The following is a 72,089-nucleotide window of genomic DNA, read 5'->3' on the forward strand; positions in this document are numbered from 1 at the left end:
CATTGATCCCTGACTCTTTTGCCATCTGTAGTATTCTTTTCAATTACATGAAGGTTGTTTGCTGCTTCACTACTGAAGTGCATATATCTATATGAATTGAGAAGCAGGATTTGTGTCACAATATTTTTTATTGAACCAGCTACAGGGTCATAGGAAACTATGGCAAAAAGGAAATTCCAAGATCATCTTGTCCAGCTCTTGGCTCAAGATGGGGTCACCCCTGGGTAAAACATCATGGCCTAGTGTCTGTCCAATCTGCTTTTGAAAATTTCCACGGATGGAGTGTCCAAAACTTCTCTAGATAGCTTGTTCAATGCTTGACCACCCTCATAGTCAGAAACTTCCCACACCCCGGCCCCAGGGCCCAAAATGGTGAAAAGCCAGGCTGGGCAGCCCAATGCTGTAGATCCTGGCTGCAGTCATCAGGAGGCTGAGGCAGGGTGGGGGTAGGCGGATGGAGCCCCCTGCCATGCAGCCCTCATCCAGCTTGGTTTGGGTCTTGGGGCTGGCCCAGGTAAGTGTGTCTTGGGGGCTCTGTTCTCTCCCCACAACCCCTGCCCCAGCCTCCTGACAGCTAAAGCTTGGAACTGCCTGGAACTGGGGGTGGGTGGAGGAGTGGAGCCCTCCTGCCACTCAGGCCTGGCCCAGCCCCCACAAGACCCAAGCCAGCAACTTGTGGGGAGGGCATGTGGCAGAGAGGGCCTCCATTCTCCCCTCTTGCCTCCCCCAGCCAGCACCAGTGAAAGCAGCCAGCTGGTGGGGGCGGGCAGGGGAGAGGGGCCACATTGGCCAATCAGGGGTGGCAGGCTGCTCCACTGGGCTTGCCTGGGCTGGGCATTGTCTGGCAGCATCCTGAGAGGTGGTTGGCGGTGCTCCCAGCCTGCTGGCCTCTGTGCCCCCTACTGAACAGTGAGTGTCTGTTTTGTTTGGTCCTGACCTAATCTAGAGTGCTTTGAGTAAAGCATGATGCTTAGAGGGCTTCCGCCTTGGACTCTTTGAACATCTGTTCTTAGCCATAGATAGGAGGGATGTTAGACTTGGTTTTGGGTGCAAAGCATCCTTCTTTCAATCTAGGAAAGAAGCAGATACGGCTTACACTAAATAGCAGGTAGAATGCTGCACCGATTGCCCATGTAGACACTATGCAGGTGAAACTGAACCCTTACTATGCTCCAGAATAAGGTCAAACAGAAAAATGATAAAAGACAGGAATATCCACTCACCAGTGGGAGATCACTTTTCATAGAACAAAAAGCAAAAAAACCCAGAAGTGCTCTTTGACATTTACGGTTATATGAACTTCTTTCCCATACAAGCCCATATCAGGTGATAATTCCAAACTGAGCAAATTGAAGGTATACCTGGCTTTGGTTCAGGCATTGGTGCATATGACAGACCATGAAGTATCTGCTGGTGTCATTGGTCTCTCACAGAAGCTAAAACATACTTTAAAAGGATGCTGCGTTTGAACTTCGAAGTGTTCTATTTTGGGATTTCATAGGCCGGGAGGGGTGCCCCACCTTGCTCTGACCCTTGCAATAGTTGTTGGTATTGAATCTGTTATTTCTGTTGTAGCTGCTGCATTTGCTACCCTAATTGCAGGAAGGCTGTCTGGGAGATATTTCACCCTAAAGTCAGATGTATGGTTAAATAAGTAAATAGGGGCCTGGAAGATGACAGGGTTAAAAAAGACGGAATAAACTTCAATTTTTTACCTTGTGCCCTTCCACATCCTTCAGACATTTGGCTTCCAATCAAAAGCAGCTTTAAATAATAAAAGCAAAAATAATATACTTCTCAGGCATGCATGATAAAATTGGATTAGAACGATCATAAGAGCCCTAATCCTGTAAATACTTAAGTGTGTGCTTGACACTAGGCACATGAGTAGTAAGAGTGATCAAGCAATTTGTTTACCTAAACTTAACTGCGTATTTCAGGATCAAGACCTCAGTGGCATAACTGGGAAATATACAAGCCACAAACAGGGAAACCCTGGCCCCATTAAAATCAATGACAAACCTCCAGTTGATTTCAGTGGGGCCAGGAATCTGCCCAAAGGGTTTACGTGTCAAGGCATACTAAATTAATTATGTTTCATGGGTAGCAAAATGTGTCAATGGACTGAATTAGTAGTGCAGGGGGACGGCTATCTGATTGTATTCAACATTTCTGATCTATTCAAACAGGATTTGAAATGGTTTCTAAGAAGCAATTTGATCAAATGGAACCATCCATTCCTTTTCCTTTCTCTCTCTCACACCAACATACGCATATATGGAAAGACGGTAATGTGGGTATTACAACATATATTTCTAAGAAATGTCAGTTTGTACAACTCTAATTTGTATAATGTTTTTACAAATTGAAGTTTGCACACATACAAAAGGAGCCCGAAAGGAAATATGATTCTTATGAAGATTGGCCAATACATAAAGCATCAAACCTCAGTCTGATTGCACAGATGATAGTCAAAAGGAACTGATAACGTCATGATTCCATGTGAATTTATATGCGAAAGGTCATGTTTTGAATTTACAGTCTCTTTGTAGTGTTTTCAATGTATTTTCATTCTCTTTTTCTTGCTTTTGCATGTTATTTATTGTTAATGTAGTTACTGATGGAGATCCATAGGCAGTCCACTGGTAACCCTCCCTGCCTGAGGGGAAATCAAATAAACAAAATGTGAGTTGGGCTGCCTGGAAAAGAATTGTTAATTCAGCACATTTCACTAAACAGCCTCAGAGGTCTGAGTGAGAAGGAAAGTCTTTTCTGTTGAACAGTAAAGAAGTGTATCTCTTTTACTCAGTGAGGTATGATATGTAAAAATGTTTCTTTCAAACTGTAGCAGAAAGCCAGCTAGGAGGGATGGAGGAAGTTTCCATGTGGAAACTCTACAGTGGAGAAGTGATTCGGACAGTAATTTGAGAGAGAATACTTTGTCCAAAAATGAATGGTTGCCAAATCAATTTCCTTGTTCAGTGTTAGAAGAAAGCATTTCTTGTTGAAATATGTCATCCTTTATTAATATTGCATGACAGGAGTGATTCCCCAATGATCTGAACTAGTCATAGTATTATAGATTTGGGTGCAGGTAGTTCAGATAATTACTTCTTTGGAGGCAGATTTGTAAAAATACAGTGTAATCAGAAGTGACCCCTTTTGCCTCTTTCTTACAAGTCACCCACTTTAGTGGTCAACAGCACTTTTCTCCAATGCTTTTTACATCTACATGTGAAATTAATGTGACACAATTAACTCCAGAGCAGTTCAAGTCAGTCAACTGCTCCCTGGCGCAGTATCTACATGAATGCCCAGGACAGCAACAATTTGAGCCGGGGCTGAGCAGCCCCAGACTGGCAGGAGGCAAGGGGGGGGGGGGTCAGCCCTGGGCTCTGGGAGTGCAGAGAAAGGTCTGGCAGGAGCCAGGAGTCTGGCCCCTGGCTGGCTGGATAACTGTCAGGAAAATAGACCTTATGATGAGAGGCTGAGAGCCATGGGACTCTTCACCCTGGAAAAGCGCAGGCTCAGGGGTGATCTGGCAGCCACCTCTAAGTTTACCAGGGGTGTTCACCAGGATCTGGGCGAACGTCTGTTCACTAGAGCAACCAAAGGGATGACAAGCTCGAATGGTCACAAAGTCCTCTGCGACCAATTCAGGCTGGACATAAGGAAGAATTTCTTTACTATCCGAGTCCCCAAGGTTTGGAATAGACTGCCGCCGGAGGTGGCTCAAGCACCCACTTTGAATGCCTTCAAGATACATTTGGATGTTTATCTTGCTGGGATGCTATGATCCCTGCTGACTTCCTGCCCCTGGGGCAGAGGGCTGGACTCGATGATCCTCTGGGGTCCATTCCAGCCCAAATGTCTATGAAATCTATGAAACTGGGCACAGTTTACACCCAGCAGTCACTGTCTACATGTGACTCCACCATAAGATAGTACTGTCCCTGATGGTACTATCTTATGGTGGAGTTAGTTAATTTACTGTGCCTTAACAGTCATGCACTTGTAGACTGTGAAACCACTGTGGAGGTAATTAGTCTACTAAGGAGCATATATACATGCACCCTAGAAGTAGCATGTTATAGGGAAGGAGGAAAATGTCACAGGCATAAATTCAATGTGCTTCATTGTTCACTGTCTCTGAGCGTGACAAACAGGCAGCAGCAATGCTCAAAATAGAGGATATTGTAGCTGCTATACTAGACAGAAACAGGAGCACATGGTCTATTTTAGCAAATATTACCAGAAGTCACTGACTCCTCCAAAGTTCCCTTAAATACATGGAATTTATGCTAGCTAATTAATGAGGTGAATCTCACTCCAGCACAGCTTTGATTCTTCCATTACTCCAACTGTGAGGTTTCAGCCAGGACGTAGGTGGCTGGGCCTGCTGGTAGGGTATTAGGAGCAGCTAGAAGGTCAGCAAGACAGGAGCACAAATTACCAGAGACTCCGGCCAGAGTCTAGGTTGGGGGCTGAAAACATGGGTAACACGTTCCAGGAGGACTGAGAGGCAAAATCCAAGAGATATAATCTGAGAAGCAAGCTTAGATTAGAAGCCAGGGAGCAGAGAGTCAGTGCCTAGTCATAGAGAAGATACGAGGCCAGAGCCAGGAGAAGCCAAAGCAAGAGCCAGGAGAATCAGGTGGAGCAGTGTACATGCAGCTTGCAGGAATACTAATTGCAACAAAGCATGCTTGCAGCCTGAGGCTGCAGGTGTGCATAAAAGGGGTGAGTGGTGCTTTCAGCAGCCAATCAAGTTGCTTGCCTCCACTGAAAACTAGGGTGTAACAGGGCACTCCAGAACTTACCTGTTCTACCTGCAGGGAGTTTACCTGTGTGGGTTGATTTTCAGGCTGGACTCCAGAACTTGGCAGGTGGGGGTTGGGGCAAGGAGGCTGAGCCGGAGTCATTGAGAAGAAACACCTGGTGGAAAACTGTGACAGAGTCTTTGGACTCATGTGTTCCCCTGATGGGACTCTGTTGGGCCAATAGAGCTTCCAGAGAAAGAAATTTCAGGGTAAGGGTCTCAGGTCCCCAGGAGAGGGGAAGCTGCAGCTCCAAATAGGAAAAGGCTGCAAAGATCCATGTGGAGACATGGAGAAGAGCCTTGGGGAAGCATAGAGCTGAGGTGCACTGGAAAAAGTGCAGAGACAAACCCAGAGCATCCAGGCAGCACTGAGAAGACTGGAGACAGAGGGGCCATGCAGAGGAGTACATCAGTGTGAATGGTGAGTCAGGAGCCATGGCATTTTCTTCTTGCTTTGTTTATTATTAAATATCTTAACTAATGAACGGCCAGGACTGGCTACTTCCAAACACAGAGCAGAGGGGCAAACTTTAGTGTCTGAGGAATTACATCTCTGTTGAAGTTTATGAATTGACAAACTTTTGATTATTTGATTTATGTTGGATCTTATTCCTTTCTGTGTGCATTTCTAAATTGACAGGCTTGGATTAGTAATTGTTTTCCCTGGATCAGGTTGGTTATCTCTATGAATTCATGAGTTATTGGGCCTGTGAGTATTAATTGACTGTATGATGAACTTTGAGAGATGATACCTAGTAGAAGTTTGTCTCTGTGCCTTTTACTGAGTTGCCTTGATTTCTTAGGTCAAGGTGTGAGGTAACGTAAGTTTTGTTATAAGTAGTCAGGTGTTTTAGTTGAACTTAATTGATGGAAAAGTGCATTGCGGGCTTCTGAGAGTGACAAGATCCAGATGCGGATAATTGATCAACTGATGAATTTTGTGGTCCTTTTGTTACACTAAAATATTGATTTAAGTTGATTTCATCTAAGGACTGAAAGGATCTCGGAAACTGGACTAAAAGGTCTAAAGCCGGGGAAACAAATAGGTAACTTGGAATTACATAATGAGATTGGCCATTGGCACCTTTAGCAGAAAGGAGCATAGTATAAGGGAGAAGTCCTGATAAACACCCACTCTGGGCTGAAAGTCTTCCATCATCCTCTGAATAGTATTCACCCTCCCTTTTTCTATATTTATAACAAGCTGTGGCAGGTGAGACTGGAGGAGAGGGTGGAAATTAAATTTTGGCACTGAAGAAGTGAATACCACCAACAGCCCCATCTCACTAACCCTCTTATTAGAGGCAGGTATGATAGCTCCGAATGCTTGGCCCAGCTGAGTTTGATTGATCAGAAGCCCTGACACCAGCTTTGCCTGTTTGTAACTCCATTCCTCTCTAAGGGGTTTCTCCTGATTTGCACAAGTATAAGGAAAAGAGATTTAACCCTACATCCTTAAAAGGACATCTAATTTAAATGGAAAACTTTGCAAGGCTTGCCATTATTAAATAACTCTGTATATGCAAATTAGCCTCTCACTGAATAAAAAGCACATAAGCCATACTAGGTTGAGGTTAGCTCTTGGATGGTTGCTTTTGAATGCCAGATAAATCCATGGAAGTTTAAATAGTGTTAAAGTTAGAATGGGCTGTGACCAGGTATATGTTAGTACCATATCTTGCTTCCACAGCTCTGACTTGCCACTGGGGCACTGCACAATGACATCCAAGACTTGAAACTAATCACACCTTGAAAGAAATTTTCCCAGTCCCCCATACTCAGCTTTCATATAAACTTCAGTCTCACCAAACTTATCACCAGATATGACCTCCCTGCTCATCAGCAAGTACCACATGGAACAGCACTCTGCCTAAACAAAAATGCAAAGCCTGCCAGCATAGCTCAGTCATCAGGACAATGGACACACCTCGTCCAGTGCAATCATGGAAACAGTGTGGGTGAAACTAAATAACCGCTACTATTCTGAATGAAGCTTCACAGAAAAATAAAAAAGGACAGAAATGGTAGTGGAAGTACACTTTTCACAGAGCAGTCACTATCTTTGAACTCATAGTCCTTTTCATGAAAGAAAACCAGTGTAGGAACAAGATTTCACAAGTTTAAAGAACAAAACCCATAACCTTCACACAGACAGTGATTTTATGGCCCATTGTTACTTACCTACTCTTTCTGGTAATGTCTCTGTGCTTCTGTGATAGACTGTGGGTTTTACTGTAATATTTCTGTTTCGAATGTGTTCATGTTGTATTAATGTTGCATGCCTCAGTTTCCCTTATCATCCTGTGCACAGAGAATAGAGAGTTAAGAGACCCTGCTAAGCACCAGAGCTTCCTATGTGCAGGACAAGCCTGAAACGCGATGGTGCACAGAGCATGCGCACGTGCACACACACACGCACACGCGCGTGTACCAGCATGGCCCCATACTCCCCGGTCCAGTGCTGCAGCCTGGAGCCATGTGGTGCCAGAGCAGGGCAGGGGCAGGAAGAGAGTGAAATGGCTGGGAGTGGGGCTGGGTTGCTCAGTTCTTCTAAGGGTTCCCCCTAGATCGTAATGCCCATGGCTCCTGTCAGCTTTCACAGGCAGCCAAGAGCAAATAAATATTAATTTACTAATTTTTTTTTTAGGGTCCCTTTGAGCCAGATAGAATGGCCTGGTGGGCTGGATTCAGCCCACAAGCTGTATTTTGCCCAGCTTTGAGCTAGAAGCTAGGTCACTTGGATGCTATCTTTACTTTGGAGGGGGCAAGAAGTGAGTTGTCTTTTACTAAACTAACTTTATAGTTGCGTGAGATGTTAGTGCAGAGACAGTTCAGCCTTTTGATGCTTGACAGTACTGAAATGGTCCCTTAGGCCTGCCAGTCCTAGAGTAGCATTGACATAAGTAGGTTAAGAATGCATTCATGGAGTTATGTGATTGTATGACCTGCTCTCTACAGGGAAAAGGGTCTGATGCAGCTTGGTTTTCTGCAAGAATCTTATAATAAAAACACTTGTTATGGATAAAAGGGTTTTTTATGATGCATTTCACCCATATCTGAAGCAAATGGCTCCTGGCACCAAGAAGGAGGAAAAAAAAAACCCCAATGATAAAGTGAAGACAAGCCCCAAGTTGTTGATGGAAAAACAGAAAATTGGCTTAATTGGTAGCTGTGTGACCTAAAGGACTATAAATATTAGCCCCATTTTTCCTTTCCCTCTCTCTGTCCTTCTCCTCCCCTTTTCCTTCCTGTCCCTTCCTCCCTTTTCTTTCCCTTCCCCTCACCCTAGTGATGTCTAAGAACTGAAGTCATCTCTTCTCCCTTCAAGGAACCAGAGCCCACTCTGAGATGCTTGGCCAGCTCTTGAGCTGTGTAGTATTAAGACTGGTAATATACACTTACTTGTTTGCTAAGATTACATATCTATACATGATTGAAGTTAATACTTTATCGTGCTCAATAAAACTGATTTAATAAAGAGTTAACTGAGTTCTTGTTTGGAGGGAATAAGTAGGTCCTCATTTGGAGAGAATAAATAGCCCATGTTTGGAGAAAACTGAAGCATACGTTAAGGCAATATTGATCCTGCTGTTAGTTCTCTACCCATTTGGGAGCAGAACCAGATACTCCCTGGTTCAGAGGGTTACATTAGAAGACCTTTCAGGTACAAAATGTCTATCCTTAGGTTTTGGAAAGTAGCAGATAAAGCCTAAAATTAGTACCCGGTGGAATTATGTTTTTGTTTAAGTTTAACTGTTTTAATTGACAATTTAAAACAGGAAGTGGACAGTATACCTGGGAAGCAAAGAGAAGTTATCTGAAGTAGCTATGGACATCAAGGAAACAATAGTCCCTATAGTTAAACCTAATTATGTAAATGAATAAGACTTAAAAAAGGAAGTGCCATTATTAGCTCTAAGCTGTCATGTGTATGCCTACTGGTTCCTTCCAGCTCTGTGTCTTTGGTATTTTGACCCTCCCTGGTTTTCTGTGATCTGCCCCAGGGACCCTCCTTCCAATTCAGCTCCTGAGTCAAGGATTTTAGCTCTTGATAGGGAAAAATGCACCCCGAAGTTCCAAGCAGCAAAGCAGACAGCTCCTCCTTAATAAAGATGTTTACTGGGGCTAAAAAGCCACCCAGTCAGAGGTTCCCTGCTCCTTTTAAAGGTTAAGCAATCCCCACATTTGCTAGCTATCTGCTACTATAATTTACAGTAGACATGACTACCTGCAACTGTTAACACTGGATGCATCTACATATGTGCTTTAATGCACAGTAGCCTATTTTACTGTGCATTAAAGCAGTGTATAAAAAAAGTGCTATTTCTTAATGAGCACTAGCCTATTTTGCTGAGCATTAGAGCATCACCTAAAAAGCACCCACTTGTGCTACTGCACATCAGGGCAGCCTAATGCACATTAATTTGGTACCTCATATTGAAGGAAGTAAATTTAATGCTCCATAAGAAAAAAGCACATTTATTTACATGTAGATGTGCCCATTGAGTGCTGGGTGGCAGTTGAATAACCTGGCAATCTCTACGGTGCCAGTTTCTTTGGGCAGAGGACCACCTTAGACTCTTACTCTGGCAAAGGAAATGCCTCTGAAATGTAGTAAAATTGAAGTTTACTCCATGATAGGCAGGGATCCTAGTTTTCTCTGATTTAAAAAAAAAATCCCCAATTTTCAGATTAAAAAAAAAGTAACCTAAAATCCACATGTTTCTGTGATTAAAATGAAATGTTACTAATATATATAAGATCCCTGATGATGGAGTAGACTGGGTTATTTAGCTATGGTTGGCATTCACTCTGGAATGGAGCCCTGATAGACAAATGGATGATCTTCTTTGCTCCAACATCTCCTGCAGCCAGTACACCTGCCTTTCCTTTGGATAAAACCAGCAAGGGGTGAGGGGGATGGGGAGGGGAGGTTGCCCACATACTAGGGCAGCAGTTCCCAACCTCGGGTTGTAACCCAAATGAGGGTCGCTGTGGCAATGCCAGTGGTGCCACACAGAAAAGAGGAGCCGCACTGTGCGCCAGGAGCTCCCCCGTCCCCGGGACACCACCGCCACTGCAATCCAACCCCAGCAGTGACACACAAAAAAAACAGCTGGGAACCACTGTACTAGGGGGACACGAGTATGTGGGCAACCCAGTGTCTGCATACAAATTGCCTAGGCTTTTGAGCCCTGCAGAGGTCAGCTTCATTTTGCTGTCCCCAATCCAGCCTGCACAGCCCTGAGTAACCCAAAGATAGCTTAACTGTCTTCTTTCTAGTCTGCAGAGCCACAGCCCCACAAAGCTGTTCATCTGGTTTCCTTCTTCAGAATGTCCTCTCGGAGTTGGCATCCTGTGTTCTTCGCTGCTCTGTCCACTGTCATGTTTCATGCTTGTCCTGCACATAGGAAGCTCTGGTGCTTAGCAGGGTCTCTTTTAACTCTCTATTCTCTGTGCACAGGATGATCAGGGAAACTGAGGCATGCAACATTAATACAACATGAACACATTCAAAACAGAAATATTACAGTAAAACCCACAGTCTGTCACAGTGTAGCAGAAAGCCCCCTTTTCCTCTTGCCTGCATTTGCTCTCCCCTCTTTGGATATGTTTCTCTTTTTCTACCTTTTCTTCCTTCCTCTCTCTCACTTTAAGATAAGGAATTGTGTTTTAAAATTTGTATGTGTGCATTTTGTATCTCCCCTTGTATTTTGGTATTTTTATCTATTTGTGTGCCATGGCATTTGTAGCTTATATTTTATACTCCTCACCTTTCAACTTCCAACTAGATGTGATTTAGTAAGTTATACATTGTAACAATGTTAACAAGGGTAGGAATCAAACTGCCCTTCCCTGTATCATGCTGGCCCCTGAAAGAGCGAGTGAATCAGTGATTGAATGTATAACGTGATTGAATGTGTAACATAGTAGCAGACTGCAATTATCACCTGGAAGCTGTAGATCAACCAACGGAAGAACTCAATAGAAGACAATGTAACAATCGGGAAATCTCTAAATGCCCCTGATCAAGGGCTAGAAGCCCTGGCCTGAGTTAATCAACGCCAGAGACCAACTTTTGGGCTGAATATCTCCAGATTGACCACTCCCAGAGCCCTATTCTAAATTCATCAACGGACTCCCAAACCTGCACGTACACGCAGACGACCCCTGGGGCTGAGAGATGCCGTCCAGTAGCCACCGAGGGGGGGGGGGGGGGGGGGAAGTCCCACGAGGGTCAATGACCCCTGGATTGGGCAAACCTGAAAACTGGGGAGTCACCAAAGTCTGCCAAGGACAGATAAAAGGCAGTGAAAAGTGACCCTCAGTGGTGCCCTCTTGATCTCCAACTCGACTAGACCTGTCCAGCCAGAAGGACCAGCTGGCGACCCCCTTCTGGAAGATAACACCACGCTGAAAGAAGCCTCAATGACAGACTCTAGCGCTTGTAGGATAGGTATACCTGACTCTGTAGCCTGCTACTGTGTGTGTGTGTGTGTGTGTGTGTGTGTGTGTGTGTGTGTGTGGGGACCAGCCCCAAGGTTTATGATTACAGTGTTTCAATCCGCCTAATAAACTAGAATTTTAAGGATCCCGAGTTGGACATTTGTAGCCAACAACAGAAGCACAGAAATCTTACCAGAAAGAGTAGGTAAGTAACAATGGGCCATAAAATCATTGTCTGTGTGAAGTTTATGGGTTTTGTTCTCTAAACTTGTAAAACCTTGTTCCTACACTGGTTTTCTTTCATGACAAGGACTGTGAGTTCAAAGATAGTGACTGCTCTGTGAAAAGTGTACTTGCAGTAGTGGTTGGGTATTTCTGTCCTTTTTTTATTTTTCTGTGAGGCTTCATTCAGAAGAGTAGTGGTTATTTAGTTCCACCCACACTGTTTCCATGATTGCATTGGATGAGGTGTGTCCATTGTCCTGATGACCAAGCTATGCTGGCAGGCTTTGCATTTTTGTCTAGGCAGGGTGCTGTTCCATGTGGTACTTGCTGGTGAGCAGGGAGGTCACATCTTGTGATGAGTTTGGTGAGACTGAAGTTTATATGAAAACTGAGTATGGGGGACTGGGAAAATTTCTTTCAAGGTGTGATTATTTTCAAGTCTTGGTTGTCACTGTGCAATGGTCTCTCTTATAAGCTCTAGTGTAGGATGGCATGTGATAACCAGGGGTTCAGTCATTTTATTTTAATACATTTGTGCAGGGTATTTGGATGGCTCATTCCAAGGTGAAGTCTCTATTTTTCTGGTGGCCTATTTATATTTCTTTCCTATAGGGAAAAGTAACAGCATTGGAATATTAGCTTACTGTCAAAAGCATTCTCTTTAGGCTTGATTAACTACACGCTGATTCACCAGAAATATGTCAAAGATAAATTACAGCAGCCATTAGAAGTGAAATGTTGAACTGACCATAGACTTAGCTGAGTAAAACTTGACCTCTGGAGAGCTCCACTTCAAAGACCCCAACCAATTAAATATTGCTAGATGTAGAACAGTACAAATGAAAGAACAGCACTGTTAAGCAGGGGTAGGACAATTTAACACTAAATACTGCTTCTGGAATGATTGAAATAGATTATAAAAACCTTAGGGATGTCTTGTACAATGCAGCCAGAATAACTAGAGCAAAATCATCAAGATTGGTTCAGTGAAAATGATTAGGAGATTGCACAACTGCTTGATGAGAAACAAATCCTGTACTGAGCCCAGCTGCAAGATTTTGTTGTTAGCCCAAAGAAAGCTTGTAACAGCAAGCAGAGAGAATGGAGAGCTCTGCAGAACAAGAGATGAAGTGATAAAGCTGAGGAAATCTAGCTATACACTGATAAGCATGATATGTTAATAGTACCTTGAAAAACCTTTTGAATCTGTAGCTTCTTGTCTGGTGGCTCTGTTCCAATAATGAAGTGATCCTTCCATCTTGCTGACTGAAAGTCCAAATCCTAGATAGATGGGCTAATCATATTAAGAATTTATTGAATAGCCAGTCTAGCATAGGAGATGAGTTAATATGTTCATTGCTACAAAGCACAATCAACGGCTTCATCCAGGTGAGTGTGGATATTTGGTTCCCTGGGGACAACTAGTGGCAGTGCACAATGTATCACTGCTAGTTGTCCTTGGGGAACACCTATGCCACACACACTGTGGCACATGGCAGGTTACCCCGGGAGGCAGGGGCCAGCACTGGGTTGGTTCCAGCAGCCTTACCTGGGGGCCTGAGAGCATCTTGGGGCTGCAGCAGCTGACCAGCCTGTGGTTTGAGTGGCACACACTGCCCCCGCGTGCACCACTCTGCTGTTTTTGTGTGTGGGTTTTTGTGACCCCTGGATATTCCCCTCCCTCCCCCCCACCTGTCCTCTTGCTGAATCTTCACTGAAAAGAGCCTCAACTTTATAAAGATTTTCTTTCATGGCAAAGTAAAGCATTAAATTTTCATGTGATTCCTGCTGAGATATACCAAACATTGCCAAAACTTTTCCAGCTCATGTGATAGAAAGACATCATTTCACAGGAGTTTGGAGTTGCATCCATCATCTGTCTATCTAAACACAAAGGCAGTGGGTATTTGTGTAATAATCACATGGGGGTTTTCCTGCTTCCTGTTTCAAGAAAATTTCTTGCTCAGATTCTTTAAAATCATTAAATGGAGCGTGTAGCTGAGAATTACTTGCCTGGTAGCTTGGATTTAGAAAAGGCAGAAACATTATTAATATGGTTTGTAACACCCAGAAATTTCAGAAAGTGTCAGGAACAAAATCTAGATATTTATTGCACCATTGATTTCAAAAAGGCTTTTTATACAGTCAACAGAAAAAGCCCTTGGAGATGCAGGCAAAGCAGGGAGCTACCAGCAGAGGCTAAAGGTGAATTTACACATTAGGGTGAATATACACGTTACCCTTAGACCATCTGTGGAATATTAAGCAGTGTTAAAGGTAGAACTCTCTCTGAGCAGTCACACATTTAGATTAATACCACTTCTTGCTTACGCTGCTCTGACTTGCCAGTAGAAAGCAGGTGAGAAGGGGTGTGGCTAGGAAGCGGGACACCTGCTCTGGAAGGATAATGAGGTCGGGGTGGGGGTGGAATGGGGAGGGAGAGGTTGGGAGTGGTACATCCTGGGATGCTGGAAGACTACAAATTGCTCATTTCATCTCTGTGGAGCAGACTGCTGTTAGGATCATAGGAAAGTAGGGCAGTATGGTATTGAGAGATAGTGGAAAAGAGTGAATGCTAAGGGGGAGGATATTTAAGCATGGGATATCCAGAGTAGTCCATTTCCTACCTGTCTTCCATTATTGATTCCAGGGTTCAGTGGCCTAGAAAGTCCTAATTTTTGAGGTTACACCTCTAAGTATCATTTTTAATATCCAGTGATGAACTATCCTCCAAGAATGTGTCCAATTGTCTTTTGAGCCCAGTTAAATTATAAGTCACTGATTCCAATGGAATCAGAGGTGGATGCAGGGGCGGGGGTGGTAGTTAAAGACAGTGCACTGGGTAAGGATAGTGCACCCCCTCTTTGAACATGTAACACATGAGGTTCCTTCCAGAGCTCTGTAGGTTGAGCTAATGAGCTGATCTGCTCAGCTCAGGAGCTCCACAGGCTGAGCTAATGAGCAGTTTGTGCTTGAACAGGATCCTGTTTCTTCAAAATGGATCTCTTTGTGGCAGTATTTTAAAGAACATTTTTGCATATATTCTCTATGTAAGTAAAACTAAATGCAGTGCCAGTTAACTCTACATTTGAAAATATACAACTAAAAAAAACTATGTTGTATTTTCTACACATTTAGGCTAGAAGTTTTATGTTGTGTATTTTGCAAGATAAAACAGATTGTGAGACTAATGTACAAATTATATTGTGCTTTGTGTAACCCTGAAATATTCTGATTGCTACCAACCAGAAAAATATTCTGTTTAATTGTGTTCTGGTGTTCTATACACAGACATAAAAAGGAGACCTACTGTATATCTCTAAATCTCTCAGTTTTTGAAGTACAATAACAAGAGCATACAGCTTTTCATTATCACTGGCACAGTGATACTTTGTGGGGAGAAAACATATGAATGTAGATTCATAATACATGAATTAATACATTATCTAATCTGGTACAGATATGCCAAAACCAAATACAGGAATCTGAATAGATTTTTGGAATTTATCAACTTTGTTTCCTGTTATGATTTTACAATGTCTGTCTGGTAGATGTTAAGCAAGATCAGGGGAAGTGTCTGTCCTTTACTAAATTGGTGATGCAAACTAGTGATGCATGAGTTGGAAAAGGCTGAAATTTTTAATGCCTTTTTCACCTCGGTCTTCATGGGCAAGGTCAGCTTCCAGACTACTGCACCTGGCAGCCCAGTTTGGGGAGGAGGTGAGCAGCCAACTGTGGCAAAAGAATAGGTTAGGGACTATTTAGAAAAGCTGGTTGTGTACAAGTCCACGGAGCTGGATGGAATGCACCTGAGGGTGTTGAAAGAGTTGGCTGATGTGATTGCGGAGTCACTGGCCATCATTTTTGAAAACTTGTGAACATTTGAGAGAGGTCCTGGATGATTGGAAAGGAGCAAATATAGTGCCCAGTTTTAAGAAAAGGAAGATCCAGGGAACTACAGACCTGTCAGCCTCACCTCTATCCCTGGAAAAATCATGGAGAAGGCCCTCAAGGACTTCATTTCTAAGCACTTGGAGGAGGAGAAGGTGATTAGGAACAGTCTGCATGGATTCACCAAGGGCCAGTCCTGCCTGACCAACCTGGTTGCCTTCCATGATGTGATGACTGGCTCTGTGGATGCAGGGAGAGCTGTGGACTTGACATACCTTGGCTTTAGCAAGGTTTTGATATGAACTCCCACAATGTGCTTGCAAGCATGCTAAGCCAGTACAGGTTGGATGAATGGACTGTAAAGTGGATAGAACACTGGCTCAATCATCAGTCTCAGACAGTAGTAATCAATGGCTTGATGTCTAGTTGGCAGCTGGTGTCAAGGAGTCAGTTCTGGGGCCAGTTTTGCTCAAGATATTCAACAATGAGATAAGATGGGATGGAGAGCACCCTCAGCAAGTTTGCAGATGACACTAAGCTGTAGGGAGTAGTGGATATGCTGGAGGATAGGGCTAGGGTTCAGAGAGACCTGGACAAATTACAGTATTGGGCCACAATAAATCTCATGAGGTTCAATAGGGACAAGTGGAGGGAATTGGTTGGAGTCATAGGCAATGCATAGGGGGAGATTGGTTGCTGCCAGCTTTTGTGGGTGGTCCCCATTTGCTGCCACCACCACCACCCTCTGCCGACACCACTGCCAGAGTCTGCAGGCGGCCCCTGCTCGCTGCTCACCACCACCAATGCCAGTGGCTGTGGGGGGTCTCCGCTTGCTGCTTGCTGCCTCTGACACTGAGGCTGGTGACTGCAGGTGGTTCCTACTCGCTGCCATGGTGCCCCCTCCCCCCAGTCTCAGGTGGCACCAGTCATTCATAGCTGGAGTCATTGTGGGACCATTGGCAAAGGCATCTGAAGACTTGTGGTGCCCAGGAGAAGTCCCAGAAGACTGAAAAAGGGTGAATGTGGTGCCATTCTCTAAGAGGGGGAGGAGGGAGGATCCAGGAAACTATAGGCTGGTCAGTTTGACCTTGATGCTGGGTTAAATTTTGGAAAAAAATATCAAGAAGTCCATTTGTGAGAAACTGGCAGAAGGTATGATGCTGAAGGATAGCCAACATGATTTCATTGTGGGTAGGTTGTGTCTGACCAACCATATCTTCTATGATCAAGTTATGAGCCACTTAGATGTGGGAGATGTGGTTGATGTCATATACTTGGAGTTTAAAAAGGCCTTCTATGTGGTCTCCCATGATACTCCTATTAAAAAACTGGGGGACTGTGGGCTGGCAAAGTCTATGGTCAGGTGGGTTGGGAACTGGCTAAGGGGTTGAACCCAGAGAGTATTAGTGGATAGGTCTGTGCTGACTTCTTGGGGCAGGGGCCTGGACTCGATGATCTTCTGAGGTCCCTTCCAGCCCTAATATCTATAAAATCTTGGTGGGAGGTTTCATAGATTTCATACACATTTGGGCTGGAAGGGACCCTGGAGGATCGAGTCCAGCCCCCTGACCCAGGGGCAGGAAGTCAGCAGGGATCATAGGTTCCCAGCAAGATAAGCATCCAAATGTGTCCTGAAGGCAGGTGCTTGAACCGCTACCAACGGCAATCTGTTCCAAACCTTGGGGGCTCAGACAGTGAAGAAGTTGTTTCTTATGTCCAGCCTGAATTGGTCGCGGCGGAGTTTGTGACAATTCGATCTTGTCATCCCTTGGGGCACTCTGGTGAACAGATGTTCCCCCAGATCCTGATGAGCACCCCTGATAAACTTACAGGTGGCCACCAGATCACCCCTGAGCCTTCATTTTTTCCAGGGTGAAGAGCCCCATGACTCTCAGCCTCTCATCATAAGGTCTGTTTTCTTGACCTCTGATCATGCGCATGGCTCTCCTCTGCACTCTCTCAAGCTTCTCCACATCCTTTTTGAATTGTGGAGCCCAAAACTGGATGCAGTACTCCAGCTGTGGCCTCTTCAAGGTCGAGTACAAGGGGAGAATGACATCCCAGGATTTGCTTGAGAAGCATCTATGGATGCAAGTCAGCGTTTTGCTTGCTTTACTAGACACAGCATCACACTGAAGGCTTATGTTCATCTTGTGGTCAACCATGACCCCCAAGTCCCTTTCATCTGTAGTGCTAACCAGTGTAGCACTACCGAGCCTATAAGGATGCTGCAGGTTTTTCCTCCCAAGGTGGAGAACCTGGCATTTTTCAGTGCTGAACACCAGGTTGCCAGTGCTGTCCCACAGGGTTCTATTCTTGGCCCTGTGCTGTTCAACATCTTTATCAATGATTTAGATGAGGATGTGGAAAGCATGCTGGCCAAGTCTGTGGATGAAACTAAGTTATGGGGAAAACTGGCTATGCTAGGGGATGGGATGTGGATCCAAGTGAACCTGGTCAACCTGGAAAGGTGGGCAGAACAGAACTGGATGCAATTCAATAAGGATAAATGCAGAGTGCTTCATCTTGGGGGGGAAGTAACCAATGACATGAAAATAGGTTAGGAGGAGATGTCCTGGAAAGCACGATGGCTGAAAGGGACCTCAGGGTTTTGGTTGATCACAGGCTGAACATGAGCCGCTGTGCAATGCTGTAGTCAACAAAGCTAATAGCATACTGGGATGCATTAGCCAATGTATCACAGGAAGGGCTCAGGAAGTGATACTTCCTCTCTACTCAGCAGTGGTGAGACCCCAGATAGAGTACTGTGTCCAGTTTTAAAAGCCATGCCACAAAAAAGACATGGGGAATCTTGAAAGTGTCCAGAGAAGGGCCACAAGAATGATTAAGGGCTTTGAGGACAAACTTTATGAGGAAGGACTAAGGGATCTGGGACTGTTCAGCCTAGGGAAGAGAAGACTGAGGGGGGACTATAAGTATGTAAGGCTGAATATTAGGAGCTGGGAGAAAAACTGTTCCCTAGGGTGCCTCAGGGGAGGACAAGAAACAGTGGTAAACTGTTACAGGTTGGTTTCAGGTTAGATGTAAGGAAAAACTTATTTATGGTAAGGTTGACCAGAATCTGGAATAGACTTCTCAAAGAGATGGTACAGTTTCTAACCTTGGAAGTCTTCAAGAGGAGGCTAGATTGACACCTTGCTGGGATCATTTGATCTCAGCTGTATTTCTGCCCAGAGCAGGGGGGTTGGACTCGATGATCTTTTGAGGTCCCTTCCAGTCCTTAATTTCTATGATTCTATGCAGAGACTGCCATAGCAGGGTATGGGGCCCAGGGCAAATCAGCCTGTGTGGGGCCCAGACATGGTAGCAGCAGCGGGGGTGGGAGGTTGAGTGGCTGGATACGAAGCCGGCCTGGCTCCATGGGACCCCCCCAAAGCATGGGGCCCAGGGCAGTTGCCTTGATTCACCCCACCTAGGGATGGCCCTGATTCTATGGATTCTATAAGTGCGAAGTCCTATACTTAGGTCAGAGCAATCACATGCACCTGGTACAGGCTGGGGATCTATTGACTATGTAGCAGCTTCCCAGAGCAGGACCTGGGGGTTACAGTAGACAGTAAACTGAATATGAGTCAACAGTGTGCCCTTCTTGTAAAGAAGGCTAATGGCATACTGGGCTGCATTAGTAGGAACATTGCCAGCAGATTGAGGGAAATTATTATTCCCCTCTATTTAGCACTGGTGAGGCCACATCTGGAGTAGCGTGTCCAGTTTTGGGCCCCCCACTCCAGAAAGGAGGTGGACAAATTGGAGAGAGTCTATTGGAGGGCAACCAAAATGGTTAGGGGGTGGTGCATATGACTTATAAGGAGAGGCTGAGGGAAGTGGGCTTATTTAGAATGGAGAAGAAAAGAGTGAAGGGGGATTTAACAGCAGCCTTCAACTACCTGAAGGGTTGTTCCAAAGAGGATGGAGCTAGAGTGTTCTCAGTGGTGGCAGAAAAAGGAGCATTGGTCTCAAGTTGCAGGAAGGGAAGTTTAGGTTAGATATTATGGAAAACTTTATCACTAGGAGGTTAGTAAAACACTGGAAGAGGTTACCCAGAGGGGTTGTGGAATTATTTTTCTTGGAGGTTTTTAGGACCTGGCTAGACAAAGCCTTAGGTGGGATGATGTATTTGAGGACAGTTCTGCTTTGAGCAGGGGGTTGGACTAGATGATCTCATGAAGTCCCTTCCAACCCTAATTTTTTTATCATTCTAAGGTACTGGCCCTACTTAGGGATGAAATCTGATATGCTTTTCTGCAATTGTGGGTCCATGGTTCAAAGGATTTAACAGTCTTTGGGCACATCTCCCCTGCAACTCAGAGAAAGAGGATACCTTTTAGAGTTACTTATGTATTTTTTTTCATCAACTTCTCTAGAGTTTGTTACTACTGCTGGATAGGGTGACCATTTGTCCTGTTATTCCCGGGGCAGTCCTGGATTTTGGATGTTGGTCCCAAGTGTGGGGTGCAGATTAAAATGAACATCCTGGGCACTGGGCCTAGTCTGGTGGACAAGGAAAGTGGTACAGTGTCCCAGAAAGGTGGCTGGGTGGCAAGCACCATGGCTGCCCTGCCAGCCTGTTGCAGCATGCTGTTCTGACTCTGCCGCTCCCTGCAGCACATCACTGACTTGGGAGGGAGGGAGGGATGTAGGGAGGGAGAGGAGGGGAACGGGAAGGGGAAGGAGATGGGGTGGAGGGTGGGGGGGAGCAATCTCCTGGATGCCACATATTTCCAGCTGGGTTGGATGGTCACCCTACTGTGGGATAATGCACAAGAGCAGTGCAATAGGAGTCTGCCTTATCTCTGTTATTCCTTAATCCTTTGGATTAGTTTATACCCTAGAGGCAGGAATCATTCTCTATGCTCAGGGGAGCATGGGATCTGTAATGGAGGTCTCTCGCTTTTCACCTCCCAATTTAGAGAAGGGACAACAGGTAAAAATAGAATGCGTGAAACCATAAATAGAGCATATGGAGAAACTGAGGAAATAGAGATAAAAGCAGTTTATGTATATTTGTCATTATGTCCTTTTTGTATGTTTCTAAAATCACAGATATCAGTGTTGAAATTAAGGAGACTAGGTTTCATTATGTTGACACATTTCCCCCATGAGGACAACATTTATCATTACCAAGGATCTTGGTTTTCTCTAATTAAAAAAACAACAACAACAAAAAAAACCAAAAAAAACCCCAACTCTAATTTTTGGATTAAAAACATGGATTTTGGGTTACTTTTTTTAACCTGAAAGTTGAGGATTTTTTTTCATCAGCAAAAAACAGGATCCCTGGTCATCATATACATAATGAAAACCTGGTTTTAATAATTCCATCTGTAACTTACGCTTCACCTTGTAGATATTAGGCTGTGACTTATCACACCATGGAAAGCAAGCATAGTTTTTCAAAGTGACTTTTTGCTTCATCTTGTCGTCTTACAAAATATTCATTAATTTAATTTAATGTTTTTAGGAAACTTCTTTTCACTAGTGTTTAGCAAATAGGGTCTCACTGAGTGCATCTATATGTGCATTTACTGCACAGTAAGAGATTTTTAGACTGGTATCTACATGCGCAGGCATTAAAGCACAGCAACACTGTGTGTGGACTGACTTGGAACTAAAGATAGTTCTGAGTCGGTTCACAGTCACAGTGTTACTGTGCAGTAAGGTATCTAAATATGTGTTACTGCACTGTAGCTAATCGGGTGTAAATTTGATACCTGCATGAAGCAGGTATCAAATTTACACCCAAGTCAGCATAAGTCACCATAGTTACTGTGCAATATGGGTGTGCACATGTACACATGCACCAGTACTGTACAGTAATTTTTGGTTACTGCTCAGTAACCTAAATTACTGCGCAATGAATGTGCATTTTTAGACATGCCCAATGAGTACATCACCTTGGTAGAGCTGATTCAGGACCTGAATTACATACTGAGTTATTGCAGTGACCTGCCACAAGTGACAGCAGGAGAGACAAGGGTACTGCCAGTGCTCTGCCACCTCAGTGACAAGGAAATAGTTGGTTAACATATGCTTGGAAGATCTGAGAGAAATGACCATATTTCAATCTATAAGGGAAGGAAAAAACCCTGACAGGCCAGGTCCATATTGCCCAGGGGGGAAATACTTTTCTTCCAAATCTGGCAATCAGTATGATCCTGAGCAGGAGAGCAAGACCCTCCAGTAGGAATTTCTGGCTTTTTTTAAGCCCTGGCAAGTACATTGAAACACCCCAATTAAAAACCATCCACTTAGCTATAGCTGTGGCCAATGACTCAGGTACTCCAATGTCTCAGATGGAGTAAAATAAACAAACAAATAAACCCAAACTCCAGAAGCCAGTAGCACTCATGAGGGAGAATTTCTGGGCCCAAGTCAGCAGCCAGCAAAAACCATGAGGCACTGGTTTACTAGATGCTTCCCACAGACCCTGGCAGAGTGCAGTTTTAGTGGTCATGCCCAGGACCTGAGGCCTCCTCCTTCACCTATAGTCCCAGCCCATACCTCCAAGTTCATCCTGACATGGGAGTTCAGCAGGGACATGTTCTTCCCCTGCTGGCTGGTGATGCAGTGAGTGCCACCTCCAGCTCTGAGAATGGGGCATTAAATGGTTTTAAAAAAATGAAAAATGGAAATAGGTGTGGACAAAGTGAGGAGGGTGGCATTCTTTTTGTCTGCACCTGGAACTTGGGGAACACCAGCAGCAGGAGGTTCACCTTAAGAAACACCCGCTGCCCCACCAAACCAGGATCCACGGAGGTGCGGTGGGGTGTCACTACATCCCCAGCAATGCTGAGCACACTCTTGCTTAGAACACTGGTTGGTGGACCGGACAGGTGTTCCCAGGCAACCATGGCCAGACCTGGCTGTGGCTTGCCCAGTAGGCCAAGGCACCACACAGCAGTGGCTCCACATCCTTGGCAAGATAGGCAGCCACCAAGGCCTGAGTGCTACCTGCCTGACGGTGTGGTCTGGTGCCTCTGGACCCCGCTATGGAAGCCATGCCCTTGGCCCACATTGACAGCATCTGTGGTAGAGGAGGAGACTGGCTGGTGGATGGAGTGCTGGTATGGGACAGTGGATCCCCCTCTTCCATGTCCCCCCACATCTGCTGTTCTGCCTCCCTGACTGTCTTCACCAGCACCTCCATCCACTGTTTCAGGTTTTGGCTGCTTCATATGCTGCCTTTCACCCTCAGGTCACACATGGTGGCCAGCATGTGGATCGAACTAGACCGCAAGGGATCAAGCTGTTTCCTGATGCTATCCTTCAGTTGCCTCACCAGTGCCTGCATGTCAGGTGACAGCTGCTTGCCCTAGTCAGGAACATAGATCCCCTGGGAGTTCTCCATTTGGTTGTGAAGGTCCTTCACTACAGCAATAACCTGGCTAAGGAGGGCATCGCCAGTACTGAGGGTCTCGGTGGCCTCAAGAAAGGTCTTGAGGACCACCAAGATCTGGGAGATGGTATCCCACTCAGCTCTGTTAAGGGGGCTGCTGATCCCAATCTCCCCAAGCAAGACTCGGTTGCTCTTCCAGCCTCTCGAGCATCAGGTATGTGGAGTTCCACTGAGTCTTCACATTTTGCATGATTTTGTGCTGTGGGATGTTCAGCTCTGCTTGTTTGTACTGCAGCATCTTGCCCCCCTTGATGCTTTGGTGGAAGCAGCCTGTCACCTTCTTGCATTTGGAAATGAGCTTGCTGGTGGTGCTGGCACCGTCACTGGCAATTCGTCACAGTCAGGGATGCCTTCTCCAAGGCATCTGTGACTGTGAGGTGGAACTTGTGTGCCACACAGCAGATACCAACAAATTTGGCATCATGGACTGCCTTGACCATATTGGCCCCATGGGTGAGCTCGTCCTGCCCAATAAGCCACCCCTGCACCAAGCAGTTCATGGCCCCCATGATCCCTGTTGCCATGTGGGACTCATCAATCACCTGGGCTTGAAGGATAGCCCTCTGACAGCCTGACTGGTTGCACTAGTGCCCTGTGAGGGAGAGGTAGGCGTAATCTCCACCCTGGCTGCTCCAGATGTCCAAGGTGAAGTGTAAGGCCACCTGTAGACTTGCCTTGCACAGCTTCTCCCTCAAGTACTCCCTGCATGCCTCATACAGGGAGGGCACCACCATTCTGCTGAAGGTGGTGCATGGAGGCATTTGGTATAATGGGGACACAAGTGCCATGAGCCTCCTGATCCCTGGCCAGTTAACTAAGGAAAAGGGCTGGCCATCCACAGCAAGCATCTCCCCAATGCTCTAGGTGATCTTGCTTGCCTTTCAGTGAAATGGGGGTGGAGGAGACTGTCATGCTGGTGCTTGTTGTCATGGTGGTAGTGGGGCAGGGGGTTATAGCTGGTGCTCTTGGAGGGGATGCAGACTCAGGCAATGGCACTGGCACTGCTCCCCTCTCCTTGCTGCCTGTAGAACTAGTGGAAGCCTCATGCCTGCTTGTTGTAGCAAAGAGGCTGCATCTCAGTTGGGATGGGGGGTGGAACTTATACCTCTCCATCTACCCCCTCTTCTGCCCCTCTTTGAAGGCTTGCCAGCTGCCTTTCCAGCACGCTTCACGTTTTGTTTCATAGGGTCTTGTCTTTGCCTTTGTGCTGGAAAATCTGTCTCTTCTTCTATAATGTTATCTGATTTATGTAATATATGTAGATAAGATAATTGTATGTATGTATTTATGTAATAAATAAAATAAAAAGATATACATGTAAATGTATGTGTTCCTATATAAATTCTATACTATAATATGCAATATAATTATGCTGTGCTCACAGTTACTGGCCAGCTATGCAGTTAATATCAAAACAGTCCTTCCCCCTCTCTTCCCCCTCCCTCACCATACTTTCTGTTTCCCTGCAGGCAAGCCCAGCTTCAGCTTCAAAACTCGAAACATTTTGAAACTTTTGAAACGTTTCTACTGCTCTCGTTTCATTTTGAGGCTGTTTCAAAGCCCCTCGTTTCATTTCAATTTCGCTGTTTCAAGCTCAAAATGAGTTGAAACAGTGTTGAAAGGAAACAGCTGGTGAAATTTCGCACAACCCTAATGACTATACATGCTGCTTGTTGAGCTAGAACACCTTGTCCTATCATGCCACCCTTTTTGTTAATGTATATGGTTCTTTCTTACAGCAATTCAGGTTCTTTGCTCCTACCTTTTTTGCTTGAAGAACCATTTCAAAACAGCACTCAGAGGACAGTTAGAAAATTTCTTTTTAAGTCCCACCACAATTTATCTGTAGCCAGTGTGTTGCCATTTCATCTTCTGAAAGTGTTGTTTTCCATCCTAAAAGCCTTTTTCCCTTTTCTAATATTCACCCTATGAATGTACTCGTATAGAGTAATTATATTCCCTCTCAACTTCTATTTTGCTAAACTAAACAAGAATCTTTAATCTTTAAATCATTAATCTTCTTTCTAACGCTCTCCATTCCCTTAACTTTCTTAGTGGCCCTTCTTTGGACTAATTCCAATTTAAATTAATTTTTGAATACTGGTGACCAGAACTGCACACACTATTATAAATGGTGGTCTTGCCAGTGCCTTATATAATGGTACTAGCATCTCTTTGTCTCTACTGAATATAGTAGGCAACCATCAATCCTCTAGATCATGGTGTACATGTAAGAGGTCTAGTCAGATGCCTAATGAATTTGTTTGTGGTTGAGAAGCCCAATTTTAGAATGACACAGCTTGTTACAAGTTTCACAGATCCATATGTTGTCTGAGTTGGAGTCCAAAAGTTTACAGCATGATGCTTTCTTCTTTCTCATTTTGCTTCCATCCTCTGGAGCAAAGCTGGTTCATACTGAGCAGCACCCAGTGCTACATGCTCCCTCCAGAGTGGATGGGATTCTGCACCCTGCTCCTAGCTTTCTACATTGATGCTGATCAACTTCATATACTTTTTCACACATTATAGTACTGCCATAGAGGGTCACCCCACTTTCTAGAGCCATCTTGAATCTTGCTATATAAAATATTCGTGAGGATATGGTCTCCTCCCATTCTCCTGACATGTCCAACCCATCACAACTTCCTCTTCTTGATAGTGGTTTCTAAGGGCACGTCTACACATTGCCCTACAGTGACACAGTGATGTGCTATATCACCGTAAAGTGTGCTATGGTGATGCAGTGATCATGTGTGTCTACGTGTTACTGTCAGCTATGTCGCTGTAGTGGCATACTCCCCAGGTATAGCGCACCGCTACAGCAACAGTGGCAAAATTTACCCATGCGCCGCATGCATAGTGCAGTAACTGTCTGTACTGTATCATGCTTTAGTATTTCCAAAAGGAAGTACTAAAGCAGAGCACCGTAGCAACATCACTGTATGATGACATGTAGATGTGCCCTAAGTGTGTCAGTTCTGCATGCTGCAGTACCTCTGTGTTTGGTATTCTGTCTTCCCACTTTATTTTCAGGATCTTATGCAGACATCTCATATGGAAGGTATTCAGTCTCTTCATGTGCCTAGCACATGTAGTCCATGTTTCTGAACCATAAAGCAGGGATGACAGCATTCAAGTCTCATAGATTTGAATCTTTACCTTAGCTAATAGTTTGCTGTTATTCTATGCATGTTTCTGTAATAGCCTGAAATTCTTAGCTGCTTTTTCCATTCTGTTAGTCACTTCAATATGTAGGCCAAGATTTTTGCTGATTATAGACTCCAAGTAGCGAAAACTGTTAATGACACCAAGAGATTTCTCCTCCAAGGTGATGTCATATATTGGTTCTTCCACCCCTTGGTACATGATCACACTATTCTTGGGACTAATTGCCATCCCAAAGCTCTTGCACGACCCAGAAAATCTGCCCAAGAAATTTTGCAGGGAAGATTCAACCAAAGCCGCATCATTTGCAAACAGAAAATCTCTCAGTACCAGTTCTTTCACCTTGGTTTTCTCTCTGAAACTTGTGATGTTGAACAAGCCTTCATCTAGTCTGGTTCTAAGATAAATGCGACCATTGCTGTCTTTGAATGCATTAAGAAGCAGGAATAAAAAGTAGATGTTAAAAAGCACAGGGGCTAAGACACACCCCTGCTTCACCCCATTGTTGATGACAAAGGGTTTTGATTATTTATTTTTGTACAGTACAATTGCCTTCATACCTTGATGTAATAAACAAGTGATGTTCAACAGTTTGGGAGAACAACCCAATTTCTTCAGAACAGTAAAAAGGCCCTGTTTCTTGACTGCATTGAAGGCCTCCATCAGATTAATGAAGGCTATGTACAGTGACATTAATTTTTTTTTTTCTACACTTCTTGCAGTTGCTTGACCAAAAATATCATATGAATGGTGGAACGTCCAAAGTGAAAACTGCAATGACTTTCAGGATTGATTCTTTCAGCTAGAGATTACAACCTAGGGAGCACAATGCGAGTGACAAATTTTCCAATGATGTTCAACAGGGAGATACCTCTATAGTTGTGAAAGTTGCTTCTATCCCCTTTGTTTTTGTATAATTGTACAAACAAAACATATAATCTGCATAATACAGGCTAAAATTATTCTAACTTTTTTTTTCACAGCTGCATTGCACTGGCAGCTCACGGTCATCCTATGATTGACCAATACACTCAGGGTCTCTCTCTTCCTCAGATGGCTCCTGTCTATGCACCCCCAATTTATAGCTGAAACCTTATTCATCTCTAAGTGCATGGCATTGGCCTTCATACTGTTAAAAATTATTGCCTTTCTAATTGCCCATCCCACATGCTTATTTAAATCTTCATGTATAATAATTTTATATAATAACATTTTGTATTAGCAATAACGCCAAACTCAGTGGAGAAGAATCAGTGTCCCAGAGCTTTAGGATCTTCCCAGAATCTTTTACCAAGTGTCCTGGAAACAGCAGGAAGTGCCTACATTATTGGACTCCAGAGGCCACCACACTGGACACCCCTTTTTTGGTGCTATGAATTTTGCATTTCCTTTGGCACACTGCTTCAGCAGAAGGGGCAGAGAGTGCTGCCTTTCTCTCTATCTTCGAAGTGGGGGAAGTGGTCTTGAACCCTTTCAGGCTGAGTAGGACATTAAACTCAATTTTTTTCTCTGCCTGAGCAAGTAGTGTATTTACTAGGACATAAAAAAACACTGGGTAGCAGCAATTTCCCCTTTTCCACTTTCACCTCCTCCTCCATATTGAATGAAAGTGGCTATGACTGCTGTCCTTTGTATAGAATTTAATGCTGTCAGCATGTGTTAGGTGTGATCTGACGGTGCTTTTACAGGTTATCTTTAAAACATTTTAAATCACTGGACGCATCTACACAAGACACTAACTGCGTAGTAGACAAATAATACTGCGCAGTAGCATGTCACAGTATGAACAGTGCTAATACACTACCGTACAGTATTATTAGGCTACTGAACAGTAGTCTCACTAAAAAGACATTTACCAGTGCTGCAGTTAATTCCAGTTACTGCACATGTTTTTAGTACTTGTATAATCAAGTACTAAATAAATGCACAGTAACCACTGAGCAGTACCATCTCGTGTAGATGTGCCCTGGGGAATGTTATGTCATCATAAAAGTAGAACAGTTTCAAGGCAATCCCAGGTAAAGGCTTAATGCCATCTCAGACCAACAGAGTTGTGATTTATCACTTAAGGGCCCAGTGAGCAGAAGCATGGGCAGGAGCCAGAAGTTTATACCTCCTCTGAGGTAGAAGAGGAGGAAGGAGGGTGATATGTAGCTTGCAGGCAGGGAAACCACCATGTGGCTTCCCTTACTCTGAAGCCAGCAGCAGAAACCAGATGGAGCTGTGGGTTGGAGGAGAAAAATCTTGAAAAAAAGGCAGGGGGGGGGGAAGTAAAGAGAGAGGAGCATAAAAATGTTTGTTTATTTTCGTAGAACCCAAATCTTACACTCGTTTCACTAAATTGGGATTAGGTTGGGAGTGGGGGGTGTTGTAGGTTTAGCACTCACACCATGGCAAAATTGAGCCCCAGTGGGCTCATTGTATGCCACATCAGGGCAGGAGTTGGGTTAGCACCCACACCAGTTCAGAGCTGCAACCCAGCACCTTGCTGCATGCATGCCACACCACTAGCAGAGCTGAGACCTATGGGCTTGCTGCATGGGTGCTGACAGCCATTTCAAATCATAGTATCATAGTTTCATAGTTGGTAGGGTCAGAAGGGACCTGAGCAGATCATCAAGTCTGACCCCCTGCCATGGCAGGAAAGAGTACTGGGGTCAAATGACCCCGGCAAGGTGTTCATCCAGCCTCCTTTTAAAGACCCCCAGGGTAGGAGCCAGCACCACTTTTCTCAGAAGTTGGTTCCAGCTCCTAGCCATCCTGACAGTGAAGTAGTGCCTCCTGATATCTAGTCTGAATCTACCTTCTGCCAGCTTGAATAACTGTTCACTTCAAATGAACACTGTGGGTGAGGAGGAAGCTGAGCTGCAGTAGGCAGCAGCAGTGGGGAGAGATGGATTGGGTGGGGATGAAGATGGTTGCTCAGTGCTAATAGCCAATTGCCCATGATCCTTAGCAGTTAATTAGCTTTTCAATTGCTGCCCCTGCATTAGTAGCCTGCCAGCTAAGTGCATGGGGTCACTAGAACAAGCAACAAACTGGTAAATTGCAGAGTCCTAGTTGCTCAGTGGTCAGGGTATGCTGGGGTCATGGCCCATGGGGGTGGGAGGGAGTGTTGGCTTGGGATCAGCACTACCCATTGGGCAGTAGAGTTCAGAAGGCTTGAAAGTTTGCCCATGGGACTAGTGAGGGCTGGGAATGGTATATCCTGGGATGCTGGGGGAATGCAAATACAGTGTTTTATCACCCACCAGCAAACTAACAATACCCTGGAACAGCCTGGGTAAAACAGATCAAAGATAACCCTTACTTGAATTGGCATAACTTTAAAATGTTTAGAAGGTACTTAGTATAGGTTAACACCTTTTGATGGGTGAATGCTCCCATTTTAAGTGCCTTTATGACAATTTAAAGGTAACCTGTAACACCACCCCCCCAAGTATGCCTACAGATTAGGCCCTGTAGGCAGCTCAGGTGCAGGAACACCTATATCCTGAATCTCCAACAGGTTTTGATGTCAGATAAGGAATGAAATTTTCAGCTTAGCTAAAATGCCAAATTAACTTTGCTGATGAAGACATAAGCACCTGTGACCCTCAACTGCCTAAGCAGTTAAATGAAAGCTTTATTGATCAGGAGGGATCTTGGTTTTCTCTGATTAACACCCCCCCCCCACCAATTTTCAGATTAAAAAAAGCAACCCAAAATCCACATTTTTCTGTGATTTAAAATGAAACGCCACTAATATATATTAGTGGTGTTTCCTTTTGATCATGGAAAAGCATGGATTTTTGGGGTTACATTTTTAATCTGAAAATTGGGGATTTTTAATCGGAGAAAACTAGAATCCCTCTTGGTCAGTCATTTGGATTTAGGCACTCAAATTCTGCCTAAATTATACTTTAGGTGCCTAAGTGTTTTAGCTTTGGACCAAAATGTATCAACGTGGGGGATGACTGCAAAATAAGTCGTGTGCTGTAAATTCATTCTATTTTTTGCATATGTGTTTCTTCATGTTGACAAGACCTAGGATTCTACAACTGATTCCTGCCTCTAAAAACATAACCCTTTCTAGTACATCTTCCACCTCTTCTCTTGAAAATATAATTTCACACCTCTTATTCTCATAAAAGAAAGCAGCAACCTTCAATGTTTTATCCAGAGAAGCCATTTTTCAAGATTTAATTGCCAATACACAGAAGTGTTTTAAGCAAACACAAAGCTGTGGAACATAAGTGTTGTTAGATTTTCTGCCAAACCTGGAAGGCAACACCTGAAATTAATTAATGTTGAATAAGAGACAGAGTTTTATATTGTATCTTATCTTGTATGGTAGATGAATATGTAGTTGCAACATATAAGTGGTGGAAGTGCATTGCTGAAGAAGGCTTTTAGCTGAAACTTGCTGCTTTTTCTCATTTATATAAACAGAAACTATCAACTTAGAGTAAGTCTTTAATATCTATTTGGAATCATTGTTTTTTTTTCTAATGAATAAGTTTTGAGAATTTTTAACATGCATATGCTAAACTATTTGGGGGAACTGCATGTGTTAAGTTTCTCATGCATTCTGTGATACTAACAAATCAAATCATTAAGAATTGAGATAATTTAAGATGAATAGTTTCTTATTTTTGGCATGTAACACACAAAATTGACTCGCATTAGGTGGGGATATGTGTGTGTGGTCGGTTGCAATTAGAACTGTACATTAAACACGATGATGGTCAAAGCTGTATCTCTGGCTTCTTATTATAAACTTACGGAAAACCCCAACAGTGTTCATTCTCTCAACCTCATGATTTATGAACCTTTCTAACTGAAGAACTTTGTCTCTTTTTTGCTGCTACTAGTTTTTCTGTCTGTTTTGACAGGCCAGATTTTTTTTTTCAAACAGTTTATTTTTTCCTTCACAGCTGTGTAAATAATATAGAAAAAGCCGTTCTCTGAAATTTCTAAAAAAATAAATAATTGTATAAAAAGGTCAAAGAGAATTGAGAAAAAGTAGTTAATATCAAAATGTTATAGGGACAGTGTTGTATTGGTTTTGGCCCAAAATTTAGGTTCAGTATAAATAATGCTTTTAACCCCATTCTCCCCAAGATGAACAAGGTAGTCCCTCCTCTTCAAAGGAGATAGATTTGTGTTTCTCATTGAACACTACTCTGCAGTCCAAGTATTTGTTTCATGAAAGCTAGAAATTAAGCTCATATAAATATGATCTAAAAATAAAAGTGAAACCAGGTTATCTAAGTAGACTGAGGTAGTTAAAGTGAATAGTAAAATGTGAAATTTGAAACCAGTTTTTATTTTGATGACTCAGTCCTGCAAACACTGACTGTTTGTTATCATGTTTATTTCTATTGACTTCAGGGTCCCTACATTCTGTTAGTAACTTGGGTTAGGAGGTCTGAAACAGCAAAGAAGCGTATCTTAGTTACTTATGTTTTATTAGCAGTAGTAGACTTGACTTATTTAAAAATGGATCTCTCTGGGAATACTAGGTACGTGGATAAAAAATGGGTTATAATCAATACTCAAAACATATGGGGCGAGTCCATATGTGTAGAGGCACAAATAGCAACGGCACAAATTTGTGCCCCATTGCATGCCCCTGCACATGTGCTTTGGCGTGCAGAAAACTATCCCAGGTGAAAGTAGGAGAGGCTGGGGCCAGTACCTGTGGTACCCCAGCAATATTACCTGGTGTCCTGGTGCAGCAGGGGCACAGAGCTGGCAGCATGGAGCCTGGCCAGCAGCCAGAGCATTGCTCTGGATGGCCAGCCCTTTGTGTGTTCCTTTTGTGTCGGGGCCCACCTATGGAAGCCAAGTTGTAATATCTTTACCCATCTGAATAGCATTTTGCAGCCAGTACTGATGTTGCATGGAAAGATGTTGCACTGTAGCCCATTCTGAAGCAAATCTAAATTGAGACTGTACCCAGCATTCAATGTAGATACAGCCCCATAAAACCGATGTTGAAATTGATAGTATCTATCAATAATATTAGTAATATACAATAGTAGGATGTTGCAATTTTCCCTAAATCAAGAATTATAGTTTCATAGATGTTCATTCATTATAAACACAGATAACTCAACGATAGGATTAATATTTGTAGGGTTTTTTTAAAACTTAAATTTAATTCTAGATTTTATTTATTCTATATTTAATGTGCCTTGATCAGACATTTATATTATTAATAAAGATAACAAAATTTAAGGTTGTTTTATAACAATGTCTTCATAATGAAAGATATAATTTTAGTACAAAAGCAACCTTATTTTTGTAGCCAAAACCTACCTCTGGGTGTCTGTCCACTGAAGGATCTTCAGTATCAATCTCCCTGTAGCTACCCCCTGTATCTAGTCCTTGTTGGCTTATTGATGAGCAGTGATCCTAGTTTTCTCTGATTAAAAAATCTCCAATTTTCAGATTTTGAATTAAAAAATGTAACCCAAAAGCCACATTTTTCCATGAACAAAATAAAACGCCACTTATATAATATATTAGTGGTGTTTTATTTTGATCATGGAAAAATGTGGCTTTTGGGTTACATTTTTTAATCTAAAAATTGGGAATTATTTTTTTTTTTTTTTTAAATCAGAGAAAACTAGGATCCCTGTTGATTGTCAGGCCAAATTCTTCATCCCAGGCACAAATGTTATAATTGAAGGAATTGACCTTGTTTGACCATTTCTGCTAAACTGCTGGTCCCACCCTGGAAAAAATAAGCTAGACTTGATCTCTCCCTCAGCACCAACATCAACAAAATACCTGATTTCAAAGTGATGGCAATAATGGTGATAGGAACTTTGATGTGCTCCATCTCTGGTGGTTGTCGTATGGGAAGCAGAGAAGGTAAACAGGTCAAACAGGAATACATGGACTAAAGGACCATGGAGACAATGACAGTCATGGACATATGTAAGTATATCATACTAACTCAAATCCAAGATGAAGTTTTTTTTGTTTTTTGTTTTTTTTCTGTTCAACATGGGGGAGGGGGGAAGCCCCTTGCCTTGAATTTGAGTACAAGGTAGGGGGAAAGGTGGCTCATGCAGTTCTGGCCCCTATCGGGGCTCACACTTGGGTTCAGCATCAGAGTCACAGTTTCTACCTTCCTGTGCTGCCTCCCCCCACCCCATATGCCTGCTACTGCTGTCTCTTCCTGCTCCATCTGCCCCTGCCACTTACCCTTAATTGTGTCTCTGGCCCTTCTCCACCTTGGGACATGGAGCACATAGAGCACATGGTGGCTCTAGCCCTCACCTGGCCAAGTATCAGTATCAGTGGCAGTGGCTCCAGACTCAACTCCAGCTCCAACTTGGAGCTGGGGCCAGAGCTGCTGCCACCACAACCACTATTGCATAGCTGGGTGGATGCTGGAGCCATGATGTGCTCTATGCCCCTAGCCAGAGTGGGACTGGAGCTAGAGCCATGACTGAGGGTAAGTGGCAGGGGGCAGGCAGCGGGGGTGGAGGGAAGGTGGTAAGTAGGAGGGGAAAGTGTCAGTGCCAAGGGAATAGGGAGTGTAGTGTAACTAGCAGTGGATAACCAGTGCACAAGCCTTCAGCACCAAGGTAAATGGGGCACTTTTGACACAAGTCAGAGCAACAAGCAGAGAGGGACTGGAGTGGAGCTGCATGGTGGTTGGGGCCTTGAAGATAGATGCTACCAAATTCAGGGTTGTCATGGTATGTGGGTAGTAGAATTTGGTAGCATAGAGTCATGGCAGGAATTGTAAGGGAAGTTAAACTCCTGGCAACTGAAGATGCTATACTGACACTTCTTCCTAGCAGGAGCATCATCTCTTATGGTAGTACTAGGCTTTGCACCCAGGGCACAAATCTCATCAGTTATGCCTCCGCTAACATTTGACTAAGTTAAAACTGGCAACACAAACTTGTGAAGTTTGTTTCCACTCCCCACCTCTTGCCCAACAGTGAGGGGGAGCAATTAAAGAACACAGGAAGACAGAGTTGCTCAGTGACTATTGTGCATCATTCTTCAAAATAAATGAATGAATTAATGTACCAAGACCAGAGGGCTAACAAAAAAAATAAGCAAAGAAAGAAAAGGGCTGTGGGCTGCGGTAATGAAAGAGTGCACTGGACAGCTACTGACAAATCTGAATGAATTTAAGTAATCTGAACCTGATTAAATTAGATTAATTTCAGAATACTGAAGGGCACTTCAGTAGTTTTTGAAGAAGCTGCTGAACTCCTCTCCCCAGCTCCACATCCCCCCCAGCTCTGGCTGTGGCAAAGCCGAGCCAAGAGGCTTGGGTGGGGTGTGGGAGAAGGGGGGCCTCCATTCCTCCACCCCTGGCTTGAGCCTTTTGACAGTAGCAGCATGCAGCTTTCCAGCTTGAAGTTTCTAGATGGGCTTTGCCGTGACTGGAGGTAGAGGGTGGAAGGTGGAATGGAGCCCCCTTAGCTCTTGGGCTCCCCCAAGTACACTGTCTCAAGTATTGGGGTGATAAGTAAAAGTTTCCTGACCTAGGTTTCCAGAAGATAGAAGCAGGAATCCTCTCTTGTTTCCTGGGGTAAATCCTTTATGAGTTTATCTAATTACTCCTGGTTTTACACCATAGGGTCCCCTTTAGGAGTTTGTATAACACCTCCCTGGACGTTACATTGTTGATCTCAGGACTGATGTTCTCAGGCAGCAAAATTAAAAAAAACCCCAACAGTTTGAACAGAAAATCATCCGCAGACTAGAACGTGTTAAATAGGTTTAAACCCCTCCTTTCTTCTTAAGTCCTTGTGACACGATATTTAGCAGAATTCACAGATTCATTGGTATCTGACAAGGGCTATGCTGTGAACACTTCTGCTCTGGCCTTGCACTTGTAACCTCTATGCTATCAACAGTGGACCTTAGCACCTTCACCACCCCAGTTCCCTAGCAGGCTTAAGCAGATTCTTATCCCATCACCTGGATTATCTTTTGTGATCCCTTTATTCCTGTGATTCTTTCAGTGACGTACTGTGGGTCTCCGGTGCCTGGGGGCCAATGCTTGTATTTGCATCCCTTCCTCTCCCTCCTCTCTGTTCTTCTTGTAGCAATACTTAGTCACGTCACACAATATGAACTCTGAAGGTCCCGGCTGGCACCCCGCCCAGGCTGGTGCCTGTGGGCCATGCCCCGCCCGCCCGTTGGTCTGCCACTGGGTTCTCTTCATGTTTGCTGCTCCTCCCACTCATTCCCTCTTTCTTCCTCTCCTCACTCCATTCTAGTTTATACACATTCTACTATGCTTGTCCTTTCACAGCATCTGATGAAGTAAACGTGAATTCATGAAAGCTTATGTTTTATATATCGCTTTACTTAGTCCAGAAGATGCATATCTACTTTGTCTTCTGCCTGACTTTAGACTAACACAGCTAATTACCTCTCATTGAACATATCTACAGGTACACTTTAATGCACAGAAGACTTTTTTATTGTGCATTAGAGCATCACAACAGAAACCGTGCTAATACACTAATGCATAGTAAAATTAGGCTACTTTTATGAGCCGCCTTTGTATGTATGTTTTTCCTCCCTCCCCATCTTATCTCCACCAGCAGGTTTTGAAACAGATTCCCTCCTCCTCTCTCAGACTACTTTGTGCTTAAGTAAAGCAAGTCATATTGAGTGTCTGTTTATACTCTTCTCACAGGAAGAGGTGCCGATGGCTCCTTATAGAAGAAGCCTTAAAGGCTGGTGAAAAGGAGGAGAGATGATATCTGCTGAAGCACCCTAGGGCAGCATAATTCAATACGAGTCACAGAGAGCCCCCCTTGTGGAGAGCTGGGGGCAGGAGGGCAGAGAGCAGTCTACCCTGGGATGCTGGAGGACCTGGCCAAACTATCACTTTGTGTGACAGGTCATACGTTCAAATTAAAACTTAATAGAAACCATACAAAAATGTTCTACATTTTTCAAGCAACATCTTTGTGGTGGTTGGCCATTTTTATGACTGGGTTGCAATTTTTATTGTGTAATAAATACTTTGCACATCTAGCATATCAAATCCATTATGCAATGAACCAGTTAATCGCACAGTAAATGTGGCATGTGTCAAGTGAGTTTCCTATTCATTTCACTCCTTTTTAGGTTACAAAATCTTTGGGTTATAGGGTTGTCCTCTTACTATAGTCATGCATGGTGCTTAGTATAATGGACTAGTGCCTTTGTTGGGACTTCTTGCTATTACTGAGCATGTTTTCAAATCAGTGTAAACAGGAGCAATGGATTAGCTTAGTTGGCTAGAATGTAGTGCTACTAAAGTTACAGGTTTGATTCTCATATGGGACACAAGACCTTTCATGCAGGGGTTTGGACTAAATTAATTTTTTTCAATCTGTAGTCTGCGCGCGCACACACACACACACACACACACACACACACACACACACACACACACTCTCTTATGCTTGATACCAACATACAATCAATTTTTTACAATCCTCTATAAAAATTTGCTTCATTTGTGTCTTTGTCCTGTCTGTCATGCTCAAAAACCCATATTTGCGCTCACTTTTCTGGACTTTTAGTGATTTGATTTCAATTTGTTATGGTGTACTCTCAGTATCCAAGCAAAAATTGTCCCTTAACACCCTTACTGTAGCTTTAACACATAACACCCTTACCAAGGTGAAGCAGAGAATAGATGGCAATTGAATGCTGAAAGAATGGCAAGAGTAAGACAAAACAAAACAAATGAGCAAAGAGGATGTCGTAGAAGAGATGCAATGGAAAGGCAAATGGTTTGCAGAGGCAAAGAAGACAGGTTGAAAGAGTAGACAACAATAGATTAACTGAAGACAAGATTGGGGAACATGTCTCTAGTGGGTTATGGAATAGAGAAAATCCCACACAATTTACTGATTCGTTTTGATGCACTGGCTGGGGGAGTAGTTAACTGATTGCACGATTTCACAATGATTACACACTTAATTTATACAACACAATTTTATTTTAAAACTCTTTGCTACGTATATAACACTGCTTAGCTTTAAGAAACACCACAGACATTAAAAACACAATAATTACATATATCAGAAACAATGCTTCGAATGCACTTCCTTCCCAAACAATACTATAAGAATTAGTGTTACAAAAACAACTACAATTACAACTAAAAGTTAAATTTGAATCAACACTATTATTTTTCATAATATACTTACAATCCTAGAATTCCAAGAAGCCAAATACCAAAATATGGTTTCATTCCTCAGTAGTACGATTCAATGGGTTGGCCTCAGTAGTACGGTTCAATGAAATGGGCTCAGCAATACAATTCAATAGGCTGGCCTCAGCAGTGATAGGACTAAGTCCCCTTCCTTCAGTCCTTTTCAGGTGCTCCGCGGCTTCAGCGTGAACTAAGAGATTCATGTTCACGGAGAGGGTGGTTTCAGGTGATCAGTCCGAACCGGGCTATACTTGCGATTTTTCCTTCGTTGTTCTACAAGTATAGTCACCTCCAAATTGGGACAGCAAGTTACCGTTTTTATTGAGCGAGTTGCCGTCAGAGGGCTCCTCCTACTCAATATATGGTTGCTTCCAAATTTGGGCTCGGATCTTACTCAACAGATTCTTTTACCTTTGTTGAGCATTTTAAATTACCTTGGGGAAACTTCTATATCACTGCAAATGCCCTTTTCTTACCAACCTGGTCAAAAGGCCTCAGGGTTTGATCTCTTGGAATTCAGGATATTTGCTCTCTTTGTAAAAGATTTCTAAAAGATGAAATTTAAATTAAGACTTTAAGCGAAGTCAGGACCTTTTGCACGTAGTCCCAAAACAATGAACTAGATAAGGAGATAAATCTTATCTTCTTCCTGAAACTGGCTAATGGGCAACCTTTACAAACATTCAAACTATTTCATTCAATATGACAGAACATACTTTTGGATTGATGAATGCGGTGTGCCAATTTTGTAACTCTTTAAACTTCCAAGCTGAAAGACCATCAGATGGCCAATTCCGGAGTTGTCGTCATAAGAGTAAAGTGATTCTGCCTCCAAGAAAAACATTTCCAGAGTATTTGTGGGATTTGTTTACAAATTGGAACAACGAGCATTACCAGAACTTTAAAACAAACATTTGATTGTACAACAGCGCATTTCCTGTTGAGCAAAGATCATTTTTATGAGATGTATGATTCATGGACCGTGTGGAAGATTGAATCTAAATGCCCAGGAAATCATCAATGTCTGAAGAGGTATCTGAAGGAGTTTAGAGAGGAGACACTTGGAAATGTTGATGGATACCCATTGTATAGAAGAACAGCTCAAGTTGGTAATGACACAGTGGATAACAGAAATGTGGTACCCTATAACAAGTAGCCTATTTTTACCCGTCATTTTTATGGGCTTTTACGCTAGTGTTCTATTAATTATTATATGCTCTTTTTTTCTACAAAAGTAGTGTTCTGAACATGTGAACCACAATACAGTCCCTTTGCTTTATGAAAAAAATGAAATCCTCTTCAGTTGTAAATAGGTAACTTGAAATTAGTGGTCCAAAGTTTTCCTGACATAAAATTATTGATTAATGTTTTCCCCTCTTACCTACCTGAAGTTGTGTCATTCATTTGCAGTATTGCATGCATGAGATACTGTCTGATACAGTGTTCTGAGTTTTTTTTAATAAGAATTTTGCATTTTAGCAGTCAATGAGACTGTCTGAGATTTATGAACTCTTTTGCTCACAAATTAAAGTGACTCAGTTCTGGAGAAATCTGTGGGCTATCTTTTGTGTGTAACAGTGTGGTACATGTTCTTGTGATTAAGTGATACTCTCCTAAAACCTCATCTATCTGTAGATATTAGATTCAGAAACTCTTCACTTTGCTAAAAGGGATCTCTTTGACTATTCCGCTCGTGCTGACTAATTTAACTGTGAAGGCCAATTAGCTGCCTTAACTGCAAAAATGGGTCACTAGTAAAATATGCATTGTAGCAAGGAAATATCCATTGTCAATATAAATCATTGTTCTTTGGTAATTATTCAAACAGAATGCAGATGTCTGTGGTATTAAATACAATTTACCCTGGGGTAAGGTGGAACCCACAACTAATAGAGTTTAACTAACTTAAATCAACATGCTTGCTTTGGTTAATTTATCCAGGACTGTAAAAGTCTTATCTAGGGAAGATAATGAATAAGGACTCAGTATTGGATCAGAAAACAGATTCTCCTGAATTTACCCCTGTTAGGAGGATGAAGGCATTAACTTCCTTAGTGCTGAGGTGCTGGAAATAACCCTTCTTTCTTTTACCCTATCTTTCATAGTGAATGATTGTTGTAGGCCTAAACAAAACCTTTGGGGAAGGTGATGAAGTTGTCAGTGATAAAAACTGCATGTTTAAAATTTATATCCAAAGATTAGGATGTGTTTTTTCTGAGATGCCCTTTCTAATGGGTTAAATTCCAAGGGATTCTAATTCTAATCTAGCCAATCTAGGTTTTGTATAATTCCCAGCACTATGCAACTGACCCAAATCTGCCATCCAGTGATTCAGTTATGCAGTAACTTTGGAGGGGAAAAGGGAATTATGTATAAACATTACTGAGTACATAAATTTTGTTCTGTAGTCAAAGTTGTGCAGGCTTGTACAAGTAAATTATTACCTTTTAAGACAGAGTATATTTGACTGGGTTTTCTGCATCTGTTTTGATTGTATGTGCTCTTTTAAAAGTACTGTAAATCTAACTGTCCCCTAAATCACATTAAAGTCTCCTCTTCTGTTGAAAAGAAAAGAATTAAATATATCAAGAGTATTCAGAGGCTTGTGTCTTTGTGAATATCCTAAAGCTAGTTTTAGTCTGTTTAGGATAATACAAAAGAATTATTGATTTACCAAAAAGCATCAGAAACTCTACCTGAAAGTGTTGAAAGGGACTATGGACTAGAGAGAGTGAAGTGTCTGTTGTCTAATTGCTGATATTCTGTATTTCTTTTGTCTATAGAATATTTACTGCGGTCTGGTTATGTCAAGGTATGCTAAGGGCTTACAACTCAAATGAAAACTACTAATTATCCCATTACTATCATTTAATAACCAACAGATACATGAAACATTACACAGTATGTCTGAAAACAGAATTTTGCAATTGAGCCCTGACAGATGAGCAAGTAACTGAGAGCCAGGAAACAGCTTGAGATTTTTGGAGCCAACTAGGTGTTTTAGCCACTCGCCTCCATTAATTGGTTACACTGTTAAATCTCTTTGGACATGTCTGTATGGGTTTGGTTATCTTTCTGACCCTGAGTAAGCTTTGTTCACTTGCTCCTGTTGATGCTCATCAGAGACTGGCAATCGGAAGCAGTTGATGGCTCACAAGGGGCCCCGAGTATCTTGGAGAGGTCATGAGTTTGGCTCCTGCCATGCTTGCACTGTTTCCAGGCTCTCTTGAAACAGAAATCCTTAGTGTAGCCTGGTACACACAGAAAGGGCTGCTCCAAGTCATCTACTTGGCTTAACTGCTAGCTTCTGGTGTACGTCAAAAGGAGTTAATGTATATTTGTGGGGAGGGGAGGGAGTTTATTTTGTCAAGAGTGAACTTGGGTTTGGGAGGGAAGTCACATATATATACACACCCTTAGTAAGGTAAGAATAATTCAACTACAGCCTTCATCTCAGTCCACTTGACAATACAAAAATAAAATAAAATCAAAATAAAAATTAAATGAAAGATGTTTCTAGTTGCTTTTATCTAAATCTAAATGATCATCAACTTTTCCAAGAATGACCACTATCTTATGTACTTCTTTTCTATAGACAGGGAATGAAACCAAGGTTGGTAATAAAGTATATACAGAACAATTTTTAATTAATGATAAGCCATTCATATTCATGTAACATTTGTCAGAAGAACAAGGATTTAGATGCTCGAAACAGTAGGCCAAATTACAATCCTCAATTTCTTTCTTGACCAAGGCGTAACATTAATTTTTGCAAATGAATGAAATATTTTGCAAACAAAACTAGAAATGACTTGCCAAAAGCATCATAAAATCTTTCTAATTTCAGTGAATGTTATTATTTCCCTTAGCTTCCACTTCTATGCCATCATGTCAAATCATCTGTCCTATAGTCTTCTACCAGTAGGACCACTTAAAGGTAGAAAAATCCATTGAATGAATTGAGTAACAGCTGTAAATACAGACCCACATAGTAAAACAAAAAGGAATTTTCTACATATAGGACTTTTAACTTAGCATGTATTTAATCAAAACTATATATATTTTTTTTTACTTTGATAGTTCAGGGTGAAAATAAAAAGATATTTTCCCCCCATTCTTTTTTGTACAAATATAGTTACACTTTAAAACACACAACCCTTAATTCCTTCATAGTTTTCTATTGCCAACTGACTACCTATTATAAAATAATAATTAGTTTTTATGTTGCATTTCATGTAGAGAATGTGATGCAAGTTATAAAAGCAAGCATTAATAATTCCTCCCTAGCCTTTTATTTAATTATTTAAACAGTAGGAGACACTAAATCAGTAGGAGAAGCTAAATCAAATGAAGATTGTCACAAGCCACATCAGCAGACATGGATAGGTATAGATCCTAAGTCTCCTAACTTCTAAGGAACTATCCCCTGAATCATATTAAAGTTTCTTATCAAAGAGAATGAGATGAAAGCTGTTACTAGCATTCCAAAGTATCAATCAATATTGCATTAATGGATGCCACTCCTACTTTTTTATTAAGAAGAACATAATACCTGTTCATAACTCTTGGATTCAGTTGCAGCTTAGAGACTATAAAAATTACCTCAGATCATGCATCCAGGATAATCATTTTAAAAAGCTATCTGCTGCTCGTAGCTTACTGAGCTCATGAATGACTTCTTAATGCAAACCTGAAGGGTGGAAATCGGTGTCACCTATATGCTACCATAAATTCTTTTATGTCTGCACTGATGAAAGCAAACAAATTCTTCTGTTATACCACAAAATGCTCAAATTTGTGGCTGCCACAGAAGGTAGTAGCAAATTGGACTGGTTTATTGTGGCCTATCTGTGTTTGCTTATGGTAGAAGAGTTCAGGCTGCCTGGAGCAGCCAGAGCTCTTCAGCCTCCCTGTACACCCTGGGAGTTCCCAGGTAAAATCATCCCCCTAAGTCCTTGGGAGCTCCTGCCTCACTTTTCCCACTTAGTCAAATGAATTCCTCCAGGGACACTCTGGGTATGTAGGAAAAGTCAGGGCTTCAGGGTGAGTTGAAGGGGAGGGGTGGGGGTTCCCTGCTTACAGATATATATACCTGCAGAGATTTCCCAATGTATGTCTGAAAGTGCAGAGGGGGGATTTGTAGGTCCTCTCACCGCACACCCTGGGCATGCAGGGGAAAATTCCTTGCATTGCGAGTTCCCCACACATGCCTGCAAGCATGGAGTAGGACCCATGTTCAAGTTGTCCTCCCCTCTTCCCCTCCCCCACACCACACATTGCACTTGCAAGCATACACAAAAATCCTCTGCAGGGGATTCTTCCGCTTCCCAACATAGGAGGAACATCTGTAAGTGGGTGGCGTGGAAGTCTCCCTGCTTGCAAAGATGTCCCAAGTCGGGGCATGGCAACCAGTGACATATATAAACATCCCTGGAGTGTGATAATGGCACAGCTATTCATGTTCCATTGAAGATATGTTTCTAGCTTAAGTCCAGCATTTATTTGAAGGAAGCACTTAGGCTACTTAGAGTTCTCAGTTTGGGCTTGATTCAACACTGATGGAAACCTATGGAAAGAAACTTCTTTGAATTTAATGGGCATTGAATCAGCCCCTATTTTAAGAAGATTGGAAATACAGATGGTCAATTAATTTTTTTCCCACATAAACAAACAAACAAACAAACCCTTTAAATGTCTGTTTATGCAGTTTATAACCCACTTCTCCTAAAAAGGGTCACACCTACTCTCCAGGTGGAGTTGGTGAAAGGTGCTTCTTGCTGGTACCATTACCTGGAGATGCAGGTGCAGCAAAGGATCCAGAAGCACCCTAATAATGTGAAACTGAGTGCCAAGGGAAGGTTAAATCTCCTCAATGATAGGGATCTCAGTCTCCCTCCAAAATTAAGCTGTCTGCCCACTACCATCACTTCTATTTTGTCTGGATTCAGTTTCAGTTCTTTCACCTACCTACAACCAGGCACTGGGAAAGGACTTGAGATGAGAGGGCCATAATCAGAAGAGAAAGACAGGAAGAGCTGGTTGTTGTTGGCATACTGATAGCATTTCATTTCAGATTTCTGCACAGTCTCTCACAGAAGTCATGTATACTTTGAATAGGAGGAGCAACAAGATGGAGCCCTTGGGGATCCCACAGAAATGATCCCAAGGGAATGATGTCAATTGTTTGTTTTTTGGGGGTGTGGGATGTGGGCAATTACAGACTTAAGAGCATCTAGCTCCCTGTACTCCCAAGGGGAGGTGCTGACACCCCTTCTAGTAGTGGCCCTAGTCTTCTCCAGCTAGCTTTTACAAGTCAAGACAGGCATGGGTCCAGTAACACAAGTGGTTCCCCCCCCCAAATCACATCCTCTGCATCAGCGGGTGATAGTAATTCAAGATGATCCATACAAACAGGACAAGAGTAGGCTTCCTCAACTCCAAACTCTGACTCTGCAGCAAAAGTGGTGGTTCACAAGCCATGCCAGATATGGACAATTTTGTCTGCAAAGCAGGTGGTAAGCTCATCATAGCAAACTGAAGACAACTCAGTTTCCAGGCAGAAATAAACTGGATTAACTAGACCATTCATTACCTGGAACAACTTCACTGAATAACACTTTGCAGATGCCTTTTTGTTGCCACCACTGTTGCATTATAGTGCTTCAAGAAATATCTTGCTACAATTGGCAGGCTTCACTATGGGTCAAGAGTCACCTGTGTGGCAGGTGGCTTGGTGCTTCTGCCATTTTAAAAGCTGGCAGGCCCAGAAGAGGGGCTTAGAGTACTAAAGAGCTCAGAGTGAGGCTGAATGTATTGAGAGACCAGAGAGGTGCCAAGTGGGTGGGATGAGCAGCTGAAAGTGATGACACCTGTGAGGCAGGGGGTGTGGTGTAGGGATGGATTGGAGCCTTGCAATTAGCCCTCAGGGCAAGAACCACAGACACCTGGTGGACATGTGTGAGATCAGATTGGGAAGTCCTGGGGCATCCTTCTTTTATGTAAGAAACAAAACATCAAGGCATAGCAGAAAAAGAGAGGAGGTGACTGCCCAAAGAGAGCAGTGTGAGCAAGGGCTGAAGGAACTCCACAGCCACCCCTGGAGAGGCACCCTGCTACAACCTGTACTCTGAATGCCAACTCCCTGCCCTTGCTTAAGTTGTCTTAGCTTCCCCATATACTGGAAGGCCTGCGCTGCTGCATCCATGGGGGAGGATGTCTTGATGCCACTGTGTCTATGGCTATGGTCAGTGTGCTGTTCCACAGATCAGTCAGGCCATCGAGGTTGGTGGGAATGTCTCCACAGAGTTCTGGAATCCTATGGGCTCCGTGAGTCACTGGAGGCAGGCTAGCCCAGCCATTTCACTGCCCTGACAGGGATGACTTGGGACACAGGATGGTTAAAAAGACTTGGAAAGGAACATTGCCAAGACAGAGCAACAAAACAAATGCTGCGAATGAGATAAGCTCTTCAAACTCACTGATCTCCATAAAGCAAATCTCACTTAGTGTGATCACAAAAGTTACCTTGTCTTTAAACTAAGCCCTGCAAAAATAAAAGTAAGACTGCTAGGCAGATAGATCAGTCAACTATCACATACACAACAGGAAGCATTTGAAAGAAACATTTTAGAGCCATCCAAACAGAAGATAAAGCTAAAACAGACTTTCCTGCTGACAACTAGTATCTGTTCACTCTAATCAAAAAAATAATAATCCTAACATTCATCCTATTCATCCAAAAAAGATTCTGAAGCACATTTCAAACTGTGGGACAAATCTTGTTATTAGATGCACATGCGAGTTCACAGTGACTGTAATGAAAATTATTTGGAAGTATATCTAGTGAGAGAGACTGTGATTCAGCACATTGCTCAATTTAAGCAAGTTGTCTTTTGCTAAACCTAGTAGTAAATTCAGGATACTGGTGGAGACAGTGCAGAATGATTCAAACACAGGGAAGGAACTAACAACATTGGTTTAAATGTATTTTGGAAGGGCAGTAGTCAATCTAAGTGGCTCACTGATTTCTGACATTATCTAATGATCTCCATTATTCAGACTCGTACTTTATTGATGCACTGTTGCATTTTAATTCAACCACAGAGCTAAGACAGGACTCTCAAGCTAATAATGTCTAGATATGTTCACATGTGTATGCAGGGCACTTTTAGCAATGGCTTTGTCTGTGGAGCTTTACCCGCTGCACTGGCCAACAGCCCAATTTCACAAAGCTTTGAAACTAGATCTGGAAGCAGAAGATTCATTTCTTGGGCCAACATTTCTGCCTTTCTGGTTGATAAATAGCCAGTGGACCCTGCCTCTCAGCCAACAGGACAGGCACTTCCCATGCACTTTAAAATCAGCTTTGAGCTACGTTGAGCTTGTGTATATATTAACAGGGAAAGGAACTGCACGTTCTGTTTATTCAAACACAAGGTTTCCTTCTCAATCTTATTTTTTTTCTTACTACTTCAGTGCTGTAAGTGTCAATATTTTTCACTGTGAAGACCTAATTCTGACACTGGATGAACACAAATTTCTCCCACTTAAATAATTAAAACTAAACACATTCAAGGGCAAAATTTTGCTTTAGATTAATACATTTTCTTTGTTGCTCTAGCTGAGCCTGCTCTAGGTGTGGAAACAGGACTTGACAGTAGAGATCCTATTGCTCCTGTACTTTGTGGAGGCATGGTTGAGGAAACTGCTGTCTAACCCCAAAAGGTGTAGGGACTAGAGACTGATCTCAAAGGACTGTAGGATTTATAGACTGGGACAATAAGATGGGGGAGAGAGATTTGAGAAGAGACAGTCTGGATAGGCTATGAGGTTCAGGTTTCAGATCATTAGCCTAGAAAACAGGAGATACGGAAAGTGGAGATTGGTCTGTTCAAGGGTCAAAGTACAGGGTGAGGAGGGGATTGACTAGGCAACAAAATGGATAAAAGGTACTGTGTATTGTAGGAGGTAGACTTGGACTGGCAGCCAATGATAATGGGAAATGTGGGTGTAGGCTCACTGCTTAAAACCAAAATGATGAAAGAGATTAGCTAAGGAACTAGGTGGAGAAACTGGTATGCACTAGAGTGAGGAACAGAAACAGAGAGACTTGGAGTTGCTTGGTAAGGATTCTGGGACTGAAATGAGAAGCCTGATGGGTTAATATTGGGACTAAAAAAAGGAGCTGGAGTGGAAAAGATAGGATTAGTACAATGAGAGGTTGGAAGCTGAAAAGTACTGCGTCTCTCAGCCTCTCCTCATAAGAACTGCTGTCTTGATATCTGATCATGCATGTGGCTCTCCTTTGGACTCTCTTTAACTTCTCCACGTCCTTTTTAAAGTGTGGGGCCCAGAATTGGATGCAGTACTCCAGCTGCAGCCTTACCAAGGCTGAGTAAAGTGGGAGAATGACATCTTGGGTCTTGTTTGAGATGCATTAGTAGATGCAAGCTAGTGTTTTATTTGCTTTGCTGGCTATGGCATTACATTGGTGGCTCATATTTATTTTGTGGTCAATCATGACCCCCAAGTCTCTTTCGGTCATAGTGCTAGTGAGTATAGGACTGCCGAGCCTATAGGTATGATGTGGGTTCTTTCTCCTGAGGTGGAGTACCTTGCATTTCTCTATATTGAAGGTCATCAGATTTTTGTTTGCTCACTTTGCGAGCCTGTCTAAGTCGACTTCAATCCTCAGCCTATTCTCTAGTGTAACTGCACTTCTCCACAGTTTGGTGTCATCTGCAAATTTAGCCAATCTGCTTCTGACACCCAAATCCAGATTGTTAATAAATATATTAAAGAGTACTGGTCTGAGTACTGAACCCTGAGGGATGCCACTGGTTGCCATGCACCACATTGACTTGGTTCCATTGACTCTCACTCTCTGGGTCCAACCACGGAGCCAGTTCCCCAGCCACAGGACTGTGAGGCTGTCAAGGCCACAGTACCCCAGTTTTGTCATGAGGACATTGTAGGAGACCAAATTAAAGGCTTTTAAAAAAATCTAAGTATATGATGTCAACACCCCCACCCCGCCCCTACCCCCCTGGCCAGGTGATGCACTTTCTGGTTATAATAGGAGATGAGGTTGTTCAGGTATGACCTACCTGTAATGAAGCCATGCTGGCTGTCTCTCAGGATGGCACCTTCTGTCAGCCTGTTATTGATGGATTCTTTGATAATTTTCTCAAAGATCTTTCCAAGGATTTAGGTCAAACTGATTGGCCTGTAGTTCCCTGGATCTTCCTTTCTTCCTTTCTTGAAGATAGGCACCACATTGGCCCTCTTCCAGTCTTTTGGAACCTCACCCAAGTGCCACAAGTTTTTGAATATCCACACCAATGACTGAGCTAAGATGTCAGCCTACTCTTTTAGCACTCTTGGGTGCATTTTATCAGGGCCCAGTGACTTATGGATGTCCAGCCTATTAAGGTGCTCCCTCACAATGTCTTCATCAAATGTAGGTGTATGGTCACCCATACCTTAGAAGTCCTTTGTCCTGTCAGGCAGGGTGATCCCTTTGGGCTGGTGGAAAACTGATGTAAAATAATTATTGAGGTGATAAGCTTTTTCCTGGGAGTTGGTCAGCTGCCCCAATTGATTCAGCAGGGGTCCAACGCTGGACCAGCATCTGTAGCTGTGCAGCAGACTCCCAGTCTGTGCTGGAGCTGGGGACACTTGGAAGCATAGAGATCTTAGCTGTAAGGATTCTAGAATCTGTAGCTTTTGGCCAGCCATGGAGAAGGCACTGAATGAAACCTGGATCCTGTGAAAAAATAGTGAGAGATCATGTAACTGAGGAGTGAAAAATAACAATAGTTCAAAATAATGCATATTCAGAAGGGGGCTGAATTAAGGTGACACAGGCAATTAATTGTGGCATTTTCAAAGTTGTGATTTTTTTACTTTGAACTTCAGTCATTTACTATGAATGTGGATGTATGTGAATATGGTCTAGTGGGTAAGCTGAATAGCTAATATGAAGACCTGGGATCTCCAGGCTCAGTCACAGAACTTAAGCAAATCAGTTAATCTTTTCAAGCTTGTTTCCCTTTCCCACGACGTCTACCTTGTTTGTTTTACACCATAAACAGTAAAGTGGTGGCCAGTTTCTATCCCAAGCACAGTGAAGCCCCACTCTCAGCTATAGCCTCTGTTCAGAATGGTACAGTACTGTTATATGTATGTATATGTACATATGTATATGTGTGTGTGTATGTGTATATATACTATACACTTAATATTATATATTTATTTATGATTGATATAATATTAAATGTTTGGGCATTTTTGTGACATCCAGAACAGAAAATCCTTTACCTTTAAGAGATTAAAATTGTAATTAGGAAGATCAAGCATCAGGATAACAGATAATGTTAGGAAATCCCATTGGAAGTCTTCATGCAAAGGGAATGTTTTAAAAAGGGCTCTAAAGAAGTTGGAAGCTTCTTTAGTCACAACATTTGAGTGATACAAACAGTAATTTTCAGTAGATAGTTAATATACCATCCTTTTTTGTTGTCTTGAAGGATATATAGGACAAGCATATGCTCTGTTTTACACTATTCTGCAACAATATAAAACAATGCTTTCACTAAAATAAAATGATTTCTGAATTGGACAAATCCAATGTATAATAAATTCAGCACATTAAATCTAGCAGCAGCAGATCACAAGAAACAGAATTCCCACAGAGAGGCAGGATGATGCTCCATGTGAATTTGTGCTGATCTTCTCACTTATGATGAAAAGAAATAGCTCAGCTCTATTTTAACCCTGAATATTCTCATTTCCATAACAAAATATTGGCAATTCCTTTATATAATCTTTATCCTGTAATATTAAGATTACTTATCTGAAATGAATGCCTGCTGGGCTGAAATTATATTCTCCCAAGATTACATGTTTGCATGTGACTCACTGTTTTTCATCTTTACTTCTACTTTCTACAGCAATATTTATTTTCCAACACTTTTATTGTTTATGCAGTATCTATTTTGTGGAATTCTAGGCTTGCGTTTCTAGCTGTACAATGTGCAGCTCAGTCAAATATAATACATAGAAAATAGAGTTGTTTAATACAGTTTTGTAACAATTTTGTTAATATGATTTGATACAAGAATTGTAAAAGATTCTTGATTCATGAGCATTTGAATTTGAAAAACAAGTTTTCATCTTAGAAAAACATACTTAAGGGTCTCTTCAAGCAAATTTCTGTATCTGTCTGGCATGCATGAGCCTTGGGAAGATATGCTGATTGTCTGTATGGTAAGGTGACAAAATCCAAAGGGCCAGATTCTGGTCTCAGTAAATTTGATGAAAACCTGGAGTGGCATTGTTGACCCCGTAAAGAATATACATGACTCAGCTTTCTTGCTAAAACTGAATTTTCCAAGGATTGTTTTCCTTCCCAAGTGCCAACCCCTAAAGTATAAGAAATATGTGTTGGGGCATTACTTTATTTAAAAAATAGAAAACATTAATGACAGGTGCCTAAGGACTCCAACTGAGTAAAGTCCTAGGGAGTGCTTGCATGCATAATGAAAGAGACTCCCTTCATCAAGGCATTTTTAATCTAAAGTTGACAAACTGAGCTAGAGGGAGGTGGACTGATTGATCACAGAATGTACAAGTGATGGAGCAAGGACTAATTGCCAGGGTTCCTGTTTCCCAGACCAGCACCCTAATCCCTGGACCAGGGTATCTCTCTAACTAGTCCTAACTAGCTCTCCAGAACACCCAAATATCAGGGGTCTAGGGGCATGGATAGGACTTTGTAGAGGTAGGGCAACACATTGAGGTTGCTAAGACCACACATTGGGCAGAATTTGGCAGAGTGGAGCAATCATGCTTTCTATACTAACGCCCCTCCATCATGCAAAAGCAGATAAGGCAAACCAGTTTCTGTAATTCATGGCACACAAAGTGGTGTGGCTACCATCTTTTCTAGCTGCCTTTGGCACCTCACTCTAAAATAACCCAGTTAACAGCTAGGTTGACTGGGAGTAGGTGGGGAAGGCAGGGCAACCATCAATATGCATTAGGAGTAAAGCTTAAACTTGTGCCTTGGGAGTTAGAACAATGTGTCTTAACCATGATGCCTCCAGTGCACAAACATAATACCTTGGACTTAACTCTTGCTTTTCCCGTAAGCCATGTTCAAGGAGTCGTGTAATGCATGTGATTGCCAAGGGCAGGGATGCGACACAGAGTAATCTATTGTTATGCTTCCTAGCTCTCTAGCAGAATCTCAACCAATAGGGAAGCCAGCACACCATGACAAACAACATATTAAAGTGTGATTCCTCTTTGAAAAGTAGCTGCAGAAAATGGTATTCATTTCTCATGTGTTCTGATCCTGTGAGTATTCAGTTAGATTTATTTACCTAAGTGGCTAAAGCAGATTGGATTTCTTTTGCTTATGTTTAACTCTGCAAGGCTAGCATGACTAAAAGATAATGCATTGGATTACATCCCTTTCTCCTTCACATCTATCAATAATATTTTTTACCTGCAGGACCTGTAAAACCTTATCTATGACCTGTCATGAGCTACAGATAGCAACAGTATAACTTAAGATATAATTTAGCCTGCAGAAGCCTTGCCATTGATGATCATATGTGGAAAGAATTCAGCATTACTCTTAGCACTGAGGATAATTGACTTTACTCCATTGTAAAAGAGGAACAAACATACAATATATAGCCAATATATAGTCTCTATATGGTAGGGTTGTGCAAAATGTCACCGGGTGTTTCATTTTGAAGATATTTTGATGCATTTCGAGCTTGAAACAGTGAAATCTAAACAAAACAAAAGGCTTTGACACAGATTCAAAACAAAACAAGGGCACTCGAAACATTTTGAAAGTTCTGAGTTTCAAAGCCAGGCTTACTTGGCTTCAGTTCCAGCCCCAGGTGGCAGTGCCAGCCTCCTGTCATCTGGCATGCAGAGGGGCTGCCATCCTTGCAATATTCATCGAATCAGGCAAGAAATGACAAAGGTTTAGGCATTTTCATGATTCCCCATTATAGCCTAGGGGCAAAACATTGAAATGCATTGAAACAGCAAAACAGTTTCAATGAAACAAAACAAAACGGTGCTTCAAAACAAAACAAAGTGACAAAATGAAACACTGTCCCGTCCCTTCAAAATGGCAGAATGGAAGTTGAAACAAAATGGTGCTGTTTTGCACAGCCCTAATATATGGACTAACTAGTGTTAGTCATTCTATTCTGGGGTAAAGTGACCCCTCAGAAAGTATATAACTGGGTTAAGTTACACCAGGGTATTGGCATGTGTCTATTCCGCTCAACAGTTTTATCCTGGGGTAGTTGTATTTTCAGTGCAAATTGATTTTCTCAGTACCTGCTGGACAGTAGGGGTATGTGAAGCGGGCCCTATTTGATTTGGATTTGGCCTGAATCAGGGAGAGTGATTTGATTTGTTGATTTGGATCCCTGTCCCCGATTCAATTCGGCTGAATCCAAATCTGAAGTTTCAATGCTGATTCGTAGAATCAGCAATTCGGACATAGGCACACCTTTAAAAGTTTTTTCTGCCTACCTTGAGGTAGCAGGCACGGCTCATGATCGCTGTGATGCTGGAGTGCATGGAGCATCCCACATGAGTGTGTGTTGTGTGTGGGGGGGGCTTCCACATGCTTGGCAGTGAACCTAGAAGTGGACTGGAAGTATGTTTGGTCCGTTTCCAGGTCTGCTGGTGAGTGCAGTGGGGGCCTCCCCCATGCCTCCCTGGCTCAGTGGCCGGCCGTGGGGGGACCCCAGGTGTCCCCCAGAGCCAGGAGCCACCAGTCACTGAGCCGAGGTGGTGTGGGGGGGTGGGGCCCTGCGCACTCCCTGGTGGATGTGAAAATGGACCGGAAGTGCTTCTGGTCCACTTCTGGGTCTGCTGCTGAGTGCACTGGGGAGCCCCCCACGCTCCTGTGGGGCACTCCATGTACCCCAGCATTGCAGCATTCATGATCCTCCTGCTACCTAGAGGTATGTAGGAAAAACATTTAAAGCTGTGTGTTCTGATTCAATTCAGAGGGATTAAAGGGTCCTCTGATTCGATTCAGGGATTCAGTCACTGAATTGGGCTGAATCTCTGTCAAATCAAATCAGGGACCAAAGCTTCGCACAGCCCTCCTGGACAGGCACTGTAATAGCACATGCTGTGGGCCTGCTTGGGAGAGTGGGTCATGTATCTGTTCTTTATTACAGAGTAAATGTACTTTGCAGGAAAATCTAGGATAAGTTACTCTGTAGTAATCATGGTGTGTGCTGGCATCTTGAGATCTAAAATTAAATTGATAGGACTGTGGAAACAACTTTCTTCTTAACTGGTATGAAAATCAAGGATAAACCATAAATGTAGAACTTCCCTATGCTATTTATAACAAAATTATTTCTATGCTTACTATTACCTTTTAAGTGAAATTGCCAGATACAGTTTTGGCTTTTGTCCATGCCAGTATTTAGGCATATGCTTAGCATAAAAAGAGGAGTGAAGCCAATGAACATAAGGGAATGCCTAAGGTTGAGCACGGTTTAAGTACTAATAGAAATACTTTCCTCTATTTGGGCCACTGAGAATATTCTAAATAGAGAATATAATCTGCTGAACTGTGTGACAAGGTGAACTCCTCAGGGGTTTGTGAGATATCCTTTGGGTGCAATATGGTACTCATTCCAAATGATCTATCTAGCTAACTAAATTATTCTTTAAGTGTTTTTAGGGAATAAAAGTTTTCTCTGCAATTTATAGGAAAAGGGAAAACTCCACCAGAGAGAAGGAAATCATCCCTTAGGTCTAATAGATTTTTAACAAAAGCTCCTGAAAATCATAAATTTGCTATCATCCAAGAGGGGATACAAGCTACTGTATTTATCCCAACACTGCAAGATTGTGAGGGTAGGCAGTTAAGTGTTTGCTTATAGAAAATCTAAAACAGTTTATGTATTTGTTTCTTACACTCCTGTTTTTCAGATGAACCTCTAATGAGCAGAACAACTTAAGCATACTTAATTGAAAATAAGAAAAATAACCTAAACATTTCTGGATGGAAATTTTATTATAAGGGAAAATGATTTATATACATTTTTAATATTTTAAATATTTCTTGGATGCAACTTCTATCTTCCTGAGCTGCTGAAACCATGTAATGTGAGGCGAATGAATGAAAAAATATTTATGTTGCCACTATTTTAAATTCCAGGTTGACTCTATTTGTGAACCTTTTGTATTGGTTTTAGGTAAATATTTTATTATTTCTAGTTTAGAAAGTTATCCTAAAGTTCAGAATCTCATGTTTTCCCCAAGAGCAAATATCAAATAGTCTTTTTAGCTGCAGTACGCACAGTTATAGTTGTGTTGGTTCACAGACCTGCAGAAGATGAACTTCCTGCAATATGTGCTAACTAACCAATACAAGGGGAAGTTCAATATCCATCACAGTCTCATCACAGACTAGCTGCAGACCAAGAATTAATTGCTGAAGACCTGAATGAACAACTGTGAAGAACTAGGGCGAGGGCACAGACAGAAGTTACATTTGTTGTGTGACTGGCCCCCTGAAAGTGCTGTATAGCTATGCTGTGACACACATGCACAGCTGCAGAGTGATTCAAAAGTGGTTGATTGTGTGACAAATTAAACCTCATTAAATGAGGAAGCAGATGAAAGTGCTCCACTTTGGAGTGCCTTAGGAAACTTCTATTCCCTAGGGTCAATCTGCATGATTGGGCCTGGACTGATGCAGTCTAGCACTGCTCGTGGGCTGTCTGCAGGAAGGGGAGGAGGGAGGGGAGAGAACTGAGGGTTTTGGTTTGCCTGGCCTGTGCTGCAGGGGTACAGGTAGATTGGAGCCCTCCTGCCTTGAACCCCACCCTCCCTTCAGCTCAGGCCAGGCAAACCTGAGCCCACAGCTCACTTCCTCTCCTCTCTCCGCTTCCCCTCTTCCTTCTCCCTTCTTCCCCCTCCGTTTTTGCAGACAGCACCAGAGCTGGGAGGGCAGGAGGGAGCAGGGCTAGGGGAGAGGAGTGGCTGCTTTGCTGCAGGCAGGCTCCTACAGGCCGGATTGATTACCCCCTCCCCCAAACCAACAGGTGAACATCTGCTGGGGGTGGGGCTCTAACCCATGGCTCTCTCTGTAAAGAGTTCGAGTGGGTGCCGGCACATCTGTCAGCCTTGTACATCTAGTAAATGTCATTGTCTGTTTGCAAACAGTTCATAAATGAGAAAAAGCAAACATTTTTCAACAAATAATACATGATAAACTGCTAATTCACCTTCAGTTGGTATCTTTTTCCACACAGGTCATTCATTACACCACCCTGGACCTGATCCTAAAAGATAATGAGTGCAGTTCTCACTGGTTTAAAAGTCAGTGAAGTGTGCTCAGAATCTTTTCAAAGGTACTTGACTCCTCACTTACCAGCCTGGTCTCTTAAAAACTTACTTGTCCTCTGTTCAAATCTCTCTGCCACTAAAGTATATATATTTTTTCTAATTTCAAAGGTTCTGATTTTTGCTAATCTAAGCTAACATTGATGAGTAACTATTTATGCAATTGATTTAATTCAGTGGGGCTGTTTATATTTATGGTTGTTCTCCAGTGTCAATAAGGGTAACACAGATGGTGGATAAAGCTATTCTACTAGTGACCTTCTAAATGTTCACAAACAAGCACCCAAAGGTTGGGCTTGAAACCAAATATTTTGAAGTACTCTTTCTCTGACTGTGACCTTTTTGCATCCATACATCCCTTTCTCAGAGGTTTTTCAAATGACTGATCCTGAACCAAGTCAGAATGATATAAAGCCAGACCAGTTTCTGCTGCATCTAAAGGGCGACTCATTAAGTGTGAATTTTCAGACTTAAGCCCAAAGCTAACTAAATAAATGTATACACAAATTTCCTTGTCAATCAGAAGCAAGATATTTAGTGGATGCCTTCTTTTGCCTGAATAAGAATCATAGAATCATATCAATGGACCAGAAAGGACCTGGAAGATCATCAAGTCTGGTCCCCTGCCATAGGTTAATGGCATAGGTTAATGAGCTCAAACTAGCTCAGTGAGGTGCTTATCTAGCCTCCTCTTGAAACCTGTCTGTCTAGGTCATCCTGGATCCTTGCCCTGTTCTCTGGTGTGCCCACATTTCCATATAGCTTGGTATCATCAGCAAACTTCATCATATAGCATTCCACCCCTTCATCCAAGTCATTAATAAATATATTAAAAAGCAGGGGTCCAAGCACCACTCTCTGTGGGGCACCGCTCTCTGTGGGACACCACTGGAGACAGCCATCAAGGAAGAGGCTATCCCATCAATCATAACTCTCTGGGACCGGCTTCTGAGACAGTTATCCACCCACCTCATCGTAGGCTTGTCCAGGCCAGTATGCTCCAGTTTAATTGTGAGAATTTCATAGGAGAGAGAGTATAAGGCCTTACTAAAGTAAAGGTAAATGATGTCTACCTCAAGCCCCTTGTCCAGCCGGTTAGTTAGCTGGTCATAAAAAGACACCAGGTTTGTAAGGCATGATCTACCCTCCATGAAGCCATGCTGGTTGTTTCTTAATACCCTGTCAGTTACAAGTTTGTGATTGATGGCCTCCTTAACAATGTTTCAAAAGTTTGTCCTAGGACTGAAGTCAGACAGACCTGTCTATAGTTTGCAGGGTCATCCCTCCTCTCTTTCTTAAGGATGGGTACCATGTTGGCCCTCTTCCAGTCACCCAGGACCACTCCTGAGTTCCATGATTTTTCAAATAACTTTGCCAGAGGCCCTGCTATGAGTTCAGTCAGTTTTTTTTTAGTATTCTTGGATGTAGGTCATCTGGCTCAGTGGACTTGAAAATGTTCAATTGTTCTAAGAGGACCCTCACCTGGTCGGGGCTGAATTCATGTTGTCTGTTGACTTCCCCATATTCCTTGGGCCTCTGGATGGGTGCACAGCTCCTGTTGGCTTTGTGGAATACCGATGTGAAGTAACCATTTAGGAGCTCTGCCTTTTCTTAGGGATCTACTATGGGCTGCCCCTCCATATACAGTAGGGGTACCATAGTGGAGCTTAATTTTTTTTTCTTGCTCCCTATGTACCTGTAGAAGGACTTTTTGTTGTCCTTAATTTCGGCTGCTAGCTTGATCTCCATGCCTGCTTTGGCTTTCTGTATTTCATACCTGCAGACCCTGGTTATATGAGTGAACTCTTCTCTGGATGCTGATCCTTTTTTTTTCCATTGCCTATATGTGTCCTTTTTCCTTTTCAAAAGTTCTCTAATATGCCTGTTGAGCTAAGCAGGTCTCTTGGCTCCTTTTCTGCTTTTTGGTTTCATGGGAATGGCCTCTTTTTTGAGCAAAGAGGATTGTTCTCTTGAGAAGGCACCATTGAACATAAGAATGTTCAATAAAGGAGGCACCAAGAACATAAGAGTAAGAGGAAGGAGTAATAAGCTGAAAGAACTGAAGAGGTATGATGAAGGCAAATATTAGGTCTTTTGTCTAAGGAAAGTAAATATTCTATTTTCAACCAGAAACTCAATGTTGTGCTTGATTTAAATACAGTTTGATACAGTTTGCCTTCTTCAATTAGTTTTGACCAATAATTTGCATTATTTTGTAAGACTAAAATGGTGTTTTCTGAATACTGGGTGCATCTACATGAGATGCTGCACCACTGTAGTGACGCGCTATGGCGACGTAGCATCGGCAGGGACAAATCATGATGCTGACACTATGTCACCATAGCAATGGGCTACCTCATTATACCATGTTGCTATGGTGATGTAGCTGCTAAAAACAGTGAGCCTCTGGCATGGCACAGTAACGGTTGTTACTGCACCGTTATTTAGTACTTCCTAAAGCAAATATTAAATGATGGTGCAGGAACAACTGCGCACGGTTATTTTTAGCATCTATACCACTGTAGTGACACAGTATAATGAGGTAGCTCACTGCCATGGTGATGTAGCATCGTCATCAGGGTTTGTGCCCACTGATGTGCCATACTGTGTTGCTAACAACTGCGCTGTGGGGGACATGTATCGATGTGTCCACTGGCTTTATATTTATTTAAGTGAGATTAAGCTTTCTAGTACCGTTTTTAGCCTATAAATAGACCATGTTAACTCATCAATCATTTCAAGTATATGACAATGTCAAAACTGTTGCACCAAATATACATATATATACACTGCATTAGCAAACTGGAAAATCAAAGGTGCATACAATTTTGTAAGGTGACTACAGTGTTTATGAAAAAAATCTGGATTAAGAACGCTAAAAAATAAAAAAAGCAAAGCCTATTTTATATCTACAGACCACACAGACACTGGCAATGCCAGTTTCCCCACTCTTCCTCATTATCATGCCTGAATCCTAGCCTGGCAGAACCGCTTGAAAAGGGGTTTATATGTTGTTGTTTGTTTCAAAATTTCAGTTTCTTAAAGCCAAAAGAGCTATAACAGCCACAGTTTGGTATGCTCTGATAAAAGGGTCTGGTAATCTGGGAAATGTGTGTGAACTGACTCAGATTTGGGGTTTTATAAGATAACTAAAGAATTAGTAATCTTTTGAGATGGCCTTGCACTGAATGCCAGTATCTGAACATTTCAAAGCAATGGAAACTTTGGAATCTGAATCTTGGCCCAGGTCATCATGTGAAAGAGAACTAACATAATTTGGCCAGCACATGAACTCAAACTGTAAACTTGTGTTCATTATTTCCTCTTTTTGTTCTCCTTATTTTCAAGGTTTAGATACATTGTGAACTAAATTTAACAACAGAAAAGCAGACACAACATGAATTTTAGATTCTTAAAATGACTTTCCAACAGCTACACTTGCACCCAAATCACTTGCATCTTGATGTCATTTGGTCCATTATGCCTTTTCTAAGGTAGTCAACAACAGTGTCCAGTAATCGATTCTTATCTATATCTTTGATTCAGAGGGGAAAGGCTCCTTTTTTAAATATTGTACTGTCAACTCAAAAACTGCCTAAACCTAATAGCCTGTCACGTTAGTATGGTTAAGGAACAGCAGTTTTGATAGCCAGTGGTCCATAAGGAAGTAATTCAGTTAGTATGCATAAATATATGTTCCCAAACCCAAGTGAATAGGTATGTATTCACACTTAAGTTGTGTGAGGGCAGCCTTTAGCACAAGTCTAGGGTGGGGCTTGAACTAAGACCTGCAGACACTTTAGCTACTCTCCACTGTATTCAATACAGTGCTCTACTGTGCTGACAGCTACTTTACAATAATCATGTTTATTGTCAGCTTTTTACTCACCCAGCTTCTTGTATCTAAATTCCTTAAAGGCATAGGCATCAACTTTAATTTTTGCTGGTGGGGGGAGGAGGGGGAGGAGGGAGCAACAATCAGGACTTCCCAAAGAACAAGAAGAAACAGACCTACACAAGTGTACCACAAGACTGTGGGACAATGCTGCAAACACCAAACCATGAGCAGGTGGGAAAGGGGAACTGATACAGTTAATGGACACCCACTTTTTGGAAGCAAATAAGGGTTGATGAGGGAACCAGGTTAATGGACTACTGCCAAGGTTACTATGGGGGAGGATTATCTTCATTTGTTGTTTATTCACATTACCATGTTTTCCCAAGTTGATGCTGTGTTCCCTTGCCCCTAGCAAAGTTGTCCTTACATATGTAGACCCAGTGGGAAAGTATAGCCTTGTAAGGGCAATCAAGGAAGGGTTTCGGGTTTCTAGAGATTACAGGTGGGGAACTCATACCGTGGTATCTGTTAGTTTTACCCACACTACTATCACTTGCACTGCCAGTTATAACTGCCTGTGGGGCTACAAACAGATTTATAGAATTTGTTGGAAAATGCTGATATATTTTGGTTTATATTGGCATTTTGGTTCTGTTTACTCAAAAGAAATCTGAGAGAGAAATGTTAACAGTATATATTATTTTCATACACTTCAGGTTATAAAATATTTAATCTATATAAATTACAGCTTCAAGCAATTATGCAAGAAGTGGTACTCATACTCAGTTCTACAGAGTCCCACTCAGGGGAAAAGGATTCCTCATTTACTTAAACACTTGATTAAATGTTGGTTGGATTAGGGCCTGGAACAAAGATGAGACTCTATAGGTCATGGTGTACAGTGAGCGTGAAGGTGCATTGTTGAGTTTTGTTTTTGCTTACAATATTTTTAAAGAACATTTTGCATTTTAAAAGTAATACATTTATTTCTGGATGGGTAGCCTTGAACCTGGTGGATTCCTTTCATTCTATTCCAGCAGTTCATTATCATTTATATGATCATTCATATATATATATATATATATATATATATATATATATATATATATATATACACACACACACACACAATTTCCCAGGGTTCTTTTATTTTTTAAATACAGGGTTATATTTAACAAATATTTTGGTTTGGTTTATCTGACTTGGTCTGTTTCTTTTTCCTCATAGAGATTAGCTGTTAATCCTATATATTAAGTATATTGTTATGAATACCTTTAATTATGTTGTTTTTCTAAACCATATTTATGTCACTGTTGTTTAATCTTGCCATTATTAGGACAGTTTCTAATACCTTTAGCCACTCTGAATACTGGAAGTCCAGTTGAAGCAAGCCAAACAACGTTCTGAGGCAACAGAGTTGTTGTTGTATTGTTGCCTATTGCTGATATAGCTTCTTTTATAGTTTTTAATGTTAATAACTCTCATTTAAAGTGTACCCCATTCTTGTGCTTGTATTAATGTTAACTGTGAGACAATAAAAACAATCCTGTTTCTCTTGCTGAGTAAACCTCACTAAGGCAGAAGTATATGCTTCATCTTTTAAGATTGGGATTTTGCCTTGTGATTCTCATTGTGGTTAATGAGAACCTGGAGCTAGTCTGAACTCTGGCCTTTCACTCTGCATTAAAGATCCAAATCAACAAAAGGAGTGAAATCCTGTCTGTGGATACATGCTTACCTGTGGATAGGACTTGGCCCCTGGGGAGTAACAAAAAGCAATTGTAAAGTACAGTGTGCAGTGATTTAGAGCGAGGCAAGCAAAGCCAGGCAAGTGTTGTCATTGTAAACACCAAGTGCAGTTTTTATCTGGCTTTCACTCTGATTAACGGTTGTTCTATATGACGCCTCAGTAAATCAGGGATGTCAGCACGAAATAAAGGAATAATATTCCATCTTGCAGTAAAAAATAAAATACAATAGACATCAAACATTTTCAGAAACAATCACTACGATTCAGAAGCAATAACCCACTATGTTCTGCTGCACACCATTCCAAGTGTAATTCACACTTGGCAGTAAGCGTGTCCAAGCTTTAATTACATGCTAAAATTGCAGCCTCCACTTGGCCAAAGATCTGGAAATCTTATTAAAAACAAAGGCATCTAATTCTGCTCTTGCTAACCCAGATTTTACACCATAGTAACTGCATTGAATTCCCTGGAGTAGCTCCTAATTTACATGCACAGAAATAAGGGCACAATTGGGTCTTCATAACTTACAAGCATGAAATGGCTTTGAATGCAACAATTTTTGGGTGTTCAAATAAGGAAAAAGTAAGAGTATGTGGCTTTCTCCCACACCCTACAAAAGAAACAAAACTTTGCTGTGAAAAGCACACAGTTTTAGGAATTATTGGGCGTGTCTACAGGTCGCCCTATGGCAATCACATGTGTCTACTAGGGCTGTGCGAAACAGCACTGTTTTGTTTTGACTTCTGTTTCACCATTTTGATGGGACAGTGTTTCATTTCAAGTTTCATTTAGTTTCGAAAGCACTGTTCCGTTTCGTTTCGTCCAAACTGTTTCAACGCTGTTTTGACGTTTCGTCCATAGGCTATAATGGGGAAGCACAAAACTACCTATAACTTTGTCATTTCTTGCCTGAATCAGATGAAACCTGCAGAGATGGTAGCCCTTTCCATGGTCATGGAGCCTGCCAAGTTTCAAGGAGTCTTGAAAGCAAAACTCGTGTCAAGGCACAATAGGGTGAAAACTGCAGGCATGGTAGCCCCTGTTAAGGCCACGAAGTCTACCAAGTTTCAAGGTGATTGGTGCAGGGGCTTCTGGGAAACTGTACCTCCAGCTGCTGACAAGCAAAACTTGTGTTGTGTGACTATGTGTGTGTTTTAAGGCGCAGCTGTTTTTCCGTCCCTTCCCCAGAGCACTGGGATTGGAAGGGACCTCAAGGAAGGATGACAGTCACTGGTACTAAAGTACGGTGCCATGGCAACATCACCATACAACAACATGTAGATGCACCCATTAAGTTTGATCATGTAAGTCTGAGTCTCCAGTGAACATAATTTTAATTAAATGTTCCTAGGTAAGAAAATCAATAATATTAAAATGTTTATTCATTTACTAAAAATCATATTTAATCTGTGGAAAAATAAGAACAAAGTGCCTACCTGCTTCTGCAAAATGCTTTGAGATAGGTAGTGAAAATCACTATATACAAGCTAGGTGGTAGTCATAGAAATAAGGTAATTATTATTTTTTTACTATTTGCAAAGGTCTGGATCATCAAAATAAATATGTAAAATGTGCAGTTGTATAGAGTAAATAGATTGGTACTTTACTTGATTATTCTCCAACTAAAGAATCCATTTACAATAACATCCTGAAATGAGTGCTGTAGTTAATACTAAGTGGGGGGGGGGGGGGGGGAAAGTAAAGACCCCCATCATCTAGTTGGACCTGACATGGCTGAGCATGACAGAAGAGCTTTCTAATGCATTCAATGGATTAAGCATGTTGGACAACCCCTATTGTTGGTGCTATGGTAAGGTATGTCTCCCAACCTGCATTCTATATCATTGTTTTTTTTCCTCTCTTGCTGTCTGACATGCATTTTAATTCATCCTAATTTACATGGATCCTTGAAGATTTATAAAAGAGACCAGGATTGTGAGCAGGGGCACAGCAAATGGTCTCTGCCACATAGTTGAGCTTATACTTCAAGTTGGATAAAGACAAAAGAAGGTGGAGCTTTCTAGCAGGACAAGCAGGTGCACGTCATGAGAAATGTGGCTTAAAGCCTTCTGCACTATTAAAGACAATGGAATATCAAGTCTTTGATGTAAAGTAGTGTGAATATAAGTTCAAATCTCTTTTCATAAGATGTAATTTGCTATTCATCTGGATTTAAAATTAAAAAGGAAACCCAAAACAACAACAAAAAACCTATCTATAACTGACATGTTAGGGAAGCTGAATTCAAATAAAAGTCTGTGAACACATGGTGACCACCCCTGCCATAACTGGTAATGTGGGTGATAAACCCCTGGTATATGTGCCACAAGTGCCATGGACACCATCTGTGTGAGACGTGCATCTCATCAGGGAGGATGCAGGGAATACAGCAATAGATAGGGCAGGGAGCAGCAAGTATAGCAAACTATTGGGCAGGATGCAGAACAATAGATTGGGCAGGGGAAGGGGATCAAAGTGGCACTGAGGAAGGGTGAGGGGCTTATCTTGTGGCCAACTAAAGAGGATGACCCCTACTGGACTACAGCATTGATTGCGCAGTAGTTGGAACTGTTGAGTTCAAACTGTGTTGGAAGATACTGTGAAAGTGAAAATAAACGAAGATTTATTTTTGCAGCATACTTGTATTTCTTGAATACTTCCCCCATTAAGGAGATATTTATCACCCTGACTACCTAAGACATAAAATGAAGAAAAAAAATCCAGCCTATCAATCCTATCATTATTTTTATTATTTCTTCTTCATTTTCACTGTAATGCTGAATACTTTTTGCATGCAGAAATATTTGAAGTAGTTTCCTAAACAATTTATATTTTGACCATTACTTCCATCCTTTGTAAAGTAGGTCCCTATCAAGGTTGGTGCATGTGCTTAGTTTCACTTGCTGAAGCCAAGGCTACTGCTGGGCAGAAAAGTAGAAAGGTGAGCATCTTTGCAAGACTAGGGCATTAATTCTATAAGTTAATTTTCTATAAGGTAGCTTCACTGCTTGCTGAATTAATTCCTTGTTTCCTAGTTGGCTCGTTAACATTTTATCAACTTCAGAAATGATTAACATTGACTTTCCCCCAGTTCCTTTTGTAATTTTGAAAGTGGCCAATACATCATTTTAAAGTTAGCTTGTGTTAGCAATGTAAAGAAATTGTAACTCTCTCTCATTTTCCTTAAGAAAGAAATTCCTAGTTGGTATTTTTCTTGCACTGTTTCCTGAAGGGAAATGGTTTTTTTCCTGTACTTCAGTAAGCTGTATTTCACACAGTATTTTACATATCTACCTCATCCATTTACTTTGTCCGTAGCCTGCACAAACTCAATTTCTGTCAAATCCCACACTACACTTTTGTATGGTCTATAAGAAGCTCTGATTTTTTTTTCAAACAGTTTTCTTCAATAAAATAACAGGTCATAGGTATTGTTTTTTAGTGTACCAAGGCATCTCACAGCAACTCTTGTTTTAGGGATTTGTTTTCTTCATTTTAAAATACTGGGAAAAAATCTATTTTTTTCTTACTTGTTTTGTTTTTTCCTCCCCAGAAAAAAGGTAAAATACTTTTACATGCTTTTCCATGAGAAAGGAATATAACTTACATATAATATACAAACACATATTTTATTGAGTCTTAAGCCAAGAAAAAACAACAGCGTACTTTCCCAAGGGTAAGACAGAGGAAGGATGGAGGAAAATTCTAAATGAACTTGTTTTTTGAAAACTAACATTTTCATTTTTTTAGATGTTCTGTTCAAAATATTTTTGTAAAAATATAACAGAAAATCAAATGGCACAAACTGTTTCTTCAAATTTTCACAAAACATATTTATGACCAGGTCTTGTAATTAACAGTCTCTGACAGCACATATGTTAGTCTGCAGATGTAATAGGAATGAATTGGAACCTTTACATTTAAGGATAGGTATCTCATTGGTGAGTCATAGATTCATAGATGTTAGGGTCGGAAGGGACCTCAGTAGGTCATCGAGTCCGACCCCCTGCATAAGCAGGAAAGAGTGCTGGGTCTAGATGACCCCAGCTAGATACTCATCTAACCTCCTCTTGAAGACCCCCAGGGTAGGGGAGAGCACCACCTCCCTTGGGAGCCCGTTCCAGACCTTGGCCACTCAAACTGTGAAGAAGTTCTTCTAATGTCCAATCTAAATCTGCTCTCCGCTAGCTTGTGGCCATTGTTTCTTGTAACCCCCGGAGGCGCCTTGGTGAATAAATCCTCACCAATTCCCTTCTGTGCCCCCGTGATGAACTTATAGGCAGCCACAAGGTCGCCTCTCAACCTTCTCTTGCGGAGGCTGAAAAGGTCCAGTTTCTCTAGTCTTTCCTCGTAGGGCTTGGTCTGCAGGCCCTTAACCATACGAGTTGCCCTTCTCTGGACCCTCTCCAGATTATCCGCATCCTTCTTGAAGTGCGGCGCCCAGAATTGCACGCAGTACTCCAACTGCGGTCTGACCAGCGCCCTATAGAGGGGAAGTATCACCTCCCTGGACCTATTCGTGATGGAGCCAGAGTTATTGTCACTACCCCAGAATAAAGCCGATTTGAAAAAATAATTAACATAGTGCAGGTCAGCGAAGTGTACTTTCTTTCCAGAAACACAGATTTGAGATAAATTTACCATCATATAATTAACCCCTTGTCAATCTCTCAGCTGTAATGATAACTAGATCCTAGGGTTTTATCTATTTTAATCTTCCCTGTTTTAACATCTGTTTAGAGTATCTTTAAAGAAAAGGCCAGTTCATATTCTGTTGCATGTCTATGCAGTTAGGAATTTTTTCTTTAGAACATTAAGTATAACAACAACAAAACAACAAAAAACCCTTTGCTGCTTCCTTGCCTATATATTTGCTAATAACTATTTTTCGTTGAGCTGTCTACACAAATCTATTAACCACACTTCAAGGAGTTTTATTTTTCATGCATTAATTTATTTGTATCTCTTGAAACATTTAAGTCAATAGATTTTTCCATCAACTTGAACTGAAGCAGAATAAAGATGCTTGCCATTAACTTTAATGAGAGTAGAAACAGGCCCATATGGACTTTTTCATCTATAGGTCTTAAATCATGAAGGAAACTCTGGCATAGAGAAGTAAAGTGATTTTACTAAGGTTGCACAGTAGTTTGGTGCCAGAACAGGGAATGGGACCCATGGCTGTGTGGAAATCAGTGGTGAAACTCTCTTCAATTTCCTCCCCCATTCCCTGACTTCCATGCTTGCTCTTGAGGCAGGATAGACATTTTGTTCTGTGTGGCTTTTCCACATAACCTTCAATGAAACTACTAATTAGAAACCTAAATGTATCAAGGCCAGGATTGACTTCGTAGCAACTAATCTCATTTTGTTTTAATGTTATAAACATTTTTGGACATGTCTACACAAGATGCTACGTCGCTGTAGCAACGAGACATTGCTATGGCGACATAGCATCAGTGGGCATTAACTGTGGGTGTGTATGGACAAAACGGGTTTTCTTCACCTTAAATTGAAGCGGTGGGTTTTTAAAAATAGCACTTAAATTTAGGATGAAGTAAACCCCTGTACCATGTACGCCCATGTCTTACCTGCCTCTTCAGTGGCGGGGAGCGGAGGGCGAGCTGCTGGTGGGCAGAGTAGCTCCTGGAATGCAGCAGGGAGTGGGGGCTAGTGCTTCCATCCATGGCAGCTGCTTTCCCCCCCACAGGAAGCACCTGCTTGCAGGCATCCGGCTCAGGCGGTCCTGGGGGGCACTGCAGCCATGGAGGGAAGGGTCAGGTCCCCATACAGCTCATGCAGGCAGGCAGGCAGGCTCCGGGGGGGTGGAGATCAGGCTTGCTGCTTTTTTTTTTTTTTTTCTTTAGTGGAGCCTGCCTTCCCAGGTCGCTGCCAGGCTGCCAGCATGGGCTGCCTGCACAGACCCTGAACTGCACGAAGCCCAGTGCTTCACTCCATGGCTGTAGGGCAGCAAACTAAAACTCCTTGGAGGTATTTTAGTTTGCTGCACCCCAAAGTCATTTAAGGCGCATTACGCCACTGAATGTACTATAGCTGCTGGAATTAATGCATCATATATATAGATTCATAGATGTTAGGGTCAGAAGGGACCACAATAGATCATCGAGTCCGACCCCCTGCATAAGCAGGAAAGAGTGCTGGGTCTAGATGACCCCAGCTAGATACTCATCTAACCTCCTCTTGAAAACCCCCAGGGTAGGTGAGAGCACCACCTCCCTTGGGAGCCCGTTCCAGACCTTGGCCACTCTAACTGTGAAGAAGTTCTTCCTAATGTCCAGTCTAAATCTGCTCTCTGCTAGCTTGTGGCCATTGTTTCTTGTAACCCCCGGGGGCGCCTTGGTGAATAAATCCTCACCAATTCCCTTCTGTGCCCCTGTGATGAGCTTATAGGCAGCCACAAGGTCGCCTCTCAACCTTCTCTTGCGGAGGCTGAAAAGGTCCAGTTTCTCTAGTCTCTCTTCGTAGGGCTTGATCTGCAGGCCCTTAACCATACGAGTGGCCCTTCTCTGGACCCTCTCCAGGTTATCTGTATCCTTCTTGAAGTGTGGCGCCCAGAATTGCATGCAGTACTCCAACTGCGGTCTGACCAGTGCCCGATAGAGGGGAAGTATCACCTCCTTGGACCTATTCGTCATGCATCTGCTGATGCACGATAAAGTGCCATTGGCTTTTCTGATGGCTTCGTCACACTGCCGACTCATGTTCATCTTGGAGTCCACTAGGACTCCAAGATCCCTTTCCACCTCTGTGCCACCCAGCAGGTCATTCCCTAGGCTGTAGGTGTGCTGGACATTTTTCCTCCCTAGGTGCAGCACTTTGCATTTCTCCTTTTGAACTGCATCCTGTTGTTTTCTGCCCACTTGTCCAACCTATCCAGGTCTGCCTGCAGCTGTTCCCTGCCCTCCGGCGTGTCCACATCTCCCCATAGCTTTGTGTCATCTGCAAACTGGGACAGAGTACATTTGACTCCCTCGTCCAAGTCACTGATGAAGACATTAAAGAGTATCGGTCCAAGGACCGAGCCCTGCGGGACCCCACTGCCCACACCCTTCCAGGTCGAGACTGACCCATCCACCACGACTCTCTGGGTGCGACCCTCTAGCCAATTCGCCACCCACCGGACTGTGTAGTCATCCAAGTCACAGCCTCTTAACTTGTTCACCAGTATGGGGTGGGATACCGTATCGAAGGCCTTCCTGAGGTCCAAGTATACGACATCCACCTCTCCTCCTGTGTCCAGGCGTTTTGTAACATGGTCATAGAAAGAGACTAGATTGGTCAGGCACGATCTGCCCGCCACAAACCCGTGCTGGTTTCCCCTCAGCATAATTTGTCCTGCTGGGCTCTCACAAATGTGAGCCTTGATAATTTTTTCAAAGACTTTACCAAGGATGGAGGTGAGACTGACTGGCCTATAGTTGCCCGGGTCCTCCTTCCTCCCCTTTTTGAAAATGGGGACCACGTTAGCCCTTTTCCAGTCTTCTGGGACTTGGCTCGTGCGCCACGAGCGTTCGAATATTCCCGCCAGTGGCTCTGCAATGATGTTGGCCAGTGCCTTCAGCACCCTTGGATGGAGCTTATCTGGGCCTGCCGACTTAAAGGCATCCAGTTCTTCCAAGTGACTCTGCACCATCTCAGGATCTACGCATGGAAGTCTGGCGCCTTGCTGCTGTTTCTCTACAACCCCGATGAGAGACTTGTCGTGTCCCTCGCTTAGGAACACTGAGGCAAAGAACTCGTTGAGAAGTTCAGCCTTGTCCCCCCTGTCTGTCACCAATTGTTTCTGCCCATTTAGCAGGGGTCCTACTCCTCCCTGGGCCTTCCTTTTACACCTTATATACCTAAAAAACAATTTCTTGTTGTCCTTTACTTGGGTTGCCATCCTCAGCTCCATGGTAGTTTTGGCCCGTCTAACTGCCTCCCTACAAACACAAGCAGAGGAGGTATATTCGTCTTTAGTGATCTCACCTTGTTTCCACTTTTTATGTGCTCCCCTTTTGGCCCTTAGGCTGCCCTGGATTTCTCTGGTCAGCCATGGAAGCCTTCTGGCCCCTTTCCCTCTTTTGCCTCACTCAGGGATCGTCTTGCTTTGTGCCCTAAGGATCGTTTCCTTAAGGCACAGCCACCCTTCTTGGGCTCCCATCCCTTCAAAACTCCTACTCTGCAGTGCGTCCTTGACTAATCGCCTGAGTTCATTGAGATCAGCTTTCCTAAAGTCTAGCACTTTCACCCTACTAGTTACCTTACCCACTCAACGTCTTATGTTGAATTCTATTATTAGGTGATCACTGTCCCCCAAATGGCTACCGATCTGTAGGTCCCCTACCATGTCATCCCCTGTTGCCAATACCAGATCCAGTATGGCATTCCCCCTAGTGGGACCATGTACCTCCTGTGTCAGGTGGAGGTCCTGTACACAGGTTAGAAACCTTCTTGAGTGGTGGGACTTTGCTGTCTGTGACTCCCAGCAGATGTCCAGGTAGTTTAGGTCCCCCATGACTACCACCTCTTTAGCTTTTATGGTCTCCGAGAGTTGCCTCAGGAGCCCCGCATCTATTTCTTCCCCTTGATGTGGGGGTCTGTAGCAGACCCCTACCACCAAATCCCTTTCTCCTTGCCCCCCATGTAGCCTAACCCACAATCCTTCTACTTCCTCAACCTTGGATTCTGTCTTGATGAGGGTTGATGTATATTGCTTACTGACATAGAGCGCAACCCCTCCCCCTTTCTTCCCCACCCTGTCCTTTCTGTACAATCTATAGCCCTCAATATGTACCACCCAGTCATGAGATGAATCCCACCAGGTTTCTGTTAGCCCCACTAAGTCATAGGTGTTTAGTGCAAGCAGGAGCGCTAGTTCATCCTGCTTATATGCTATACCGGTGACACGTGCAAACACCAAAGCCATTAAAGTGGTATACATTTAACCTGCTGTAAAATATTGTGCACACATGCCCCTCATTTTCTCTACGCACACCCTGTGATGCTGCTGCTATGTTGTAGCAATGACATAGCATCTAAAAATAACCGTGCACCACTGGGACTGAGTCCTGGTGGGTACTGCACAGTCAAGCGGAGTATTTATAATGGGGTACTTTGCAATGCTTATAAAGGGGAGGAATTGATATTTAATGTCGACCCGAGTGCTGGAAAATTTTAATGAATAACTGGAGTTCTTCAGAACAAAGGAGGAATCGTAATAAGGAAACTTATTGGTATTGCAATAATGAAAAATAATTTATGAACTTGTAAGTCTGCAGTTTGTCTGCCCCTGCCCTGTCAGTCCAGTTCAACCCTAGGTTTGTTACTTCAGCCCTAGATTTTTATTAACTATGTTAGCTTCTGAGGCTGTTGGCTTCAATTTCAGTAATTGCAAATGGGAAAGATGGATGGGGATTGAATTTAGCTGATTGAGCATGCACAAGAGTAGTAAGTCTTGAGACAACCAGACAGGGGATGAATACCTGGAGAGATCTACCAATGACTGGAGAGATCTGCTTACACCGGACCACAAAATGCACCAGATATTCTGAAGAAACACCTGTTGACTGGAGACCTTGAGAGTTTTAGAACTTGAATAAGATGCTCTGTGCATTTTCTTCGAGAGAATACATTGTGAGGGATTGTAGAAACAACTAAAATGTAATATATATTGATATTTGTAAGGTTTTAAAATAAGAGTGTTCAATAGACTTTCAAGGACAGTTGTGCTTTTTGTAAATGCTGTGTTAGACTTGAGGAAACTGATTTTTTTTTTCTTGGGGGTGGGGAGATGCTGTCTATATATAACAATTTAAAAATTCTTGTTGAATTATATTCTTTTTAACAGGACTAGTCAGAGCAGGGCACCGAAAGCATTTTACAAGCTCAGAACAGGCCTCTTTTTACCCTCTTCCAAAATACACCTTCTCCTACTGGAAATGCAACAAACATTGAACAAGATGTATCAAAATGTTACAACTTTTTAAGGGGGAGAGGTAGGGGGAATTCAGCAGCATTGGTTAGAAAGAAGGGAACAGAGACTGTGCAAAGGTTCCACAATGGATTTGAAATGAAAGATGAATTTGGCTATCTAATCCTCCTTTATTTCTGTATAGAGAAAATTCTGCATTGTGGGAAGAAGTGTACCCAGCACTGTAAATTAGCTCATATGCTCTCAGTGAATTGCAGCTGGTGAACAGAAGAAATTGGGCAAGATAAGAGACAATCAGTAGGATATTGGCTCTCAATATGAAACTATAGGATGCAGTCATTTTTATGGGGTTAATTTATTTCTAACACTGACCAACACTAGTGACTATTCAACTGTATTTAAGAGCTCTGTTTAGGAGGAAATGCAAGCTGTGTCAGTCATAAACACCAAGTACAACTATAGAAAAGTGTCCAAAGGTCTCCAAGGTGAAATAGTACCTCTCATGGCCAACTTCTCAGTGCCTTGTGATCTCTCCTGGACATAGCTTCATAGTAGCTAGGGTCAGGAGGGACCTGAACAGATCATCTAGCCTGACCCCCTGCCCTGGGCAGGAATGAATGCTAGGTTCACAAGACCCCAGACAGGTGATCATCCAACCTCCCCTTCAATTTGCCCAAGGTAGGGGCGAGGACCGCTTCCCTGGGAAGTTGGTTTCAGATTTTGACCACCCTAACTGTAAAATATTGCCTTCTGATCTCTAACCTAAACCTGTTCTCTATCAGCTTATGACCATTGTTCCTTGTCACCCCAGGTGGTACTGGGGAGAAAAGAGCTCTGCCTATTTGCTGTTGATCCCCACTGATGAGCTTGTAGGCAGCCACCAGGTCCCCCCCTCAGCCTCCTCTTGCTGAGGCTGAACAGGTTCAGGTTCTTCAGTCTCTGCTGCCAGCTGCCCTCTCACCACGCAGGTGGCCCTCCTCTGAACCCTCTCCAGGCTGGCCACATCCCTTTTGAAGTGCAGCGCCCAGTACTGGACGCAGTACTCCAACTGTGGCCTGACCAAAGTCGCATAGAGGGGGAGCATCACCTCTCTGGACCGGCTTGAGATGCACCTTTGGATGCATGACAGGACATGGCTGGCCTTGCTGGCTGCGTCTGGCATTGGCGGCTCATGTTCATCTTGGAGTCAATAATGACTCCAAGATCCCTTTCCACCTCTGTCTTTGCAAGAAGGGAACTCCCCAGCCTGCATATATGCTGTGGACTCCTTCTCCCAAGATGCAGCACCCCGCATTTGTCTACGTTGAACCCCATCCTATTCTCGTCTGCCCACTTTTGTAGTCTGTCTAAATCTAGTTGCAGCCTCTCTCTCCCTTCAAGTGTGTCCACCTCGCCCCACATCTTAGTGTCATCAGCAAACTTGGACAGCATGCTTTCCACGCCCTCGTCCAAGTTGCTGATGAAGATGTTAAACAGTGCGGGCCCGAGGACTGAGCCATGGGGTACCCCACTGCTCACATCTCGCCAGGTTGAGTACAACCCATCCACTACTACTCTCTGGGTGCACCCCATCAGCCAATTTTTTTACCCATCCAACTGTGTAGGCATCAATGCCGCAGCCACTTAATTTATTGATGAGGATGGGGTGAGAGACAGTGTCAAAGGCCTTCTTAAAATCTAGAAAGTCTATTTCCACAGCAACACCATCATCCAAGGATTTAGTTACTTGGTCGTAAAAGGCAATCAGGTTGGTCTGGCAGGACCTGCCTTTGGTGAAGCCATGCTGACTGTCCCTGAGCATGATCTCCCCTGCAGGGTCCCCACAAATATGCTCCTTGATGATTCTCTCCAAGAGCTTCCCAAGCACCAAGGTGAGGTGTACAGGCCTATAATTACTTGGGTCCTCCTAACTCCCCTTCTTAAAAATAGGGACCACATTAGCCAGTTTCCAATCCCCTGGCACCTGGCCAGATGACCATGAATGCTCATACAGCCGGGCCAAGGGCTTGGC

General features: G+C 42.7%; 1 long non-coding RNA gene across 1 annotated transcript; it reads left to right on the forward strand.

Annotated features, from left to right (window-relative positions):
- Positions 1-4,788: 4,788 nt before the first annotated feature.
- LOC132248308 (uncharacterized) lies at positions 4,789-35,941 on the forward strand. The gene is made up of 3 exons (XR_009459476.1): positions 4,789-5,240; positions 32,722-32,891; positions 35,632-35,941. It is a non-coding gene; the product is annotated as an uncharacterized LOC132248308 (long non-coding RNA).
- Positions 35,942-72,089: the final 36,148 nt, after the last annotated feature.

Source organism: Alligator mississippiensis, chromosome 2 (assembly GCF_030867095.1).
Source record: "Alligator mississippiensis isolate rAllMis1 chromosome 2, rAllMis1, whole genome shotgun sequence".
NCBI classification, from domain to species: Eukaryota; Metazoa; Chordata; order Crocodylia; family Alligatoridae; genus Alligator; species Alligator mississippiensis.